The sequence below is a fragment of the Melospiza melodia genome, chromosome 10 (genome assembly GCF_035770615.1).
Source record: "Melospiza melodia melodia isolate bMelMel2 chromosome 10, bMelMel2.pri, whole genome shotgun sequence".
Lineage (NCBI taxonomy): Eukaryota > Metazoa > Chordata > Aves > Passeriformes > Passerellidae > Melospiza > Melospiza melodia.
Window position 1 is genome coordinate 6,429,152 of NC_086203.1, and position 71,857 is coordinate 6,501,008.

Sequence of the window (71,857 nt, forward strand, 5' to 3'; positions counted from 1 at the left end):
TTGACATTGTTCTTCCTGGGAGCAGGAATACAGAACATTGAGGAACAAAGGGCAGGTTTTTGGGAAGATGGAAACCCTGGGCAAAACCAACAAGAGAGGTGCAAAGGAACAATCGTTTAAGGATAAAATATGCTATAACAATACAAAAGACTGCAGGGAATTTCAGAACTGACTGTTAAAACTGAATTGCAATTGAATATACAATAGAGAGACACCACAACACCCCAGGGCACAAGGGAAGAGCTAGAGATGCCAGCACTCTGGACTTCTGCCATGCCCTGGACACATCAGCCCTGCCCTGCATCCTTGTCCCTCCTTTGGTGAGCTATGGATCTGATGGAGGCACAGTTTGGAGAATGAGCAATTGCCTGGCTGGTCACATCCAGGGGGTTGTGGTCAATGCCTCAGAGGCCCAATGGATGTCAGTGACCAGTGATCTCCCTCAGGGTGACAGCAGAAGCTCCCTGGACACTGGGGACTCAGTGTCCTGGTGGTGCTGCTGGACAAGAGAGCTGGAAGGGCCTCCAAAACAGAACTGTTCTGATTGCCCAAGTCTTTCAGACTTGCTCAGTGAATGAGCAGCTGATTGAAGTGAAAAGATACTGAGAAACCACACAGTCCCTTCCCTGGGAAGAAACATCTCCCCATCCAAACCTCCCCTGTCTTTATCCAGCTCCAAGAGGAACAGACATATATCTGTATATCTATTCCACTTTAAATAAAATCTGTTTATTTTTCCTTTTTCTATGAAGTAGTGTTTACGAAGAAGTTTTATTTTATGCCGTTACATGTATTAAAGACATTAAGTAACAGATGCTTTCAAGGTGTCAAATTCTGGAACTGCAGCAAATTCCTCCCTGACTGACATTCATGAGTGCCTGCTGTCAGGGAGGGATCAGAAGATCCTGTCCAGAGGGTGGGAGCAGATGTATGCCCTCTTCTTCAGGATCTGCTTTGCAGCTTTTTTAATGGAATCCTCCTGATTTTCATCTGCATCTATGGCGAAACAGAGAAAAGTCAATTAAGGGAGCATAAAGAGCGGTTGTAAATTTCTTTCAAGAAGTGGTTTTGAGTACAAATGCAGGAGTGAGTGCCAGGAAGAAACTGAACATTGTCTTCTGAAAAAGATTGATTATTACAGACTGAGATTTGCAGAGCCAACGCACTGCTGATGAGTACTTCCCACAGAGATCAAATCCCTCGTTTCTATCAGTCACTTGACAGGAGTCTATACATATAATATAGATTTTAGATTGTTCCATAAAGAACCCTGGCAGTTTGCTTTAGCAATGAAGTGAAGTGACTCTGCTCAACAGGTTTCAGCTCTGCTGCTTGTTTGAATTAAAAGCAGAGAAAAACTCTTCTGTTGGTTACATCACACTACCAATAGTTTCATGAGTGTGTGAAAGACATAAGAGCAGAAAAATCATTCCAATTTATAGTACTTACAGTCTTCTAATTCAGCCATGGGATAATTAGGACACCATTCATTATACCAAATAACGGTATAAAGCACTGGAAAAGAAGTTATATTTGAAATTAAATTTTAAAACAGTGAATGAATTTCATAAAGAAAACCACATTTTAACACTGAACTGGAGCACATTTGCTTCTGCTGCAACACCACTGTTGCCATGACAGTTTATATGAGCTACTAAATAAGCACTGTCCTGTCCTGAACTCTGCTGCCCAAACACTGCTGAGAACTTGCTGTGCCTCTCACCTGTGCCCCTGGGGCTGCTCTTGGCCAGGCAGCCTCAGTGGGAGCCAGCACTGGCTGCAGCCCCAGCGGGCCCCCCAGGACAAGGCCCAGCAATGAGGAGGGCAATGAAAGCACTGGGCTGCAGCAGAACCCTCAGGAGAGTTATTTGGACAACCATGGACTGGCCACAACTCCACAGTAGCGTGACTACGAGTCAGGCTACCAATGCTGTGGAGCAAAGTTATAAGAAAACCGTGGAGAAAAATCAGCAACTGACCGTCTGATCTCATACAGCTTGCGAATGCCAAGATAGCAGCCTAGCAGCACAAGTGGCACAGTGAACACTATCACCACTGTGCCTATCATGCATTTCCTGCGCACATCCTGGGGACAGACAATTCTTGGGAGGCGCACTGGATCCGGGCCATATATTCCTGCTTCAGTGACAACATCTGTGGGAGCAATGGGGAGCGTCAGCCCGTGCTGTGCTGCACTGCTGAGCTGGCAGCACGGTGGATGCGGGCAGGACGTTCCCCGTTTCCCCCAGAGCTGGGGCCTGCAGGCACCTTGCCGCCCCTTGGCACAGGTTGTGCCACCCAACAAAGCCCAGCAGGCCGGGAGGAGAGCCCGGGGGCAGCGCAGCTGCTTGGGCAGTGGCTGCTTGGAGAGACACGGGCCAAAGCCATCCCTGAGCAGCCACTGCCAGCCCTGGCCCTCCCTGCCCCGTGACAGCTCCCCCAGCCCCAGGGCACAGAGTCAGGCCCTGTCAGGGCACACTGGAGCCTTGCCCTCCCCCTCTGCCCATTCCCCACCATGGGCACCCCATGCAGTCTCTCCCAGGTTTCAGGACATGTCCCACACGGAGGGACCCCAGCAGGACTGCTCAGACTGGCTGAGCCTGGCACAGCAATCACCTTCTGTGGCACTGTCTGGCATCTCCTCACTTCCTGTATCAGTGGCTAGCACGGGTACATTGCGTCCTCCAGGATGTGCTGCCTTCCGGAAAGACTTTTGGTCCATCTCTGGAGAAAGGAAAAGGGATAGCCAGATCAGGTAGAGCCATTGCCCAGTAGGGAGGTGGCATCTTCAGGAGGTACCACTTGTAAAAGACATGGATAAGGATCAGGGAAAGGCCAAGGCCCTTGGGGCTGCCACAGGGTCCTCCCTCCTCCAAATATCTGCCCCACCGGATCTGCCCAGAGACCAGGAAATCCCAGTCCCATGGTGCAGTTTGGGCTCTCACTTAGTTGATGCCAAATGCCTTCCTGCAGAGGCTGGGGAGAAGCTGCAGCCAGGCCAGGCTGGCAAACAGCCCTGCAGGGCGTGGAAGCAGCAGCGGGGCAGCGAGGCTGCCATGGATCCCTTCCTGCTGTTCCAGGCACAGCATGTCCCGATGTGCAGCCAAAGCCTCTGGCTGCTGAGCCCCAGGACAAGGCTGAGGGAAATGCACCCACCACGGTGCCTCTCCAGGTCAATCAGGATTTGGTCCAGTTGTTTGGATGCCTCCAGGAGCACATTCTCTTTTTTAGGTTTTTTCCTCCCTCTCAGAGGACCTTAAGAGAAAGTATTTCCATTTCACCAGGAATAGATCCCACAGATGCAGGGCTCAGCTCGTGAGGTCAGCAGGGACACACTACTCACCCCTGCGATGGGAGCTGGGCTTGTGTGCAACATCCACCAAAGGACCTGGGAAGATCCTTCCTGCAGACACACCTGTAACTCAAGAGCCACAGAAGCTTCTGTCATACAGTTCCTGCCAGGTTGTCAATGAAAATTCTCTCAGAACTTACCTGCAGAAGCTCCCATGGGTTCCAAACCATCTTCCATCCCAGCTGCTGGCAAAGCAATGGCACCACTCTCATCTGGAAGGGAGCACAGATCAGACCCATTTCCATGGTGTGCTGGCATCCCCCTCTGCCTATGGGAACTGTGCACTGCAAGGGGATCGGGTAAGGCTGTGGGAGCCAGGTGTGAATGGACAAGGCCAAAGCTGCACAGGGGCCTGGGGAGCTCTGGGATGGCTCCTGGTCACTCTGCACCCTCTTTGCAGGGCCTGTCTGACATCCCTGGAGGGCAGGCACTGACGCACAGCCAAGATGGCAGCTCAAGCCTCAGCAGGGCTCAGGCCCAGAGGCACAGCAATTACCTCCTGTGACTGTGCTGGGCATCACCTCCCTTCCTGCAGCAGAGGCTGCCAATGAGCCCCTGCTTCCTGCAGGCATTGCTGTTTTCAGCACAGCCTTTCGGTTCATCTCTGGAGAAAGAAAAAGAGACAGCTAAATTAGGTGGGTATGTTCCCCTTTCTGGGAGGTGGCATCTTCAGGAAGCAATACTGGTCAAACTGATGGATAATGAGCAAGAATTCGTAAAAACTTTTGGGATTGGCCAGGGTTCACCGTTCTCTAAATTGCTGTCATTCCTGATCTCCCCATGGTCCAGGCAATTGCAGGGGATCTCAGGGCTTGTATGAACCATGGTGCAGTTTGGTCTGCCTGTCAGCAGATGCCCAATGCCTTCCTGCAGAGGCTGGGGAGAAGCTGCAGCCAGGCCAGGCTGGCAAACAGCCCTGCAGGGCGTGGAAGCAGCAGCGGGGCAGCGAGGCTGCCATGGATCCCTTCCCGCTGTGCCGGGCACGGCGTGTCCAGATGTGCAGCCAAAGCCCCCGGCTGCTGAGCCCCAGGACAAGGCTGAGGGAAATGCACCCACCACGGCGCCTCTCCAGGTCATTCAGCATCTGGTCCAGAAGTTTGGCTGCCTCCAAGGATTTCGTGTCTCCTATGTCTCGGTTCTTCCATTTAGGAGGACCTTAATGGAAAGTTCCATTTTTCCTTCAGGCCCAAGTGGCAGTGAGGGCACCTGGGTGATTGGTGCCCTCCCAGGCACTCCCTCAGCTCTTCCTTCCACTCAGGAGCAGGGCCAGGGGCACCTCGTGCCTGCAGTGGCCCCACACTGGGATGGAAGGAGCCCCTTGCGGGGCAGTGAGGGCAGAAAGGACTCCCTGGAGCTGCTGCAGCTCCCAACACAGCCCCAGGCAAGGCCAGGGCTTGGCAGTGGTAGAAGGAGCAGCTCAGGCTCCCTGGGGCCGGCAAAGGAGCTGAGAAAGGCTCAGCCCCATGGAACAGCCCTGGGCCCAGCCCCTTCCCTCTGCGCTCTTCTCTGTGGCTGCACAGAGCACATGGAAGGACACACTGGCATTGCACACGGGAGGATGTTGGACAGATAAATGATCCTTTTTCTCAATGACAGCGATCCTGGGGGATTTTGCAGCCTGCATTTCTGCTAGTAAATTCAAGGTAAAGAAGCAAAAAGGGTCTTTGCAAAATATCCGCAGATGTTTAATTCAGCCGTGCAGTGAAATATTCAGGTCCCAGAAACAGACACACAGTGGGTCCAGCTTTCTCTCTCTGGAGGCCCGAGGTCTGACGTTGGTCTCAGCGCACTACAAAGGGCCAGTCAAGGAAATGGGAGGCAATGGCTCAGGAACATAAGAACAGTGGAGGGAGCCAATGTGGTGTAACTTAAGGGATGCCCCCCAGGGCCTCCAGAGTGGGATCCCTCAGGGTCCAGAAGGGAGCAGGGAAAGGTTACTAGATTCTTTCAACCCTGAAATGATGTTAACCTAAAGGGTTCATGGGTGACCTCTTCGCACATGGACACGGATAATTTTGTCAGGAAAGGCAAAGAGAGAACTTACCACCAGCATTCTCCAGGGGTTTCAAGCCATCATCTGATAGGGCATCCAGATAATCTATGACGCCATCCCAATCTAGAATGGAGCACAAACAGACCCATTTCCATGGTGTGCTGGGATCCCCCTCTGCCTTAAGGAACTGGGCACTGCAAGGGGGTTGGGAAAGGCCATGGGAGCCAGATGTGAATGGACAAGGCCAAAGCTGTACAGGGGCCTGGGGAGATCTGGGCTGGTCCTGGTCACTCTCCACCCTCTTTGCAGGCCCTGTGACACATCCCTGGAGAGGAAACAGGGCCAGCCGAGGGCCCGTGGGGGTTCTCTCCTTCCCCCAGAGGAAACCCTCCCTAAAGGCCTGGGGAAAACCATCCCCAGCGCTTCCCGGGGAGCAGGGAGCGCTGTCCCGGGAAAGGGGAGCCAGGCTGCCGGCTCACCTGCTCGCCGCGCTTGCAGGGGAGCAGCCTGGGCAGCCCTGGCAGGCAGGGCCACGGCCAGGAGGAGCAGGAGGAAGAGGCGCAGAGCAAGGGCCATGCTGCCTTGCCCTCTGCCAGTCCCGCAGCTCTTGCTGCCACCGCTGTCCTGACACCGCTGTCCCAATGTCAGCACCACTGCTGCCACCGCCGCTGCTGGTGCCGCAACAGTTGTGCTCAAGCACTGACTGCTCGCTCCTTGTGCTGCTGTGCAACCACGGGGCTCTGGCACCTCTGTGACCTCAGAGCCTGCTGTGACCTCATGGCCTTAGCTATACCCCCAGATTGCACCCCCACCAAGGGACCAAAGCGCACACACAAAGGAGAAAAGTTCCAAAGTTCAGTCATGAGGAAGACCACAGTCTTCCGCCTCAGAGATCACTAAGAGACCCCTGTGCGAACACCACAGCAAACAATGCATGCCCAGAACGACCTGGATCTGATTACCATGCGAGGCCAGGACAGGAGGGGCCAGGGGTTGAATATGCATGGCAAGGTTGTGCAATGTAATGAACATGGAACATCTTTGAGAATGAAGATGTGAGTCAGACCAAGGCTCAGGGCACAAGTTTTCACGAGAGCTATCTCGCTTGTGTCGGCTGCTGACAATACGTACCCAATTCATAATTACATCAGACTGTGGATTCTAATTGTTTTGTGTATCGCTTCAAGAGCACACAGTTTTCAAAGACACAGGGCCTTGCAGGTCTGAGATGACTTTAAAAACAAAACCAACCTTTATGTGCAACACCTGTGTATCAAAACTTCACAATACAAATCACAAGCTAATTTTTGCTGTTAAGGGAATAAAAAACCTCAAAAACCAATAGCAAAACTGTGACCAAATAGAACAGGCAGACAAAACAACCACCAAGAAAAAAAATCAAAACCAACACAAAAATCCTCACAAATCCAGAAAAAGATAAAAATCAGGTGAAGGAGGCAGAGATCCAAGAGCAACAAATGGGCAGAGGAACTACAGGACTACAGAAAGGACAGATAATAAGAAAGAAGAGATAATAAGTGGCTATGGCACCAACGCACCCAGGGGATCTGAGATACTGTTCTCACCCTTCTGAAAACTATCTGAAACCAAAATAAACTGAAAATCAATGATTATTACTGTGATCATGGGAACCTCCATGTTTAGCTCTAATAAATCCATTGTGTTTGAGTTCTGTTTTCCTTGATAAGTCACATCATCTAGCAAGGGGGCTTTTCTGTCCAAGGAAAGACACTGCAGTGGAAAAGGTGGCCAACTGGAAAACATAAGGAACAAGAGCTACAAATAAAGTACTTTTAAAAATATGTTGTTTGGTAGATTTGCTGTTTGTTTATGAGGTTTGGGTCTTTGAAAGCAGCCCCTTAGATGTTAATGCTCACACAAGTCCTTTCTAAAGGGCTGTCTTTGCAAAAACCCTGCCAATTTGGTGATGCAAGACAGAAACAGCTTCCCTTGGGCTACAGCTGGAAGGCTTGGAAATGTGTTCCAGAAACTCATGATGGGACAAAGTCTGATTAACACAATTTAATATCATGAAGTGCAGGATTGTGAAATACCAAGCTGTGTTATGTGTCAGGTACATACAGGCAACGTATGTATTTGTCATTGTGATATGTGGGGAAACCAACCATAGGACAGTTATAAAGACAAATTCTAACAATAACTGAGGAAAGTAAAGCATGGGAAAAGGCCTTTGAACCTATCTTTTGTTTGCAATTAACCTGTATGAGTCTTAAGTTGATTTAGGAGCATTTGAATTAAAGCATTAAGGATATTCCCGTTTGACAGGAACTTTCTGCTTGTAGCTAAGCCTTAAAGAGTTTTGCAATATTAACCTTTTAATTTTAGTATAAATTAAGTATAATTTTAGAATATTCCTTGTAGTAAGGATCTTGGAAACTACAGCTTTAGAATATATAAAAAGGAAGCATGCTTATCTCAGGCCTTAACAAAACAGAGAAAAGCAGCTTCAGAAAAGAAGATGAACATCAACTCAAGGATTAATAGTTTTGACCAAGGGAAGCTGGACATCACTGTGATGAGATTTATAGTCCTTGCAATTAAAAGTTGGACACACATCTGGAGACCTGGACCTCACCAGATGGGATACTTCTTCCTTATTTCGGAAACTGGACCACCACCACCTGGGACACTCCTTTTCTGGGATACATCCTGAGAAAAACTAAATCGCAATAGTGTATAAAATTGTGACACAAAATTGGGAATAAAAACTGCTGATGAGTAAAAATTGGAATAGAAACTCTTGAGAAAGCTTATGAATACCCCTATCAATACCTGTAAGCCTCAACTATCGGTGTGCAGTGGGAGGGAAAACTTCTCCCACTGTACCTACCACTGTGTTGCTCATACTTTACCATATTATTTAATAAATTGATTGCTGCTTGAATATTGGCCTAGTCAAGCTTCACATTTATAACAAGGTGTAAGTTATCCAATAAAATAATTACAGTATTTAAATGACAAGCAGCGGGAAAGGGCTGTGCATTGGAATGACAGGAAACAGACACATAGGCATGATGGACAAGTGTCTCAGCTGTTATGTTTTCCCAATTACCCCATCATAAAATAACCAAACAATATTTAAAATAGTAACAATTTTAATTGAATAGTTAAATAAAAAATATAAAATTGGATACAATATAATTTGATTAAAATAAGGGATAATTTGGTTCCAATAATAGTGCATAAGCAAAAGTTAACCACGGGGTACGGAGTGCAGGGCTCTTGGACCCTTGCCACATCACATACAAGCTTGCCAAGAGAAAATCACCCCTTATATGCCATGTGTCAATACCATCTCCTCCCATTTTCGGTTTGTCTTATCTCTATCTCTGCTTTCATTACCACTTTTACCACGCATGTGCCGCTACTCAGTTTGGTGGTCGCACAAGTCTTTGGGGGTCGTCACTGATGAAGGCTCTGTAGTCTCTTCTTTGTCCTTTAATTCACCTTTGGATTACACGTGTGCATCAAGCCAGTACAATGTAAGCCAAGAATAACATATCACTATATCTACATATCAAGGCAATAAATCCCTTATAATTTGCAACTTCTGGGACCCAACCAGGTTTTACTTCCTTTCTGCTCATTTTTAGAAACTGTATCTTCAGCTTCTTTCCTCCTGTCCTTGTGAACATCTGCCGGGAGGGGGGTAGTGGAGCCCCTCCTCTCCCTCTCTTCTCGGGCATTAAAACTTTTAACTATTTTATTATTCCTAAATATTAGTTACTGTATCAATATTGATTACTGTTTCAATTTTCATCAGCACGAATCATACCAATTTATCACACCAGCCCAACCAGACCAGGAGCACTGGGAGCACAAAGGGACACAGCCAGGAGGCCCAACAGCTCCTTGCTGAGGGCCCATTTCATGCAAAAGCTGGCACTCAGAATATTAAACAAAATGAAAATAAAAGGGTGGGGGGAGGCGGCAGTGAGGTGGCCTCACAGGTTCAAATCTGCACTCTGCTTTTGTCACCAGAAGTATCCAAGTTCCTGTACTTGTTTTCCTGGAGAATTTGCAGTCAACAGAGCTTCAGTCCCTTTCATCAAATCAGTCTAAAAGGCCGCTCGGGGCTGGGTGAGTCATTTAGACTCGAGCACTGACTGGGGGCAAGGCAACAAAAAAACAATAGCTGCAGGCCACCCATACAGCTTTTCATGTTAATGAGAACAAAGCCTTTATTTGTGCAAACTCAGGGATGCTGGGGGGATCTTTGCACCATCAGGCCAAAGTACAAGGCTCGGGATACTCCAAAGAAACAGAGCCAGCCCCCTTGAGTGGGAGAAGATGCGGCCTCAGTTGCAGCCCCGGGTGCCTCCTGTGGGCCAGGGCACGGCCCTGGCTGTAAATGTGTTGGGCTGCAGCACAGGGCCAGGGCGGAGCTCAGCAGCCTCATCAGAGCCCAGGGCCACGGCCCTTCCCTGCCGGGACCGAGCCTGGCCCGGCCCGGCCTGAGCAGCCCGGCCTGGCCCCAGGGGATGAGCTCCGCCTGTCCGCTGTGCCCGCAGGCCGGGCCCAAGGCTTTGCAAGAGGCTTTCTCCCAGCTTTGCAAAACCTCGGCCAAGTGACCCTTTGCTGTGCTGAGAAGAGTAAAAAACCCCCTCAAATGTAACCCCGCTGCACACCTCATGAGGGGTCCCTGCACGGGTTGGAAGAGGCCATCAATACTCCTTTGTGATTCATGAGGGATCCCTGCACCCATCAACAGTGACCCCAAAACATCCTGGTGTGCCTCATGGGGCCCAGACCTAGATGATGCCAGGGAAGGAAATGTGCCCTCAGCCCAGGGACACTCAGCATGGGCTCCCCCAGCCCTCGGGGCCCCGCCGCTGGTCACAGCAGCCCCTGCCTGGCTCCTGCCTGCCCACACTGTTGGCATCCATGGCTGCTCCTGGCCATGGAGCTCAGCCTGTGCTTCCGCTGGGTGGGCTTTGCTGCTGCTACCACCTGGACACTGAGGTTACAGCTTCATCTCTTTATTGCAACAAAAAATCTGGGCAAGGCTCTGGAATGTGGACGTGGGGTGGGGGACAAAAGCACCTTCAGTGTCATTTGGAAGACAGGTCAGATGAGGGGGACGTGGTGGTCTCAGCTGTGTACGGAAGCTGCTGAAGTGGTTTTGGGGTTGCGGAACAGGTTGGCATGGACCGGAGTGGGGTGGAGGCATATTGAAGATCACTGTGGGGAGTGGAGGAGGCTCAGGGATTCCTGCAGGGAGTGGTGGTGGAACTGGGATCTCCACAGGGATCGGCTGCTTCCTTCTGTATGGCAGCTGTTCTGGAGTTGTCCTCTGAGAGCTTTTGTTGGGGCTACCCAGGTCCTCACCACTGCTGGAGGAGCTGCTCAAGGTATCTGGGGGTGAGATCTTGTCACTGTCCTTCAGCTACTGTCAAGAACTGTGACTGCGGAGAGAGGAGGTGGCTGAGGCCCCAGCTGCCAGTGGCACACAGGGACCCTCCTGCACAGCAGGGCCCAGAGCTGGCAAGGCTCCCCAGCACGGCTGGAGCTGCTGGCACAGCTTGGCCCAGCTGCACAGCTGCCCCTCAAGGCCCCGGTGAGCAGGGCACGGCTCTGGGCAGGCTCCCTGGACAGGAGCGGGCCCCAGAGCGCCTCTGCCTTTCAAGGGCAATCTCGTCCCTGCTCTTTCTCCTCCCCACCATTCTTTGCCTCTGCCCTGTGCCCCTGGGGCTGCTCTTCTCCAGGCAGCCTCAGTGGGAGCCAGCACTGGCTGCAGCCCAAGCGGGACCCCCAGGACAAGGCCCAGCAATTAAGAGGCCAATGAAAGCACTGGGCAGTAGCAGAACCCTCCCCACCGTTCTTTGGACAACCATGGACTGGCCACACCTACACTGCAGCCTCACTGGGAATGTTCCCTGCCTATGAGAAGCATTTAAAGGAAGCTGTTTGAGGTAGAGATGAGCACAACTTACTGTTTCTTTTCCTTCCACCACTGGAACCCAGCATAGCACAGCACCATGGAAATTGGCACAGTGAACAGTGTCACTACCGTGCCTATCATGCAGGACCTGCGCACGTCCTGGGGGCAGATAATTCTTGGGGTGTTCCGTGGATTCTGGGCGTTTGTGTCTGACTTGCCAAGCACTTCTGTAGGAGCAAGGGGGAGCGTGAGCCTGTGTTGTGCTGCACTGCTGAGCTGGCAGCACGGTGGATGCGGGCAGGACATTCTCCGTTTCCCCCCCAGAGCTGGGGCCTGCAGGCACCTTGCCGCCCCTTGGCACAGGCTGTGCCACCCAACAATGCCCAGCAGGCCGGGAGGAGAGCCCGGGGGCAGCGCAGCTGCTTGGGCAGTTGCTGCTTGGAGGGACACGGGCCAAAGCCATCCCTGAGCAGCCACTGCCAGCCCTGGCCCTCCCTGCCCCGTGACAGCTCCCCCAGCCCAAGGAACTGACTGACACAAACTCTACAGCCAGCAAAGAGATTGCCCCAGTGATTTCTTCTATTTTTCCCTGCAGCTGGTCTCAGAAACATCCCTCACACTGCTCTAAATGCCCACCCATGGGCTGACCAGCCCCTATGCCTTTCCAGTCTGCTCTCAGAAATTTTTCAACAAATCCACCAATAAATTCCAGGTTACCTCTGTGAATTGCACTCTGCAGTTTCCTTCATGTTTTTTCCCAATAGCTGGAAGTTCCTGCCTATGGTAATGGTCTTGAGGATCTCCAATTCTTTTCAGTAATTTTTTTGTATTGAGAGAGATGAAAGAGCCTTATTGGTTTTAGTTTTTGCATCTCTGGTTTTTTTCTTAGAGTGATGGTTTACTTATTATCTACATGTAACCTTTTTTTTATTTATGTTTTTTTGTTTCCCATGCAATTATTTTGACAATCTGTCATTCACTTCTTAGGTAATGTTCCGATAATGAACAATTTGAATCTCTTTATAGGAATATATAAATTTCAGAAAGCTGGATATTTAATTTTGAAGACACTCCTTCTCCCCATTCCCAGCTTTTATAATGATCCTTTTTGAAACATCCTTGAGAATAGGTAGAGTTTTATGGAAAATGCTTGGCTTAACCTGGGAATGGAATATTATTTTTAATGCTATAAACCTACATTGCTTCAAGCTTCACAGCCACAGTCAGGATTTGTGGCTCAAGGCATGGATGCCTGTCTGAATTAAAACAATGTTTGTGAGGCAGCTGAAGAGCTTAGACCTCAGACATTGAAATTCCTGGGATGAGGATAAAGAAGAAAGGATAAAATTGTGTTTCAAAGGCTGTTTTTTCACTTCTAGTATGCAAGAAGTATAGTAGAATACACGTGTCTTCAAATGTCATTTAAATCCAGAACAACTCTCTACAGTTGCAGACACCAGGACAAATTACGCAAAACTTTGCATCCTAATGCATCAGCTTTAATTCTAGTGAGAGATACGCCTTATTTACAGTGCGATTAGAGCAAATCCACAAAGCAATCTTGCCACTGTGTGAATGGCAAGAAGAATTTGCTTCTGAACAGGTGAATATGTCCCACTCAGTCATGACCAAAATTTGCCTTGACTTGGAAGCAAGTAGACAAGAAGCAATGCAGTATTTGGGTTTCATCCAGTGATAAAAGAGACAACTTACCTGTTATACAGAACACATGTACTGATACGGGCAATAATGCACCCACATGAAGGGATCTTCAGGACATTCCTTTATTTCTTAACCAGGAATGGGCATCAAAATGCTGGCATTTATCTGAACTGGAAGCCGTATTCCTCTCCTGTTTCTCCTTTATTGGAATTACCAATATTGCTGTTATAAATGATCAATAAAAAGCAAAATTATAAAAAAATGAGAAAATATTTATTTATCTTTTTCTGCAACCAAAATATGGCCTTCAAAACCACCATAGCCAAAGAGACAGCGTCGAGCCTGGGTTCGGTGCTGGGTGAGCCTGGATCAAATCTCTATCACATCAGAGCCCTCCTTGTTCACAAGAGCCGCTTCTAGCGAGGATGTTTTATACAGTTTATTGTGCCTGAGGAGAAGGAGTCCAAGTTTCTTCTGGAATTCTTCACATTCTTAGTTGGTTCTTTCAATGTGCAGAGCTGGACAATTGCTGTTTCCTGGTAATAGCCAGCGTTGATCGAATCCCGGGAAGTCGCTTATTCACATGTATGTTCCTGGTGACTTTGGCTATCTTGATTGATGTTATCAACAGGGCAATGATCGCTCTTAGGCATCTTCCGATGGCTCAGGACAGCGGTGATCATCACGCTGGGTGCGTTTATTCATAAGCTAAATGCTGAGCGTTATCCTGCCTCCTTCAGGAATTTCGGAGTTTGAATAGACATCTACTTCTTGGGCTGCTTGTGGTCAGAGACCTGTTTGGATTTCACAATCTTTTAAAAATACATTCTTTTATAGCATGAATTATTTCCCAACATATATTACAATCCCCCTTCTTTAATTTCAACACATTAATTTATGCTCCCTCTACATCCCAAATTACCATTATCTATTTACTTCCTACATCTACCCTCCACTGTTAAGGGTCCCCTACAAAGAGCAGGCTTTATTAAATTCTCATGCCATGCACTCATTGCGGGATTCCCTAATAGCCATTATAATTGTTCCCATTTGTTTTGACCTGTTTCTCAAATTTTGCCAAGACCTCAGCAGCATTGCTTGTACACTTCCCGTCTCCCAGGTTCATGATCATGGACATGTTGTTTCTGGAAGCCAACTCCAGGTCCACTATAGCTATCTGCATACCCTGTACCATGGAGTGTATCAGTCTATTAAAACAAGGTATTAGACAAGGGAGGAATATGACTCCTGCTAGTGAACACAGCACAAAATATATTACTTTGTTCCACCAGCCCCCCTCAAATAATCTGTCCCACCAAGATGACTGCAAGATCGAATTCCATTTCTGGACTGGGACATGGGTTACTTTCTTAATTTTGGCTGCCAATCCTCTTATGGTTTCCCCATAATCATCAATTTCAATACAACATTATGATTCATTGAATTTTTCACAGACTCCCTCTTCTTCAGCCAGCAAATAGTCTAAAACTATTTGATTCTGGTACACAAAAGCCTGTACCTGAGTGTGCTGCCGACTCAACAATCCAGAGCCTCTGAGGTGTGATTCAACACAATTTCCTCCACTGCCTGCAGCCTGATCAATCGGTTCAGTAGATAGATTGCAGTCCTTTATCCATAGCTTCTGTCCTGAACTCATGTGGCCGGCCCATAATAATCAATTATCCTTGCTGCCAGCCACTCCTCCTCCCCCCAAGTTTGCCTGCCACTTAGGACAGGTATCATTTTCTTCAAGCTTCTTCTCTGCCTCCTCAGGGTCTCATACAGAGGAGCCCCGAGTAAGTTGCTTTTTGTTTGAGGAAGAGTGAAGAAAACTGGCTGGATCATGCCCAAAGTGCATGATCCCTTCCACCTTGGAGGTAACTCACTGTAGGCTTTCTTTCCACAATCCAATAAATTCCATCTGGGGCTTTCCATCTGATATTAGATTTCCCTGGGTCTCCCCAATATTCTCTCAGTCCTGCCAAGGATTGGTAAGGATTAGCTCCGGGACTCTTGACCCAACAAAGTGCCATCTGACCATTCCAATCACAATTTGTTTCATTCTTCTGACTCCAGTACACCATAGGAGGTTCTGGTTGCCAGACTTTGCTCTTGCTGTCTGAATTCACCAACAAAGTACTGTGTGTATCCCACCATTTCAGTATATTCTTTCCCTTCTCGACTGATGCAGATAGTCCCAATCACTCGCTGCTCCAACACCCATCCCTTAGGTCTTAGTGCCAATTTTGAGACCCTTGGGTGGTCCCCAAAAGCTGTTTCTGGAGCCAAACCTTCACCCTTCCAAGGCCACTTCTCTGCCAATTTCAGCCCCCTACAAATCCAATAGTTTGACAGTCCCAATTCCATGGCAATTTCCTCAGCTAAATCAGTGAGTAAGTTTCGATCTGGGAAGGTAGTTCCCCATCAGCGTATTGTCTTCTGAGCTGTTCCTACTGATCACTCAAAGTTTTCAATCTTTCATCTTCCACCCTTTTCTTTCTCGGTTCTGACTCCCTCCTTTTCAGCTCCTGAGTAATCGCTCTCATTTTTCCCTCAGGATCTATTCCATCTTTGTTCCTTGCAAAACAGACAGCCCTAAACATATTGCAGGCAGACTCTATCATCATTTGCCTGTGCTAAGTCCAACATGATCGGCTGTCTGTTCAGGGTGAATTTGCTATCAAATTTCATATTTCTTCCCACACAGTACATTTTCCCGTTCATCACGCACATTCCCAGATTCAAATTGTCATAACACAATGGATTCACCTGGTGATACACTACAGAAATTGATTCTGTCTTTCCCCCAACCCACATTGTTTGGTTACATTGACTGCAAACGGGGATCGACATTGGTTCTACATTTCTTTTCAGCACTCAGTGTTGGTGCTTGTCTGACTGCCCGTTCAGCGTCCCAGCCTTCAGATCTAAACACAGGATCTCCTTGCCCAATCTGCACAATTTGACCCGAGTGCCGTTTACCAAACAGTACCTGCCAGATTCCCTTGATGCATTTCTCCGGGGCTTGGCATGCTAAGATCCCCTTGTCCCTTCGCTCAGTCAGGACCATCTGAGTGCACTTACTGCACTCATCCACGGAGCTCTGATTTCCCACAAGTATCGGAGTCTCACTGTGCAGACTCTGTGTCCCGCACATGGCTAGGCTCAGACCAATCAGGATTCCCACCAGGGGCGAGGAAGACCATCTTTGCGGCAGCAGGAGTATTCTTCAGGGAACACATTCTCTGACCTAGCCACATTCCTCCTCTTAAAGGAGATCTTGACAGCATCTGAGCTGCATGGTACTTTGATTGACTTCTGACATTTCACATCCAATATTTCTGCCTTAGATTTGAGTTTTCCATGCATGCCATTCTGGAAAATGTGGAACCACTCCTGTGAATCTAATTCGATAATTCCTAAATTTGCGTCTAGGGTTAGATTGCGGTCAGTCAGCTCAAGCTCCTCTTCCAGACACTGGGGGCACAATCCATTTGGTCTCTGCCCCCTACCAAAGTATACAACAAAAACCCCTTGACAATATTCACACTTGAAGTGTACAAACGGATAGCACACACAGTCAGACAGTATACAACCTATCCGTTCACCATCGGTCATTTATGAGGATGTTGGAGTTTGATCTTTAGGTCACCTGGAGAAGAGGTGATCCTCTACTCGGGAGCCTCCTCCTGATGCTCCACTTTCTTCACCCTGGACACGTGAGTCCAACCTTTTTCTGCCATCCGAATGGCTATGTCTTTTGTCAGGACAAGAAAGGGGCCTTCCCAGTGAGGGGAGAGGGGTAAATCTTTCCGTACTTTCACAAGTACTCTGTCACCTGGCTGAATTTTGTGGATAGCAAATCCCAGAGTGGCACTCTGAGATACTATGCCCTGTTCTCTCAATTCCTGTAAGTTTCTGTTTATTGCTACTAAATACGGTTGAATTTGGCTGTCCTCCAATCTGGGGTGTCCCACTGGTGTCCTGTGCTTATATGGCATTCCATATAGCATTTCAAAGGTGAGAGCCCCGTTTCTGAATGAGGCATCGTCCTGATACTAAGCAAGGCCAGAGGGAGGCATTTCAGCCAGGATATCCGAGTTTCTAAAATTAATTTAGAGAACTGTGCCTTCAAAGTCTGAGTCATCCTATCAACTTGTCCCAAGCTCTGGGGATGCCACGGAGTGGTATTCCCACCAAATGCCCAGTGCCTCTGCCATCTGCTTAATAATTTTCGAAGTAAAATCAGTCCCTTGATCCGAGTCAATGTAATTCACCACCCCATATTGGGGCACAATTTCTTCCAGCAATTTCCTGGACATTGTCTGAGCTGTTGCCCTTGGACTGGAGGAAGTTTCCACCAAATGGATCAATTTGTCGACTTTTACAAGCACAAATTTGAACCTTCTCAGCTGGGGCAATTCAGTAAAATCAACTTGAATTCTCTCCAAAGCTCAGTACCCAATGTGGCGACTCCCCAGGATTGCCTGTCTTGCCTTGATTTTGTTAACTTTCTGACAGATCAGGCATCCTTGTACCTCTTTGTTTGGCCAATTTATAAATTCCTCTGCACCAGAAAAATTTCCAAAATTGTTCAGCCAGGGCCTGAACCCCGCAGTGTATTTGCTGCTGCAGTCCCCTCAAAATTCTCCTGGTAAAACCTTCAGAGGCTAGTTCTCTCCCATCCAGTAGTTTCCACTTCCTCCAATTTTCCCCCAATCTTCTCAGAACTTTCAATCTCCTTTGGGGAGGATTGAGGAGGGTCATTTGGGACCTCGATCCCTTTGATCTCCGGGGTACTTACCATCATCAATGCCGTGGTTTTTGCCTCCTGGTCTGCCAAGTGGTTTCCCAAGGTCTGGAACTGCATCCCTGCCTGATGTCCCTTCACATGGACAACCGATATTTCCTCTGGCTCCGTTATCGCTTCCAGAATTTGCCGGATCAATTCCCTGTGCATCAGTGCCCATCCCTGGGTGTTGATCGTCCCCCTTTCTTCTCAAATTTTCCCAAAGATGTGAACCTTCCCAAAGGCATACCTAGAGTCTGTAAAAATTGTTCCTTTCTTTCTCTTCAGTTCTTTAAGGCTCTCGGAACTGCATAAAATTCACAAGCCTGAGCTGACAAACCCGCGTTCAGGAGGCCTGCTTCTATCACTTTTCCTGTTTGCCTGTCGACGACTGCATATCGTGGCTTCCTTTTCCCTTCAATCACTCTGCTTGAGCCATCTACAAGCCCTTTTCCTCCTTCGTCTAATTCCTCTTCTTCCAAATCTGCTCTTTGTCTGCAATTTGACTGCTTTCACACAATCATGGACGAGTTTTTCCGAAGCTTCCCCAAACAAAAACTGAGCCAGGTTTTGCGCGGTTGATGTCTGCAATTCCAAGTCCGGTGAGTGAACCAAAGTGGCTTCATACTTCAGCAATCTAGCCTCCATGAGCCATTTATCTGCCTTTTGTTGTAGCATGCCCCGCACATTGTGCAGTGCAAATACTACCAAAGGTGCTCCAAAAGTTACTTTCTTGGCTTCCTCCAGCAACAATGCCACAGCTACGATCGCTTGCAAGCACGTGGGCCAGCCCCTGCTTGCAGGATCCAAAAGCCTAGACAAGTAAGCACCCGGTTTCCTGACCCCTGCCCAGTCCTGTGTCAGCACACCATGTGCTGTGTGATTGCTCACATCCATAAACAACTGGAATGGCCGTTTCACATCGGGGAGCCTTAGCACTGGTACTGCTGTGAGCACTTCCTTGACTCCCCTAAATTCTTCCTCATCCTTTTCTGTCCATTGATTCTGTCCATGGTGATATTTTCATACAAAAACTTCACCTTCTCACTGTATCCTTCGATCCACTGCCGACAATATCCCAACAACCCCAGAAGTTGCCTAACTTCTCTTTTTGTCCGTGGGGGTGGTAGGGCAATAATCCCCGCCACCCTTTCAGGATCCAACTTCTTTTTCCCTTTTGCTAACCAATGTTGCAAATATCTGACCTCTGGCTCTGTGAACTGCAACTTTGACTTAGACACCTTCAATCCTTTTTCCCCTAAAAAGTTCAAAAGTTCAATGGTACTCGTCCTCACATCCTCCTCCCTAAGACCTGCAATCAACAAATCATCTACGTCTTGTAGCAATTGTGTTCCCTCTATTGGTACAAAATGACTCAGCACTTGATCGAGTGCTTGCCCAAAATGTTTGGAGAATCAACGAAACCCTGAGGCAATGATGTCCATCTGAGCTGCTGCTTTTTGTTTGTTTCTGGGTCTTCCCACTGAAACGCAAAGTAATCTCTGCTGTCCTCTGTTAAAGGACAGGTCCAGAAAGCATCTTTCAAATTGATCAGGCTGTACCATGTGTCCTTGAGAGAGATGTTATTCAGCAGGGTGTAAGGATTCGAGACTGTGGGGAACAGTGTCTTAGTCCTTTGATTTACAGCCCTTAAATCCTGCACTAGCCTGTGGCTACCATCCGCTTTTCACACTGCCAAAGTCGGGGTGTTGTGTTGGGGCATGCATGGTTCCAACGTTCCCTTTTTTATCAATTCATCAATCACTGGTTTCAGCCTCCTCCCCCCTTCCATGGGGATGGGGTACTGTTTGACCCGAATGGGGTCTTCTGGCCTTTCAATTTCAACATGGATTGGCTCTATGTCCAACTTCCCGGCCTCCCCCTGGACATACCAAACCTGTGGATAAATCATCTCCTCATCCTGAGTGGTGAGTTTATACAATCTCACTTTGAGCTGGGAATCTTGCACTGCTAAACCCATTTCCAATGCCACCATCAAATACCACCCCACCAAATTCAAGTCTGCATCTTTTATCAATAACATTTTTGCTTTACACTTTTTACTTTCTGTCTCTATTTCAACATTCCTTATGATCGGAACCTTGAAAGGTTCCCCTTTGCTCCAATTACCATCATTGCATCATCGCTTAGAGAGCACCGTCGCAGTAACTGCTGCACCGTGGTCTGTTCAGCCCCAGAATCTACTGAAAACCAAGTTTCATGTCTGTGAGGTCCCACTCACAATTTTATCAAGGCCTCCCCTGGTGTTCCAGACCCCAAACTGAGAAGCCCCTGACACCCCTAATCTTCCTGAAACATAGTTTCATCCTTGACCTTGTTGGGACAATTCCTCCGAATGTTCCCCTTTGGCTCGCAGTAGGAGCACTTGAAGTCCTTTTTCTGGCTGTTTGAACCTTTTCCTTGGGAAGGATTTTGTTTCTTCACCGGCACTGTTTGTGCCAAGTCTCTGACCTGTTCCTGTTCTTGTGCCTCCCTCACTGCAGCCGCTAGCACTTTCACCTGAATCTTTTGCTTTGTCTCTTCTAATGTAGATTTTTCTGGGCTTCTCAGAGCAATTCCTGCACTTCCCTGTCCTGCCATCCATCTATCTTTTCCAATTTCTTCCTTATGTCTTCCCATGATTTCACCACAAATTGCGTCTTCAGCAAGACCGCCCCAATTGGAGATTCGGGGTCTGTCCCGGAATACATTCTCAAGCTCTTTCGGAGCCTTTCCAGACATTCCATGGGGGTTTCTTCTTTTCCCTGGCATTCCCTGAGTACTTTGCTCATGTTTTGTCCCTTCGGCACTGCTTCCCTGATACCTTCTATTATCATATTTCTCAAGTTTATCCGTTTCTGCCTCCCTTCCTCCATTTGGGCATTCCAAGATGGCCACATCTAATCTCCTCGCTCCCCCTGGGGATTCCTGTTCTCCCAATCCCTGATCACGGCTTGTCTGATCATTTCTCTTTCCTCATTGTTGAACAGTGACCTCAGGATCGCACTGAGATCCTTGTACGTGTAGGTGCTGGTTCCTAGAAATTCATCTAGTCGTTCTGCCACCCCCAAAGGATCATCCATCAACTTCCTCATCTCTTTCTTGAAAGCCCTCACATCCCCAGTGTCGATCGGCACATGTGCCAAGCCACTAACCCCTGGAGCCGTTGGTACTTCCCGTAAAGGGAAGAGTCCAGGCTTTTCCTCGTCGTCATCACTATCTCCAGTGGTTGCCCTCCTCGTCCTCCACCTTGTTCAATTGGCCGGAGGAGAGTTTGCTTTCTTTAGGGAAATTATCTGTTTCTCCTTGATTTTGGGAAGGGTCAGTGGCTGGGACTGCTCGCATGGGAGTGGAGGCGCCAATACCTGCTCACATGGGAGAGAAGGTGCCATGGCCATCTCCGGTGGGAGCAGCGGTGCCGAAGCCTGTCCCCGTGGGATCGATGCCTCGGGAGGCAGCGTGGGCACCTGAGGTACCTGGGCTGGCACGGGTTGGGGCAAAGGGACAAGGTAGGGTGGCGGAAGGTTTTCCAGCAGTTCCCACTCCTTGCCCTGGTTTGCCAAGCATCTGAGAGCTCTGATCGGGTATAATCCCGAACAAGCGTATTTCCACATCTCAACATACTCAATTTCCTCAAAATCCTTGAAAGTGCCGAACACCGGCCAAACCACATATTTTTCAATCTCCTTCCCCCCACACTTTTCCATACAAAAATGTATCATCTTTTCCTTGGACTTTCCCACCCTCCTGGGGCTGTCATCCCAGTGTTCTAATATCCATCTGTCCTGGTTTAGGGCAAAGTTGTTAAAGAATCTGCAAAGGAGGGCCCCTCCAGAAAGCAAAACCCACACGGCCCCTCCCCCCAACCGGTTCGGGAAAAAATTCCTTGGAGGGAGGTGGAAGGAACCTGTTTATTTCAGGCACAGCACCCCCCAGCACACAAAATTAACAATACCCAATGACACCGCTCTGAGAAAGATGACAAAATCAGAAAGTCTCTTTCGGGGGTGGTTGCTCTGTTCTCAGTCCCTCCGGCGCTGGGGCAGCTGCTGCAGGCCAAAACGGTGCAAATCCTCGGTGTTCCCAGGTCCCAGTCCGGAGCAGGTTCGAGATGGTCACAGAAACAAGAGAGGAGAAACAGTCCAGGAAGGAATGTGGACTGTTTAGCTAGAGCTAGCTAATAAGCAGATGCCAAAGCAGAGCAGAAGCAAGAGCAGAAAAGAGAGCAAGCAAAGCAGCAAGCTGAAAGCAAGCAGTGAAAAACAGCCCTGTGTACTGCTCGTCTCTGTGTCCCTGATAAGAGAAACCCAAACAAAACTTCCACTCTTCAGAGCCGGTCTTAAAGGCACAGAACAGATGAATGGGGATACAAGCATCATAATGTCACCCTAGGACACCATCCCAATGGGCTTCCCCTCAAGATTTCAGGCATAACCTTCCCGGGATCTTGGGGAGGTTTTTCCTGGGGCTTTGTCCTGGTTTAGGACAAATTAGGGGAAATCTCCAAAAGGGAGCCCCCCAAACAAAACAAACCTCCAACCACCCCTCCCCCAACACCTGGTTCAGGAAGGAATTTCTCAGAGGAGCAAAGTGGAAAACAAAACCTATTTATTTACAAGTAACAAAAGAACACTCCCCAACAGTGGAAAAGAAAAGAAAAGAAAAGAAAAGAAAAGAAAAGAAAAGAAAAGAAAAGAAAAGAAAAGAAAAGAAAAGAAAAGAAAAGAAAAGAAAAGAAAAGAAAAGAAAAGAAAAGAAAAGAAAAGAAAAGAAAAGAAAAGAAAAGAAAAGAAAAGAAAAGAAAAGAAAAGAAAAGAGTCAGTGTTTTGAAGGGCGCTGACCTTCTCTCGCCAGCTCCAGGTGTCCTGGACGTCTCAGATCACATCCGGAGCTGGTCCAGTATCTTCAGGGGAGGGTAAGAAAGAGGGAACAAAAGAAAAGGAAAAAAAAAAACAGCGCAAAAAGCAGAAAGCAAGCAAGCAAAGCGGCTAGCCAAGCCAAGCAGCCAAAAGCCAAAAGCAAAGAGGACCTGGTCAAACACTCCCTCCTCTCTTCCCCGCCCCACCGCAGCAAGACGGCTGGGGGGGGGGGGGGGGGGGGGGAAGAGAGAAGAGGCACAGCTGCCAGACACAACACACGATATTGGGATAAAGGCTGTCAACCCACGACAGGCTTTTTCTAGCACTTACACTTTTTCAATCCCATTTTCCCAAAAACCCCATTTGCTAATTTTCTCACCTTGTGTCCTTCAGCTGGGATTCTCGACGTGAGTCCCAGGTTTTTGTCCAGTGTCGATTTCCTAAGTCTGTGAAACACTACCAGTCTACTCAGCCACGTGGAGAACCGTTCTGCAGGTCTTTTGACTCTTATCAAGCTCTCTTACCTGATTCTCTAGATCAGAAGGCAGACCAGCTCCCAAAATATTTTGGGAACGTTCTTTCCCCTCCTGACCCCAACCATGATTGATCCCCTGAACTCACAATAAGTCCCAGGTCCCACGTGTGACAAGAAAAAGCACTTGCTTCCCCTTTCACCAACCACTTTCCCCACGGGAGAGGGGAACTGCAATCGTGGTATCCACACTTGCTTCATGATAAAATCACGTCTCACACACGCTCAATCACACCCCGCTCAACCACATGGTACTCACGGTTCCTTTTCCCAGGTGGATTCCTTGTGCACGTCAATTTTCTGAGTGAAGAAAAAGCACCACAGCCTCGGAGATCCCTCTTCGGATCGTTCCGAATTTCCAAGAGCTCTGGGCTCATTTTATCCATCTTTGGCTGTGGTTCTGGCTTCGGTTTGGTATTTGATTGGTATCGCCGGCCAGGGGCTGTGTACAAATCACAACCGGGACAGGACTGCTGTGGAACATGCCTTGAGCTGTTTCATTTTTCAGCATCAGTCTCATTACATGGTTATGACAATGGGAAGATGCCACCAGCTCACATCCCAGGCAGTTCTTTGTGTAAAGAACTTAATAATACAACTTACTGTATGTGTTTTTTGACCAATCACACAAAGCAAAAGCATATTGACAGTAGTTCTATCCAACCACTATAAGCACACCTACCTTTGGTTAAGACAATGCTTGCTTATTTCGAATACAATACCTACTTGTAAGTCTGAAAACACAATGCACAGAGCTCCATTATTAAGCTTAAACTTCCTGATATCTTGTTAGATAAACTTTTCTGTATCTTCGAGAGTTATTCTAGACAAGCGTTAATACACAGACCATTGTTCTATTTGTCCTTGCCTTTCTACTTTTCAAATAATTTTTCTGCTGACCTATCTAGTGACTGCTGCTTAGGTCTAATCACAGTTCTACTGTCTCTGAGGCCTGCCTTTTGCAGCTTTCCCAAAAGCCTTTAATTTTTGTGGATTCCCACAGATTGGTTTCGTGAACTCCCAAACCGGTCACCCCGCTGATATCAGCAGGGAGCCTCCTGACAGGAAAGGGGTGCCCGAACCCAAAATTCAAATCCCATCAGGGTGGCCCTAATTGTTATCAATGATCAATTGAAAGTCAAATTATCAAAAAATGTGGAAATATTTATTTAACTTTTCCGCAACCAAAATACGGTCCTCAAAACCACCACAGCCAAAGAGACAGGGTTGAGCCTGGGTTCAGCGCTGGGTGAACCTGGATCTAACCTCTATCACATCAGATTCCCCCTCGTTCACAAGAGCCGCCTCTAGCAAGGATGTTTTATACAGTTTATTGTGCCAGAGGTGAAGGAGTTCAAGTTCTTTTCTAACTCTGCATATTCATAGTTGGCTGTTTCACTGTGCAGAGCCGGACAAAGGCTGTCTCCTGGCTGATAGCCAGCGTTGATCGAGTTCAGGGAAGCCATGTATTCACATGCATGTTCCTGGCAAATCTGGCTATCTTGATGGATGTTATCAACAGGGCGATGATCACTCTTAGGCGGTTTCTGTTGGCTCAGGATGGCGGTGATCATCGCCCTGGATGCATCTATTCTCAGGCTAAAATGCCAATCGTTATGCTGCCTCCTTCAGGAATTTCAGAGTTTGAATAGATCTCTGCTTCTTGGGCTGCCTGCGGTCAAAGACTGGTTAGGATTTCACAATCTTTAAAAAATACAATCTTTTATAGCATGATATTTCTAACATATATTACATTGCTGACGGGACGTGCCTTGGCTTGTCTGGCCCCCGCAGCTGAACCAAATAGCAGCAACTGTGGTGTTCCACCCCAGAGACACTTGCGGCCAGCTGGATGTTGCAGCTGGGCGCGTGGGGACAAGTCCATACATGCCGGGACTCCAGTGCCAGCGGGATGGAGCTTCCTCCCCTGGAGGGTCTGCTCCTCAGGCTTCCCTCTGCCAGAGAAGCTTTAAGGCGGTAGTGAAGGAAAGGAGTCGGTTCTGATGGAGGGTTTTAATCCAGAGCTTTATTCTGGCCCACAGGCCACTGAATCCAGCAACTGCTCCAATGGAACTCCTGGACCGCATGGTTACTTGACCTTTTACCCGAGGGAGGGGAGGAGGGAAGGGATAGGGAGCCCACCAACCTGGGACAGGAGAGGAGATCTCAAGGGACAAATGACACATGGATGCATGGATGGCCCAATGCCCCCCCCCCCCCCACAAAGGTAGAGGGCATCTTTTAAATCTGCCAATCACTCAATGACGTTCTGGAATTGCAGGATTGAGAGACAGTGCTCGGCAGGGGTAAGACTGGGGAAAGGAGGGATGATGGACACACCTGGGAGGGAATCTTCAGGGGAGAAACCCGGGGTTTTGGGGTAAACCATGAAATCACACTGCAACACTCCTAGAGCACACTGTCTGTTATTTGCAGACTTCCCTGCCCAGCCCATGAATGCTCTCAGGGCCAATTGCTAAAGGACACAACTACCAAAATACAGGTGCCACATAATCACCCCAGCACTAATCCAGCACTGCTTTGATGGTGCCCAGGAGCACAGAATGGCTTGGCTTGGAAGGGACATTTAAAGGCCATCTAGTCCAATGCCCTGCAGTGAGCAGGGACACCTTTAAGTAGGTCAGGTTGCTGAGAGCATGAGCTTGAATGTCTGCAGGGATGGATGTCCACCTCTCTGGGCAACCTGTGCCAGGCCTTCCAGACCTAGTGTAAAAAATGGGTTTCTTTTGTCCAGTCTGAATTGACCATCTTTTAGATTGAAAGCATTCCCTCTCGGTCTGCTCACAAAAGGCTCTACTAAAAGTGCTGTCCCATCTCTTTTACAAGCCCCCTTAAGCTACTGAAAGGAAGCAATCAGGTCTCCCTGGAGTCTGCTCTCTTCCAGACTGAATGCCACCAGCTCTCCCAGCCTGTCTCCAAAGCAGAAGGGCTCCAGCCCTCAGAGCAATTTGTCCCTCCTCTGGACTAGATCCAACAGGACTATGGCCTTCCTGCGTGGGGAGCCCAGAGATGGATGCAGTACTCTGTCGTGGTAGAGACGGAGACAGTAGAAAGCAACACACTCCATTTCCAGAAGGCTTCAAACACTGTTTTTATTCTAGCATGCATGCTTGTTCTACATTCTTACAAAGCTCATAAGTTTGCACTTTACTCACTGGTCATGAGCGACAAGCAAAGTGCTTCTTGAAATAAGCAGTTACAACTTTCACTTATTTATCCTCCTTTCTTGTTTGGTTTCTATGTCAACAACCTTGGCACAAAATTCTTTCAGGGGTAAACATGGATTTTCATGTCAAACTTCTCAATGACTCACAGAGGTCGATGTAAAACCTCTTCCACTGTACTCCAGGTGGAGTCTCACCAGAGCAGAGGGGTGGTATCACCTCCTTCAACCTTCTGGGCACTCTCCTTTGGATGCACATGGCTGGCTCATGTGCAGCCTCTCATCTTGCAGCACCCCCAAGTCCTTCTTGGCAGGGCTGCTCTCTATCCCTTCATGGCCCAGCCTGTGAGATCAGCTGGGCTGGGACTGTGTCACAGCCCTTGGACAGGGCAGCTGGGCAGGACGAGCTCCCTGCCAAAGAAGGCAGATCCCACTCCCCACACAACTCCACCCTGGCCATGAGGTCACAGCAGGCTCTGAGGTCACAGAGGTCCCAGACCCGGTGGTTGCACAGCAGCACAAGGAGCGAGCAGTCAGTGCTTGAGCACAACTGTTGCGGCAGCAGCAGCGGCGGTGGCAGCAGTGGTGCTGACATTGGGACAGCGGTGTCAGGACAGCGGTGGCAGCAAGAGCTGCGGGACTGGCAGAGGGCAAGGCAGCATGGCCCTTGCTCTGCGCCTCTTCCTCCTGCTCCTCCTGGCCGTGGCCCTGCCTGCCAGGGCTGCCCAGGCTGCTCCGCTGCAAGCGCAGCGAGCAGGTGAGACGGCAGCCTGGCTCCCCTTTCCCGGGACAGCGCTCCCTGCTCCCCGGGAAGTGCTGGGGATGGTTTTCCCCAGGCCTTGAGGGAGGGTTTCCTCTGGGGGAGGGAGAGAGACCCCACGGGCCCTTGGCTGGCCCTGTTTCCTCTCCAGGGATGTGTCACAGGGCCTGCAAAGAGGGTGGAGAGTGTCCAGGAGCCAGCCCTGAGCTCCCCAGGCCCCTGTGCAGCTCTGGCAGTTCTGGCCTTGTCCATTCACACCTGGCCCCCACGGACTTTCCTGACCCCCTTGCAGTGCCCAGTTCCGGGAGGGAGAAGGGGATGCCAGTGCATCATGGAAATGGGTCTGGTCTTTGCTCCCTTCTAGAATTGGATCGCAACTTTGATTATTTAGAATTGTTGTTGAATGATATTACGAATGTCTTGAAGAATGCTGGAGGTAAGTTCTGAATTTCCCTTTCTAGTGACATATTAATCAGTATCCAAGTGGCAAGAGCTCGTTCATCTGCCATTTTCGTTCGAGCTTAAGTCAGGGCAGAAGGGTTCTGAAAACCTTGCCCTGCTCCTTTCTGGAGCCCTGAGTGATCCCACAGGATGACTGTCAGTGGGAGGAAGGAGCATTTAGCTGTCCATCCTCCTCCCATGTGCAATGCCACTGTGTCCTTCCGTGCGGTCTGTGCAGTCACAGAGAAAAGCAGAGAGGGAAGGGGCTGGGCCCAGGGCTGTGCCCCGGGGCTGAGCCTTTCCTGCAGCCTGAGGATCTCCTACAGTGCCACGGGTGCTGTTCTGTCCTGCCTTTCTTTGCAGCTGAACCTGTTGGTGAAGGTGGTGCGGCTTCCCAACCCATGTCCATGACTGAGCCTCTGGGAGGTGGTGAGGGTAGGTCAAGGCCTTTCCCCTGGGAGAGCTGCCAGCTCAGAGCCCAAAGCTCGGCCAGGGGGGCATCGCTGCAGGTGCCAGGACAGAGCCATGCACGTGTGCGCCCTCACCCTGCGTGATCCCCTCACCGCTCCTGCAGCTCAGTGGTGCCCGTGCAGCTGAGTAGAGGTGGCAGAAGCTTCTGTGGCTGTTGTGTTACAGATGTGCCTGCAGGGAGGACTCTTCCTGATCCTTCCCTCATTCCTACACAGAAGCCTGCCTCCCATCTCAGAGGTGAGTAGCATGTCCCTGTTGACCCCACAGGCGTAGCCCTGCTTCTGTGGGATCCATTAATGGGAAAAGGAAACATGTTTTCTAAGGTCCTCTAAAAGGAAAGAACAAAGCTGCAGGACAGAAGAAAGCCCATGAGTTATCTGAACACATGAGGCAAAGGACGAAGGAAATGTAGCAGGCAGGACAAGGTGGGTGCATTTCCCTCAGCCTTGTCCTGGGGCTTAGCAGCCGGGGGCTGTGGCTGCACATCTGGACACGCCGTGCCCGGCACAGCAGGAAGGGATCCATGGCAGCCTCGCTGCCCCGCTGCTGCTTCCACGCCCTGCAGGGCTGTTTGCCAGCCTGGCCTGGCTGCAGCTTCTCCCCAGCCTCTGCAGGAAGGCATTGGGCATCAGCTGACAGGCAGCCCAAACTGCACAATGCACCTCACATCCCCTGCAATTTCCCATCTCCAGGCAAATCAGAAGGGGCAGCTGTTTGGAGTACAGAAGGCCCTGGCCTAAACAAAAATTTTATAGGGATTTCCTAACCATTCTTAACCATGTCTTTGACAAGCATTGCCTCTTGAAGATTACCCATCCTCAATGGGGAACAGCACTACCTAATCCAGCTGTACCTCATCCTTTCTCCAGAAGCAGATGGAGAGGCTGTGCAGAAGAAAGGTGGTGCATTTCCGGGAGGAAGCAGTGGCTCACTGACAGCCTCTGCTGCAGGAAGAGAGGCCATGCCAGGCACAGCCACAGCAGGTAATTGCTGTGCCTCTGGGCCTGAGCCCTGCTGAGGCTTGAGCTGCCCTCTCTGCTGCTTGGCACTGCGGGCACAGCCCGGACAAGATGGGCACAGCCCAGAGGAATTGTCCCGAGCAGGCTCAGGGCACTCGGGTACTGAGCTGTCCTGCTGGGCTCCCTCCGTGGGAGACACGTCCCGAAACCTGGGAGCGGCTGCACGGGGTGCCCATGGTGGGGAAAGGGCAGAGGGGGAGAGCAAGGCTCCACTGGGTCTTGAAAGGGCTTGGCCACGTGCCCTTGGGATGGGGAAGGGGTCCCAAGGCAAAGAGAGATGGAGAGATAGAAGAAGGTGGGAAAGGCAGGAGAAAGGGCAGGAGAGTCAGAGGGACAGGGGGATAGTGTGGCACTGCCTGCTGCAGCTTTCCCCAGGGCTTTAGTAAGAGTTGCAGCTGTGGGAGTGAGAGCACCCAGGGCCCTGGGCTGCTTCAGCCACCTCACCAGGGATGTTGCACAGGGCATGGAAAGAGGGTGCAGAGTGACCAGGAGCCTGCCCAGAGCTCGCCAGGCCCCTGTGCAGCTTTGGCCTTGTCCATTGACATCTGGTTCCCACAGCCTTACCCGACCCCCTTGCAGTGCCCATTTCCCAGAGGCAGACGGGGATCTCAGCATGCCCTGAAAAATGTTCTCATCTGTGCTCCATTTTAGATGAGGTTTCTGGAAAGGCTTCTCCATTAGATGGACGGCATAAAGTTTTGAAGCCTTTGGAACCTCCTGCAGGTATGTTCTCATTGTCCCACCACGGAATAATTGTTGACAACCTGGCAGGAACCTGGTTACAGAAGCTTCTGTGGCTGTTGTGTTACAGATGTGTCTGCAGGGAGGACTTTTCCAGTTCCTTTGCTGGTTCCTTCACCGAAGCCAGGCTCTCATCGCAGGGGTGAGTAGTGTGTCCCTGCTGACCCCACAGGCTGAGTTCTGCTTTTATGATATCCATTCATAGGAAATCAAACCATGTTTTTTGAAGGTCCTCCAACAGGAAAGTACAAATCTACAACAGAGAAGAAAGCTCATGAGCCATCTGAATACATGAGGCAAAGGATGAAGGAAATGCAGCAGGCAGGAAAAGGTGGGTGTATTTCCCTCAGCCTTGTCCTGGGGCTCAGCACCCGGGGGCTGTGGCTGCACATCTGGACACGCCGTGCCCGGCACAGCAGGAAGGGATCCATGGCAGCCTCGCTGCCCCTCTGCTGCTTCCACGCCCTGCAGGGCTGTTTGCCAGCCTGGCCTGGCTGCAGCTTCTCCCCAGCCTCTGCAGGAAGGCATTGGGCATCAGCTGACAGGCATACCAAACAGCAGCACGGACCTCAGATCGCCTGCGATTTCCCTGTCGCCAGTCAAATAAGAAGGGGCAGCTGTTTGGAGTACAGAGGGCCTTGGCTTCACCAAAAATTTTCTAGGGATTTCTTGCTTCTTAACCATGTCTTTGACAAGCATTGCCTCTTGAAGTTTCCCCATCCTCAAAGGGGAACAACCCCACCTGACCCAGCTGTACCTAATCCTTTCTCCAGAAGCAGATGGAGAGGCTGTGATGAAGGCTCAGTTTCCCGGAGGAAGCAGTGGCTCATTGACAGCCTCTGCTGCAGGAAGGGACGCGATGCCAGGCACAGCCACAGGAGGTAATTGCTGTGCCTCTGGGCCTGAGCCCTGCTGAGGCTTGAGCTGCCCTCTCTGCTGCTTGGCACTGTGGGCACAGCCCGGACAAGACGGGCACAGCCCAGAGGAATTGTCCCGAGCAGGCTCAGGGCACTCGGGTACTGAGCTGTCCTGCTGGGCTCCCTCCGTGGGAGACACGTCCCGAAACCTGGGAGCGGCTGCACGGGGTGCCCATGGTGGGGAAAGGGCAGAGGGGGAGAGCAAGGCTCCACTTGGTCCTGACAGAGCCTGGCTATGTGCCCTTGGGATGGGGAAGGGGTCCCAAGGCAAAGAGAGATGGAGAGATAGAAGAATGTGGGAAAGGCAGGAGAAAGGGCAGGAGAGTCAGAGGGACAGGGGGGTAGCTGTGGCACTGCCTGCTGCAGCTTTCCCCAGGGCTTTAGTAAGAGTTGCAGCTGTGGGAGTGAGAGCACCCAGGGCCCTGGGCTGCTTCAGCCACCTCACCAAGGGTGTCGCACAGGGCATGGAAAGAGGGTGCAGAGTGACCAGGAGCCTGCCCAGAGCTCGCCAGGCCCCTGTGCAGCTTTGGCCTTGTCCATTGACATCTGGCTCCCACAGCCTTACCCGACCCCCTTGCAGTGCCCATTTCCCAGAGGCAGACGGGGATCCCAGCATGCCCTGAAAAATGTACTCATCTCTGCTCTGTTCTAGATGAACTTGCTAGGAAGATTTCTCCATTAGATTGGCTAAATAAAGTTTTGAAGCCTTTGGAGCCTCGTACAGGTTTGTTCTCATTGTCCCACCACGGAATAATTGTTGACAACCTGGCAGGAACCTGGTTACAGAAGCTTCTGTGGCTGTTGTGTTACAGATGCGTCTGCAGGGAGGACTTTTCCTGTTCCTTTGCTGGTTCCTTCACCAAAGCCAGGCTCTCATCGCAGGGGTGAGTAGTGTGTCTAAGCTGACCCCAGAGGTTGAGCCCTTCTTCTGTGGGATCCATTCATAGGAAATGGAAGCACTTTCTCTTAAGGTCCTCTGAGAGGGAAGAAGAAAGCCACAGGGCACAAGGAAGCCGATGAGCCAAATAACATCCTTAAACAAATGGTGGAGGAACTGCAGAAAGAGAATGGTGAGAGCATTTCCCTCAGCCTTGTCCTGGGGCTCAGCAGCCGGGGGCTTTGGCTGCACATCTGGACACGCCGTGCCTGGCACAGCAGGAAGGGATCCATGGCAGCCTCGCTGCCCCGCTGCTGCTTCCACGCCCTGCAGGGCTGTTTGCCAGCCTGGCCTGGCTGCAGCTTCTCCCCAGCCTCTGCAGGAAGGCATTGGGCATCAACTGACAGAGAGCCCAAACTTCACCATGGATCCCCTGCATTTTCCCAGTGTCTGAGCACATCCTGAGGTTTGGCTGCTTGGCAGAGGGAGGGCCATAGGAAGCCACAAAGGCCTGTGGGGATCAGGATTTTCCTGATTCTTATCCATATTGTGGACAAGTATTGCCTCCTGAGGAGGTCACCACCTGGATGTGCAATGATTGCATCCCACCAAGCCTCTTCCTTTCTCAAGGGATGGACAGAGAGGCTCTGTGGAAGGTGGCATTTCCTGCAGGAAGGGAGGCGATGCCAGGCACAGCCACAGGAGGTAATTGCTGTGCCTCTGGGCCTGAGCCCTGCTGAGGCTTGAGCTGCCCTCTCTGCTGCTTGGCACTGTGGGCACAGCCCGGACAAGACGGGCACAGCCCAGAGGAATTGTCCCGAGCCGGCTCAGGGCACTCGGCTACTGAGCTGTCCTGCTGGGCTCCCTCCGTGGGAGACACGTCCACAAACCTGGGAGCGGCTGCACGGGGTGCCCATGGTGGGGAAAGGGCAGAGGGGGGAGAGCAAGGCTCCACTGGGTCCTGACAGAGCTTGGCTATGTGCCCTTGGGATGGGGAAGCTGTTTCTTGGGCAGGTTGGCAAACAGGAGGGCGGGACAGAGGTTGGGAGCAATAGCTGTGGCACTGCAGATTTCCCCGAGCATTTAGTGTGGGTTTCCTGTGTGGCAGCGAGAGAGCCCCAGGGCCCTGGGCGGCCCCAGCTGCCCCTCCAGGGATGTTGCACAGGGACTCCAAAGTGTCTGGAGAGTGATCAGGAGCCACAGGCTCCCACAGCCTTACCCCACCCCCTTGCAGTGCCCAATTCCCCAAGTCAGAAGGGGATCCCAGCACATCATGGAAATGGTTCCGTAGAATCTCTGCTCCCTTCTAGATTGGGATCATGACTTGGATTATTTGGAAATGATGGAAAATGGTGGTTTGAAGATGTTGTCAGATGCTGGAGACAAGTTCTCAACGTACCTTTCCTGACAGAATAATCAGTGTCTATGTGGCAAAAGCTCACTCATATGGCATTTCCTTTAAGTTCCTCTAAAGGTTGTTCAGTTCTGGAAACTTTGCCCTGCTCCCTTCTGGAGCCCTGAGGGATCCCACAGGATGACTGTCAGTGGGAGGAAGGAGCATTTAGCTGTCCATCCTTCTTCTGTGTGCAATGTCAGTGTGTCTTTCTGTGTGCACTGTGCAGCCACGGAGAGGAGAAGAGAGGGAAGGGGCCGGGCCCAGAGCTGTGCCCCGGGGCTGAGCCTTTCCTGCAGCCTGAGGATCTCCTACAGTGACACGGGTGCTGTTCTGTCCTCCCTTTCTTTGCAGCTGAACCTGTTGGTGAAGGTGGTCTGGCTTCCCAACCCACGTTCAGGATGGAGTCTCTGGGAGATGGTGAGGGTAGGTCAAGGCCTTTCCCCTGGGAGAGCTGCCAGCTCAGAGCCCAACGCTCGGCCAAGGGGGCATCGCTGCAGGTGCCAGGACAGAGCCATGCACGTGTGTGCCCTCGCCCTGCGCGATCCCCTCACACCTTCTGCTCAGGCCTGGCAGCTATTTGGAGGAAGGTGGGCCCTGGCCCAGCCCCAAAAGGCCAGATGGTTTTGAATCTTATCCCCATTTTGATAAGCCTGATGTCCTAAAGATGCCACCAAAAGAAATCCGAAATTGTTCCATCTGATGCAGCTGAACTTTTTCCTTTTTCAAGTGATGGAGCAAAAGGCAGGACAGAAGGCAGTGTTTCCCCAAGCAAGCAGAGGCCGACTGGCAGCCCCTGCTGCAGGAAAGGAGGAGATGCCAGACATGGGCACAGGCACAGGAGGTAATTGCTCTGCCACTGTCAGCCATTTAGCAGGGCTGTGTGGCGGCAGCTTTTTCCCCAGGTCCTGCCCTTTTATGGCCCAGCAGCAGCCAAAGATGGAGGCACCTCTGGAGCCTTGGAAGCCTCTGGAGCTCGTTCACAGCCCCAGGGACAGGGGACCCGTGCACCAATGTCCCTCCCGCTGCAGCTGCTCCGGAGCTGGCCCTGAGTGCCCAGAGGCCCAAGGCACAGGAGCAGCCCCGAGCGGGAGCCCTGCCGCGAGCCCAGGGCCAGAGCCAGCCTTGGCTCCAGACTGGGCAGGGGCTGCACTGGGTCCTGACAGGGCCTGACTCTGTGCCCTGGGGCTGGGGGAGCTGTCACGGGGCAGGGAGGGCCAGGGCTGGCAGTGGCTGCTCAGGGATGGCTTTGGCCCGTGTCCCTCCAAGCAGCAACTGCCCAAGCAGCTGCGCTGCCCCCGGGCTCTCCTCCCGGCCTGCTGGGCTTTGTTGGGTGGCACAGCCTGTGCCAAGGGGGGCGGCAAGGTGCCTGCAGGCCCCAGCTCTGGGGGAAACGGAGAATGTCCTGCCCACATCCACCGTGCTGCCAGCTCAGCAGTGCAGCACAGCACGGGCTGACGCTCCCCATTGCTCCCACAGGTGCAGCCAGCCCCAGCACACGTGTTCTGGATTCCCAGAAGGGCCCTGGAAGGGGTTTCTGGATAGGATTAATAGCAGGCCTGCTTTTTTTGGAGCTTATTTTCATCTTATGCTGTGTCCAAATTTGGACTTGCTGGAAGAGAAAAGGGTGAGTGTTTTGTTCACCTTTCCCTCAAACAGCTTCTTTTAAAAGTCTAATGTTGTAGACAGGAAATGTTCCCAGAGAGGCTGCTGTGGGGTTGTTGCCAGTCTGTGATTGTCCAGAGAAGCTGGGGAGCCTTGCCAGCTCTGGGCGCTGCTGTGCAGGAGGCTCCCTGTGTGCCACTGGCAGCTGGGGCCTCAGCCACCTCCTCTCTCCACAGGGATGCCTCTGCAGCTTCACAAGACTGGCAAAATACCTCAGCCAGGGGGAACTGGTCCTGTCATCTCGCATCTCCATGCCCGTGTCCGTTGTCCCTTCCACGGCTGCATTACCAGCTCATTGCTAGGGACAGCTTGTTGGTATCACCACCCAGAGCAGGAGCCTCTGTCCCCAAAGGTGCTGCCCCTGGTGTCCAGCCAGGCCAGGAGGTGCAGCCCTCCTACCAGGGAAGGGCCTGAGCCTGGCAACATCTTTGGGGTTCAGCTCAGGTGTGTCGGTGCTACCACCAGCTCTGGCAGAGCTGCTTGTCTGGGCACTGCCAGGGCTGGGCAGGCAGCAGCTGAGCATGGGGCACCTGAGACAAAGCAGCCCCATTTTGTCTTTGTTTTACATTTATACACAGCAGAAGATTTTAGAAATATTTAGAAACATTTTTTGTAGAAAAATATCCCTAAATATTTCTTCCCTTTTCCTATTGTAGTTTTGGATTTTTCAAAGTAGTTTTAGAATTCTGAAAATTTTGGAACACTTTTATGCTTGCCGAATAAAAAATAAAACTGCATTTAATTGGTGATCATTACTCTTAGATGAACTAAGTCATCACAAGACACCCAGTGTACTGGAGAGGCTCTTTTCCCACTGGAGATTTTTACCTAGTGACAACAACAGACTTAAAGCCCTTTCACTGATAATTTCCGGGATTTCTTACCAGCTCATCTCTCAGTCTTCAGAGGCAAACTTTGAGCACAGTGGGCATCTCCTGCTGTGCAGGAGGGTCGCTGTGAGCCAGCTGACACCGGGGCCTCTTTTGCAGAGGTAAACGCAACTCCACGACTTTGTGAAAGTTGTAAAGTTGGTATGTTTATTACTGTGCTGGATGCATGTGGAGATTCCTCTCCTTAAAAGACATGCATACCTCTGGGAACTCCAGATCCTTTTTTATCACCCTCTCAAGTAGATATGCATCCAATTTTACAATAGGTTCCTACATATTCATTTTTACAAATTTGGTGTGACATTTACCGCTAGTTAATCTTTATCAGGAAGAATTCCCAGGTCAGGTTGGCCTGTTCTCATAGCAGTTCCTCTGTCTCTGTGTCCCCTGCCAGCCCCTTATCTCTGTCCTTGACTGAAGCAGTTTCTCTGAGCCTAGGCTTTTTACCAGTCAGACTAAACAGCTTTGTTTTCCAACTACAGACTTAACTCAAAGATGTACATTTCGCCTAAATGAAAATGGATTTCTACTCTGGAAAATTTCTACTCTGTCTCTTTTCCCCCCTTTCCTAGAAAATAAGTAAATTCTTTTATCTAATGCAAATCCCTATGACAATAAGTGTCTCTTAATGCTTTACCATGTACATTTGATAAGGAGGTTAACACAGCTGTTTGCTGTAGTATTCTCCAATATCACATTAGCAATATAATGGATAACCCTAAAATTAGCTTATTCCAGCTAATATTAACAAAACTACAATGGGATGACACATTTTATTAAGGATTCCATTGTCAGTTGGTGACCACCCAAAGATCACATTCCACCAGTGATGATCTGCAGTTTGCTTTACTCTTTGCAGAATTCTGGTTATTTCTTTGGTATCATGAGAGACAGTAATTAGGGCTTTCTCTGTTTTCTGGAATTTCCTTCGAGATCTGCAGTTGGTCTTGGTGCTTAATTAATTGTTTTATCAATGTAAGGTCCATCCCAACAGGAGTTGGTGATAGTCTGTGTTACATTGTGTAATTGGTTTTAATCAACTGGTGGGATGTCACGGGGGCCATGTACAAAAAATCACACCCGATAATCTTAACAACATTGCAAATACAAAAATTAAAATTATTTCTTCTAGACAAAATAATATTGTTGTTATCAATTTTTACAGCAGCACAAGCAGTTCTCAGGCACACATAACTTTTACTAGTATATATGAGCACAGTTTTCTGATCAGTGACTGCATGAATCTCAAAGTGGCAAATACTCTGTTCAGTGTCTAGACACACATTTGGGCATTAATTGTATTGCTTTCACAAATGAATCCCAGTTGTTCTCTAGTAATGCAGGATTCTAACTTTACTGTTTGCCTCTTTTCATTCACCTTTCCAGCCCACACCCTATGTTCTGAAGGGTAGAGCACTGTTTTTTCATTATTTAATCCCAGTGCAGTGATGAGGCGGATAACATAAACAGTGGCATTACGTATGGTAAGGAGAAAGGAAGTGGCCACATTAGAAGCAGGATCATAGGTGAAATTTACTATAGTCCACCAGGATTGAAACTTCTTTGCAAAATCAATCACATTATCCCAGACAACTTCCCAAATTTCAGCTGGAAAATTACCTTCACCCCCTTCCCGTATGATCAGAGCTGCTGTTGCCTGCATCTATAACTGTGCTTGTATACAACTGAAAGCTAAAGACACATTATTTCCAACTGTACCAAGTGCTTCTAATATTACCCTGTGGTCTTGGCTCCCAGCCTTTTCCCACTTTGGCAGTACTTTGGAAACCTGCCACTGGCTAGTTCCTAATGCCAATAGAGCTGACTGTTAAGGCTGCTTCAATTTTGCTAGGTCACCTGCTGCAGTGGCCAGCTTATTCATCAGTATTTCTGAATCAATTCCATTTAAAACTCTCAATCCATTCCCTAACATCCAAGTTAGATAATTTCTTATTCTGCTCCTGAGCTATATCTGTCTTTGTAACCACCTTGTGCAGCCCTCAAAGGATGTTCTTAGGAAAGAGGAGCAGGCTGGTTGGATTTTTGAGATGTTAATTTGCACTAGCAACTCAACACGTTTGAGAGACCATTCTGGATTGAACAACAGTTGTTTTCACTTACATTCTTCACTACGTAGGGGCCTATTTCTCACACTTCAGGTTCAAGTTTGGGTTGGGTCTGAACTATTTGATTACCAGTGTGGGTTGTATAAGGTCCTGCCATTGTAAAAAGTGCAGTGTTGATTTAAAATTTAAATGAGAGCTTTATAGCATCTCGAGCTTAAAGGCAGGTCACTTCTACAAGCTGTATCAAGGAGAAATTACACCAACAGTCTGATTCACTTGGGCTATCACAAACTTCTTGGTGCCTGTATACGGGGAGGTTGAGACACTAATTTCATCTGGTTTCTCATTAGCCGTCTCATTGACTACCTAGCACTCTATTTTGATTTCTTCTCTCTTGATCTCCTGAAGTGTCCACAGTTCTCGTTCTTGCCACTCCTGCTCCTCATATACCTGATCTTCATGAATTACTACAGTGGACAGGTTTAGCTCTTTTATCTTAGAAAGTTCTCCCATGGATCCAGTATACAGATTGAAAGCTTGGGACCAAGGCCATTCAGCATTGCTTTGGATAGAGGTACTCTCTAATTCTAAGACTCCAGTTATAATTACATACAAATCAATTCTGTAATTGAAATGACAAACTACCCCTGGCTGCAATATACTCATTTTGCCTGAGTAAGTTTTAATCTCAGTTCATTGTTTCTTGATGTCCCTCTCTAAGGGGCTCCTGGGGCTTTCTTCACTCGAGAGCGATGCATCCAGGCATTCTACTCCTTGGTCTGGATTGCAGAGAAGGTGGTGAGAAGCACTTGCAGTGATCTCTCTCACTGTGCATCCAAAGTATTTTCTGCAAGAGGCTTAACATATACATAATCTCTAGACTGTATGTTATGTACTGGTCTGTCTAGCTCTTTGCTCCGAGTTCTAGCCACGTGTTTTTCAATTTCTCTGAGCTGTTTGCTTAAAGCCACCATGCAGGTGGCCAGGGTTATCTCTCCAATGTGGGTGGACATTCTCTTTCGTATTCCATATGGTCTTCCATAAAGCATTTCAAAAGGACTCAGCTTTTCTTTAGCTCGTGGTTTAGTCTGAATTCGCAGCAGTGCCAGTGGAAGAGCTTGGGGCCAGAGCAGATTAACATCCTGCCCCAGTCTTACAATCTGCTGCTTAATGAAATGATTCATTTTCTCCACCTGGCTGCTTGATTGCGGGTGGTATGGAGTGTGAAGTTCTCAATCTATGAATCTATGCCCAGGTGGCTACTAATCTTTGGCGCTCTTTTGGAAATGAAATGTGATCCTCTATCCGAGGATATTGTGGCTGGAGCTCTGAAGCATGGTATTATTTCTTGTAATAATACCCTGGTCACCTCTAGAGCTTTGACAGTTCTGGTGGGGAATGCTTCTGGCTAGCCTGAAAATGTATCTGTCAATACTAATAAATACAGATACCCCCCTTTCTCTGGGAGTTCTGAAAAGTTAATTTGCCACAGCTGTCCAGGCCCATGGCCTCTCTTAATTTGACCGAGTTTCGGCCTGGGAGTATTTTTGGGGTTTGTCTGGAGGCAAGGATCTCACTGTTGGTTTATCTGAGTAATAGTGGCAGATTAATTCTTGGCAATGATTCTTTCAATCAGATATTCATTTTAGAAAGCCTGTGGAAACTACTACTTAAAAGTCAACACTTTATTTTGATGCACTCTGTATCACTGGCAGCCTTGGTCATTCTGGGAAAGGAGCCACACTTTATAAAAGCTTTTAAGTAGTTAGGCCCCAGTGTGTTTTCTGGTGCTCTTCTTTCACTAGTGATCACAAAAATGGGAAGGGATTACTGGCTGTCTTTCAACGGCAGCCCACCCCTTGTGGTTGCATGTCTCTTTTGATTAGTACTATTATATTTTGGCTTACTTTTGAGGGAAATCTGTCCATAATTACTCCACTTTTTGCTGCTTTATTTGCCTCTCCATCCACTAGCTCATTTCCTTCTTCCAATTCTGAGCTCACTCTCTGGTGTGCCTTAATATGCCTTTTCAGGCAGCTGAACTGCTTCCAGCAGCTGCATTGTCTCTTCTTTTTGTGAGGTTAGCAGTCCCCTCTCGTTCCAGATGGCTCCATGTGCACGCACAACTCTGAATGCATACCTCGAGTCCGTAAAGATGTTTATTCTCTTTCCTTTTGCCATTTCCAAGGCACGGGTCAGGGCAATTATCGCGGCCTTCTGCGCAGAGGAGCCTGTCGGTAAGGGCCTGGATTCTATTACTTCTCTGCAGGCAGTCACTGTGTATCCAGCATGTCGCTTTCCACTGGCAACGTGGCTACTACTGCCATCAGTGAACCAGGTCTCTGTATCATCTAGATGAGTGTCTTTAAAATTCTGGGCATCTGGAGTAAGTAGCTTCAATGGTCTCCAGGCAATTGTGGTGTACTGCTTCTTCTTGATTTCCACTGAGAAAAGAAGCTGGGTTGACAATATTAGTCACCACGATCTCTACATCATCTTGCTCTACCATGATGGCCTGGTATTTCAGAAACTTCTGTGGTGAAAGCCAGAGGCCACCCTTTGCTTCCAGTACTGCGGGCACTGTGTGGGACACTAGCACAGCCATTTTTGTCCCAGGGTAAACTTGCGTGCCTCTTGAATATTCAGCATGACTGCTGCTACAGCTCTGAGGCAACCTGGCCATCCTTTGGCTGTTGCATCTAGCTGCTTGGAGAGGTAAGCAACTGCCCTCGGATATGGACCCAAGTCCTGAGCCAATATTCCCAGGGCAATTCCCTGTCTGTCATGGGAAAACCAGAAAGAATGGTTCACTTACATCTGCAAGTCCCAAAGCTGGAGCTGACATGAGGGCACTCTTTAGCTGGTGAAAGGCCCGTCTGCCTTCCTTTGTCCACTGGAGATCTCTGTTTCCACTGGCAATAAGAGCATAGAGGTGTCTGACGAGCAGTCCATAATTATAAACCACAGTCGGCACAACCTTGCCATGCCTAAGAAGGTTTGGAGTTCCTTTATTGTCTGGGGTTTTGGGGTTTGGCTTATGGTTCTTTGCGAGTCTGTCCTAAAGTCCGTTGCCCAGCACTCACCTGGTACCCCAGGTAGATTACTTTCTCTTTCACTGCCTGTGCCTTTTTTTTTGATACTCTGTGTCCTTGGGGTCCTAGAAAATTCAAAAGGCTTAGTGTCCAGGCCAGACATGCTTCCCTTGTCCGAGTGGCTACTAGAAGATCATCCAGGTACTACAAAAGCCTTCCTTCTTCCTGTGCAGCTTCCCAAAACTCCAGATCTTTTGCAAGTTGCTCCCCAAACAGAGTAGGGGAAATTTTGAAGCGCTGAGGAAGCACGGGCCATGTGAGCTGGGTTTTGTGCCCACTTTTAGGGCTTTCCCATTCGAATGCAAAAATTTTCTGTCTGACTTTGTGGATATGGAGGCAAAAGAAGGCACCATTTGATTCTAAAATGGTTAACCAGATTAGCTCAGGTGTTAAATAAGTTCATAAGGTATATGGATTGGCTACCACAGGATACAGATCTTCTGTTACTTTATTGACAGCCCTCAAATCCTGTACTATCTGGTCTGACCCATCAGATTGCAGGTAAAATGGGAGTATTGAAATCAGATTGGCATTCTATTAATAATGCTAACCGCAGAAAATTTTCAATTATTGGACTGATTCCTTCCCTGTCTTCATTCTTTAGGGGGTACTGCTGCCTAATTCTGACTTGTTGTGTCCCTTCCTTAAGCTTAATTACTATGGAGGAGGCATTTTTCTCCATCCCTTGTACACAGAGGTCCATACCTGGGAAATACTTGACTTAGTATCTCTTCATCAATTTCCATCTCAATTTCAATAGCTGTTAAGGTTAAACTTAATACCTCAATGTACTTTTGATCATTCAGCTCCAGAGGACCCTCTCCATTTTTGAATGCAATGGTTGCTTCAAAACTCCTTCAATAAATCACTTCTTTAAAATGCCTATGCTGAGTGGGGCATATACAAAAACTTATGCATACCCCATTGTTTGTTTTCCCAATTCCCCAGCCACCTCCTCTCTTCACAGGGATGATTCTGCAGCTTCACAAGACCTGTCAAATAACTCAGGCAGGGAAAACTAGACCTGTCATCTCTCATTTCTGTGCCAGTGTCCGTTGTCCCACGGCTGCGCTACCAGCTTATTGCTGGGGACATGCTGTTGCCACCACCACCCAGAGCAGGACGCCCTGTCCTCAGAGGTGCTGGCCCTGCGTGAGAGTCTGTCCTAATTTTCCCTCATCTGCCTCACGATCGTCTTTGGGAGACCACTGAATAGAAGACCCCCCCGTCTATATCTGGCTCTGAAGGAGAAAAGTCACATGCCACGGGCCCTGAGTCCTGAAAGCTCAGTTTTGAGCTGTTGTTTCCACAGGAGTGTTTGCTGTATGCTAAGAAGAGGACACCATGCCCCGTTTGCAACAATAGCAGCTTTGGAAGCTGTCCCACCTCTCGGCCTGGCTGGACTTCTCCTGAGTTTCAGGTGGTCTCCCATAGAAGACCCTTGCCTGTTTTACAACCACCGTGACAGACAGACGGAGATGTGAGAAGCTTTTCCATCACGGACTGAGACATGAAACTCCTAAAAAGGCCCCTCTGCTCCTTCCAAGGACTGGGACTGAAACCCCCAGCCCGGGGGAGGTGTGTGGGGAGGCAAGCTGACCAAAGCGAGATGTTTGCCTGCAGATTGTGACCACTGGAGCAAGAAAACAATGGCTCTCATTTACTGCTGAGAACACTGACTACCTGTTACATCTATCAAGCTCATTTACTGCTGAGAACATGGACTACCTGTTACATCTGTTCCCTATTGTATCTGTTTCCCCCCCCTCGCAATTTTCAGTAATAAAAACCTCTGAGTTAGCCAGAGCATTTGAGATCTCCCCAGCGTAGCAGGCGGACCCTCGGCTGGACTGCACCAAAGTTGGTACAGTTGGTACAGTTGGTACAGTTGGTACAGTTCGTCTCTGAGTTGGTAGCTATATCCCCCCTCTCTCTCTCTCTCTTTCTCTCTCTTTTTCTCTCCCTTAATCCCTCTATCACATTTTTGCTGTAGTTATTTCAATAAAACTGCATTTGATTTGATTATCACTGCAAACCCCCTTGTACCGTGTTGGTGTTTTGCACTTTGAGATCATTCCTACGAACCATCAGGTCATCTGTCCACTAGGACAGACCCTGACACCTTGGCAACCAGAAGCACAGGGAGCACAAACAGACACAGCCAGGAGGCCCAGCAGCTCTTTCCTGAGGGCCCATTTCATGCAAGAACTGGCCCTCAGAATATTAAGCATAATAAAAATAAAAGGGTTGGGGGAGGAGGCATTGAGGTGGCCTCACAGGTTCAACTCTGCACTCTGCTTTTGTCACCAGCATTATCCAAGTTCCTGTACTTTTTTCCTGGAGAATTTGCAGTCAACAGAGCTTCACTCCCTCTCATCAAATCAGTCTTAAGTCCAGCTTCAGGCTGGGTCTTTCATTTAGACTCGAGCACTGACTGGGGTCCAGGCAAGAAAAGAACAATAGCTGCAGGCCACCCATACAGCTTTTCATATTAATGAGCACAAAGCCTTTATTTCCGCAAGCTCAGGGATGCTGGGGGGATCTTTGCACCATCAGGCCAAAGTACAAGGCTCGGGATCCTCCAAAGGAACAGGGCCAGCCCCCTTGAGTGGGAGAAGGCGCGACCTCAGTTGCAGCCCCGGGTGCCTCCTGTGGGCCAGGGCACGGCCCTGGCTGTAAATGTGTTGGGCTGCAGCACAGGGCCAGGGCGGAGCTCAGCAGCCTCAACAGAGCCCAGGGCCGCGGCCCTTCCCTGCCGGGACACGAGTCTGCCCCGGCCCGGCCCGGCCTGAGCAGCCCGGCCTGGCCCCAGGGGATGGGCTCCGCCTGTCCGCTGTGCCCGCAGGCCAGGCCCAAGGCTTTGCAAGAGGCTTTCTCTCAGCTTTGCAAAACCTCGGCCAAGTGACCCTTTGCTGTGCTGAGAAGAGTAAAAAACCCCCTCAAATGTAACCCTGCTGCACACCTCATGAGGGATCCCTGCACGGGTTCGAAGAGGCCATCAATACTCCTTTGTGATTCATGAGTGACCTCAGCACCCCTCAGCAGGGACCCCAAAATATCCATGCCTGCCTCATGGGGCCAGGGCTCAGATGATGCCAGGGAAGGAAATGTGTTCTCGGCCCAGGGACACTCAGCATGGGCTCCCCCAGCACTCAGGGCCACCCCACTGGTCACAGCAGCCCCTGCCTGGCTCCTGCCTGCACACACCGTGGGCATCCACGGCTGCTCCTGGCCATGGAGCTCAGCCTGTGCTGCTGCGGGGTGGCCTTTGCGGCTGTTACGATCTGGACAGAGCTGTGACAACACCATTTCTTTATTGAAATATAAAATGTGGGCCAAGCCCTACCCTGGCAGACAGGGGCTGCCCACATTCACTCCTGGCTGGGAAACAGGAGCTCTGCGGCAGAGGGTCTTGTTTTGGAGGGGAAAACGAATTTGGAATGTGAGAAGGCCTTCTGATGGTGTTGCAGCCACGGCAGGCCAGATAAGGGCATAAGTGGAGACCTGGGAAAACAGGTCAAGTTCTCTTTGCCCGAGTTGCTAGGCCTCTCTTCTGAAGATGCACAGGGGCACCTGTGGTGAGAGGAGGTGGCTGCAGCCTCAGCTGCCAGTGGGACGCAGGGACCCTCCTGCACAGCAGGGCCCAGTGCTGGCAAGGCTCCCCAGCATGGCTGGAGCTGCTGGCACAGCTTGGCCCAGCTGCACAGCTGCCCCTCAAGGCCCCGGCGAGCAGGGCACGGCTCTGGGCAGGCTCCCTGGCCACGAGCGGGCCCCAGAGCACCTCTGCCTTTCAAGGGCAATCTAATCCCTGCTCTTTCTCCTCCACATTTTGCTTTGCCTCTGCCCTGTTTTTGGCCAGGAAGCCTCAGCGGGAGTGAGCACTGGCTGCAGCCCCAGCAGATCTTAAGCCCATGCTTCAGCTTGGGCTCCCTGCCAGCTGATGCCAAATGCCTTCCTGCAGAGGCTGGGGAGAAGCTGCAGCCAGGTCAGGCTGGGCAAAAGCCCTACAGGGTATGGAAGCAGCAGCAAGGCTGTGAGGTTTCCATGGATGCCCTCCCGCTGTGCCGGGCACTGGGGGTTGGACATTGTGATGCTGTAGAACCACACGGCTCTGTGACCCCAGATCCTGCTGTGACCACACAATCCTGCTGTGACCTCATGGCCTGCTTGGGGATGGACCTCATGGCTGGAATTTTCCTTCTCTGGGAGGGAGCTCATGCTTGCCTGGCGGTTGTGTCCAAGGGCTGGCCTTGCCTCCCCAAGCTGAGCTCACTGCTCTGTGTTCTGGGCACTGGCACAGGAAATCACATCCAAGGATTTCTGAGCTCCTCAGGCACTGTCAGCAACATCCCAGCATGCTGAGGAATGAGTGATCTCTGGCTGGAGACAAGTTCCACATTCCCTCCTGTCAGCAGCTTCCCAGCTGGAAATTTGGCACCTTGGGTGGGCCATGGCTAACACAGTCCTCTGGCTTCATAGGAAAGGTGAAGCCTTTACTTCACCATTTGCTCTTCATGTGCAATTTAAGGCACTGCTTCCTTTTGTGGTCCTCAAAGGACACAGTCAATAAAACAGGGGGGAAAGTCACCCAACCTCTTCAATGCTTGGATATGCCAAAAAAATCCTTGAGGAGCATAGGGTGGGTGTGTGCGGTCTGACCAAGCCAGAGCCCTTCCATGATTGTGTGGCTGCCTCAGTGACACGGTGCCAGAGTTCTTCAGCCTGGGCTGCTCCCAGCACTGTCACCAGGAGGGGGCTGCCCCCAAAAAGCCACACAATTTGGGTGCTGCTATAGGTCACATTTGCTCTATGGCACAGGTGGAATGCTTCAAGGGCAGGGACAAGGAACAAGGAGAGGTCTTCTGTATGACTCCCAAAGGTGTTTATGCCCAGGAAGGTCAGGCTCAGAAAGACACGAGTCCATTCTCTAGAAGGGGATTTTCAACAAGGGGAGGTTCAAAAGGAGGGTACAAAACTTTAACAAATTGGGAGAAACCTGGGGAGAAGCATAAGGCAGGGAATACAGTGTTGAAACCAATTGGGAATTACAGGGGAGGGGAAGAGTTTAAACAAACCAATGAGACCTCAAGGGATACAAAAATGACAGGGAAGTTTCTGGAGAAAGGGGCAGGCATGAGGAGGGACTGACCATGTTCATACTGGGAGAAGGAACAGGTAACATTCAGGAACAAAGGGCAGGTTATTGGGAAGATGGAAAACCAGGGAAAAACCAACAAGAGAGGTGCAAAATAACAATCCATTAAGGATAAAATATGCTATAACAATACAAGAGATGGGACGGGGGGGTGGGGGTTTGAAGTGACGATTGAAACTGAATTGCAGTTATAAACACAGTAAAGTCACACCGCAACACCACAGTGTGGTAGTCTGTTATTTTACAGTTTGTTCTTCTGTAGTAAGTTTTAAATACTCCTTGTTGTACGTTTGTAATGTTTCATTCCACGTATCCCACTTGGTTTCTCTGGTGGTCCAGTCCTGAGTTGTTTATTCACCAAGTATTTGTCAATGCCCCTGTCCATCAAAGACAGCACAGCCTTTTGTTCTGGTGTGTACCCTGTAGTTCATCCCTTCCTCAAAGCAAGATTGGATTTCAAGGTTTGCTCCTTCCCCTTGTTGGTTTCTGTTGGATAGCCCTTGCCCTGCACTCCTTCCCCAATGCCTTCCCCTTGGTAAAAGGTTGTGTCCTCTCCTTCTTCTCTCTCTTCCTTAAAAATCAGTTATTGTCAGTTGTCCCTGACTCCTCTGGGGACACAAACCTTCCTTAGAACTCAAACAAGTGATCTCTCTCGGTTCCTTCACCTCGGTCCCTCGTACTGGGTTGCTGCTGTGTCACCCGTGCCACAGGTGTCGGCTGCAGGGAGCTGCGAGCCCCTGTAGGCACCGCCAGCCGGGAAGGTCCCTGTAGGGATCCAGGGGCAGCCTCTCTTGTGACTGTCCATGGGACTCAGGCAGTGAGCTGGCCAGAGAACATATTGCCTGTGACCCAGCCGCGAAGTTACACCCCAGTGCACAAGGGAAGAGCTAGAGATGCCACCACTCTGGACTTCTGCCATGCCCTGGACACATCAGCCCTGCCCTGCATCCTTGTCCCTCCTTTGGTGAGCTGTGGATCTGATGGAGGCACAGTTTGGAGAATGAGCAATTGCCTGGCTGGTCACATCCAGGGGGTTGTGGTCAATGGCTCAGAGGCCCGATGGACGTCAGTGACCAGTGGTGTCCCTCAGGGTGACAGCAGAAGCTCCCTGGACACTGGGGACTCGGTGTCCTGGTGGTGCTGCTGGACAAGAGAGCTGGAGGTGCCTCCAAAGCAGAACTGTTCTGATTGCCCAAGTCTTTCAGACTTGCTCAGTGAATGAGGAGCTGATTGAAGTGAAAAGATACTGAGAAACCACACAGTCCCTTCCCTGGGAAGAAACATTTCCGCATCCAAACTTCCTCTCCCTCTCTTTATCCCACTCCAAGAGGAACAGACATGTATATACATCTATCTATCTATCTATCTATCTATCTATCTATCTATCTATCTATCTATCTATCTATCTATCTATCTATCTATCTATCTATTTCTGTCTTAGTTATTTAACTATCCAGCGATCTAATATCTACCTGTCTTCCTATATATCTACCCATCTATCTATCTGACAAAATAATTTCAGCTTTAAATTAAATCTCTTTATTTATCCTTATCCTTTGAAATAGAGTTTGGAAAGTAGTATTTTTATACAATTACATTTTTCAAAGACTTTAATTAACAGATGCTTTTAATCTCTCCCTCATGAAACTGCAGCAAATTCCTCCCTGACTGACAGTGATGAGTGCCTGCTGTCAGGGAGGGATCAGAAGGTCCTGTCCAGTGGGTGGGAGCAGATGTATGCCCTCTTCTCCAGGATCTGCTTTCCAGCTTTTTTAATGGAATCATCCAGGTTTTCATTGGCATTACTGGAGAAAGAGAGAAAAGTCAACTAAGGGAGCATAAAGAGCCGTTGTAAATTTCTTTCAAGAAGTGTTTTTGAGTACGAGTGCAAGAGTGAGTGCCAGGAAGAAACTGAACATTCTCTTCTGAAGAAGATTGATTATTACAGACTGAGCTTTGGAGAGCCAATGCACAGCTGGTCAGTACTTCCCCCAGAGTCCAAATCCCTCATTTCTATCAGTCACTTGACAGGAGTATATACATAAAATATAGATTTTATATTGCTCAATAAAGAACCCTGGCAGTTTGCTTTAGCTATGAAGTGAAGAGACTCTTCTCAACAGGTTCCGGCTCTGCTGCTTGTTTGAATTAAAAGTAGAGAAAAACGCTTCTGTTGGTCACATAAACCAACAAAAGTTTTATGAGTGTGTGAAAGGCGTAAGACGGTAAAACTCATTCCATTTTATAGTACTTACAGTCTCTTAATTCAGCCATGGGATAATTGGGCCACCATTCACTATACCAAAAAACTGGAATAGGCACTGGAAAACAAGTTAGTTTCAAAACTAAGTTTAGAAAAAGTGAATGAATTTCATAAAGAAAAACATGTAGAAAAAACATAGGAATTTAAACTTCTCAAAGCCCTTTGATAATAGAGCCCTGATTCCCAGTCATGTCCAGTGCAGCCTCAGCTGTCCCTTTGAGGCCAGAACTGCCAACGCTCAGGGCTGGGATGAGCCTTCACCCAGAACTGGCTCCAAGACTGATTGGGAATCAATCCAGAACAGGGCTCACAAAAAGAGCAAAGTTTCACGGCCAAATCCAAACCTTCACCAGGCTGGATTTGTTTTAACACTGAACTGGAGCATATTTGCTTGTGCTGCAACACCGTTGCCATTAAACTTTACATGAGCTACAAAATAAGCATTGCCCTGTCCTGAACTGTGCTGCCCAAACACTGCTGAGAACTTGCTGTGCCTCTGCCCTGTGCCCCTGGGGCTGCTCTTGGCCAGGCAGCCTCAGTGGGAGCCAGCACTGGCTGATGCCCCAGCGGGCCCCCCAGGACAAGGCCCAGCAATGAGGAGGCCAATGAAAGCTCAGGGCAGCAGCAGAACCATCAGCAGAGTTCTTTGGACAACCATGGACTGGCCACAACTCCACAGCAGCACGACTACGAGTCAGGCTACCAACGCTATGGAGCAGAGTTATAAGAAAACTGTGGAGAAAAATCAGCAACTGAACGTCTGATCTCATACAGCTTGCGAATGCCAAGATAGCAGCCTAGCAGCACAAGTGGCACAGTGAACACTATCACCACTGTGCCTATCATGCATTTCCTGCGAACATCCTGGGGACAGACAATTCTTGGGAGGCGCATTGGATCCGGGCCATATATTCCTGCTTCAGTGGCAACATCTGTGGGAGCAATGGGGAGCGTCAGCCCGTGCTGTGCTGCACTGCTGAGCTGGCAGCACGGTGGATGCGGGCAGGACGTTCTCCGTTTCCCCCAGAGCTGGGGCCTGCAGGCACCTTGCCACCCCTTGGCACAGGCTGTGCCACCCAACAAAGCCCAGCAGGCCGTGAGGAGAGCCCGGGGGCAGCGCAGCTGCTTGGGCAGTGGCTGCTTGGAGGGACACGGGCCAAAGCCATCCCTGAGCAGCCACTGCCAGCCCTGGCCCTCCCTGCCCCGTGACAGCTCCCCCAGCCCAGGGACACACACCCAGGCCCTCTCAGGACACACTGGAGCCTTGCTCTCCCCGTCTGCCCATTCCCCACCATGGGCACCCCATGCAGACTCTCCCAGATTTCAGGACATGTCCCACACGGAGCGACCCCAGCAGAACTACTCAGCCAGGCTGAGCCTGGCACAGCAATCACCTTCTGTGGCACTGTCTGGCATCTCCTCACTTCCTGTATCAGTGGCTAGCACGGGTACATTGCGTCCTCCAGGATGTGCTGCCTTCTGGAAAGACTTTTGGTCCATCTCTGGAGAAAGGAAAAGGGACAGCCAGATCAGGTAGAGCCATTGCCCAGTGGGGAGGTGGCATCTTCAAGGAGTATCACTTGGGAAAGACATGGATAAGGATCAGGGAAAGGCCAAGGCCCTTGGGGCTGCCTCAGGGCCCTCCCTCCTCCAAATATCTGCCCCACCGGATCTGCCCAGAGACCAAGAAATCCCAGGCCCATGGTGCAGTTTGGGCTCTCACTTAGCTGATGCCCAATGCCTTCCTGCAGAGGCTGGGGAGAAGCTGCAGCCAGGCCAGGCTGGCAAACAGCCCTGCAGGGCGTGGAAGCAGCAGCGGGGCAGTGAGGCTGCCATGGATCCCTTCCTGCTGTGCCGGACACGGCGTGTCCCGATGTGCAGCCAAAGCCCCCAGCTGCTGAGCCCCAGGACAAGGCTGAGCGAAATGCACCCACCATCGGGCCTCTCCAGGTCAATCAGGATTTGGTCCAGTTGTTTGGATGCCTCCAGGAGCACATTCTGTTTTGTAGGTTTTTTCCTCCCTCTCAGAGGACCTTAAGAGAAAGTATTTCCATTTCACCAGGAATAGATCCCACAGATGCAGGGCTCAGCTCGTGGGGTCAGCAGGGACACACTACTCACCCCTGCGATGGGAGCTGGGCTTGTGTGCAACATCCACCAAAGGACCTGGGAAGATCCTCCCTGCAGACACACCTGTAACTCAAGAGCCACAGAAGCTTCTGTCACACAGTTCCTGCCAGGTTGCCAGTGATTGTTCTCTCGGAACATACCTGCAGAAGCTCCCAAGTGCTCCAAACCATCTTCCATCCCAGCTGCTGGCAAAGCAATGGCACCTCTCTCATCTGGAAGGGAGCACAGGTCAGACCCATTTCCATGGTGTGCTGGCATCCCCCTCTGCCTATGGGAACTGGGCACTGCAAGGGGATCGGGTAAGGCGGTGGGAGCCAGATGTCATTGGACAAGGCCAAAGATGCACAAGGGCCTGGGGAGCTCTGGGCTGGCTCCTGGACACTGTGCACCCTCTTTGCAGGGCCTGTCTGACATCCCTGGAGGGCAGGCACTGACTCACAGCCAAGATGGCAGCTCAAGCCTCAGCAGGGCTCAGGCCCAGAGGCACAGCAATTACCTCCTGTGACTGTGCTGGGCATCACCTCCCTTCCTGCAGCAGAGGCTGCCAATGAGCCCCTGCTTCCTGCAGGAAATTCTGTTTTCGGCACAGCCTTTCGGTTCATCTCTGGAGAAAGAAAAAGAGACAGCTAAATTAGATGGAGATGTTCCCCTTTCTGGGAGGTGGCATCTTCAGGAGGCAATACTGGTCAAACTGATGGTCCAGGCAATTGCAGGGGATCTCAGGGCATGTATGAACCATGTTGCAGTTTGGTCTGCCTGTCAGCAGATGCCCAATGCCTTCCTGCAGAGGCTGGGGAGAAGCTGCAGGCAGGCCAGGCTGGCAAACAGCCCTGCAGGGCGTGGAAGCAGCAGCGGGGCAGCGAGGCTGCCATGGATCCCTTCCCGCTGTGCTGGGCACGGCGTGTCCAGATGTGCAGCCAAAGCCCCCGGCTGCTGAGCCCCAGGACAAGGCTGAGGGAAATGCACCCACCATGGGGCCTCTCCAGGTCACTGAGCATCTCGTCCAGAAGTTTGGCTGCCTCCAGGGATTTCTTGTCTCCTGTACCTTGGTTCATTGAACTAGGAGGACCTTAATAGAAAGTTGTTCCATTTCTACTTCTTGCCAGAGTGGCAGTGAGGGCACCTGGGTGATTGGTGCCCTCCAAGGCACTCCCTCGGCTCTGCCTTCCATTCAGGAGCAGGGCCAGGGGCACCTTGTACCTGCAGTGGCCCCACACTGGGATGGAAGGAGCCCCTTGCGGGGCCGTTGGGGCAGAAAGGACTCCCTGGAGCTGCTGCAGCTCCAAACACAGCCCCAGGCAAGGCCAGGGCTTGGCAGTGGCAGCAGGAGCAGCTCAGGCTCCCTGGGGCCGGCAAAGGAGCTGAGAAAGGCTCAGCCCCGGGGCACACCCCTGGGCCCAGCCCCTTCCCTCTCTGCTCTTCTCCATGGCTGCACAGAGCACACAGAAGGACACACTGGCATTGCACATGGGAGGGGGATGGACAGATAAATGATCCTTTTTCTCTATGACTGAGATCCTGTGGGATCACTGTTGGACACAAGAGCAGAAATTTGGAAGACAGGATTCCCACAATTTAGCAAACTTAAGCGGATCTTGACAGGAATGACACAGGAATATTACTCTGAGCAAGGATTTCACTTGGACAATGATTACTCTGTTAGGGAAGGGGTTTTGGTAGCCTACCTTCACCAAGCTCCAGTATCCTTAAGTATTGCTTTACCAGAATTTCCAATCTACGCAACTCAGGATCCCAGTCTAGAAAGGAGCACAGATGGGAACCGTTCCATGCTGTGCTGGGATCCCCTTCTATAGGGAACCCAGCACTGGAAGGGGGTCAGGTAATACTGCGTGCCAGCAATGCCAAGCAGCAGAGAGGGCAGCTCAAGCCTCAGCAGGGCTCAGGCCCAGAGGCACAGCAATTACCTCCTGTGGCTGTGCCTGGCATGTCCTCCTTTCCTGCAGCAGAGGCTGCCAATGAGCCCCTGCTTCCTCCGGCAAACTGCGCCTTCAGCGCATCCTCTCCTTCCATCTCTGCAGAGAGGAAAAGGGACAGCTGGATCAGGGGGGGCTGTTCCCCAATGGGAAGGTGGCATCTTCAGGAGGCACTGCGTGTCCAAGTAATGGATAAGATGCAGAAGAAAGATCAGGTTATTGGGGCTGCTGCAGGGTCCTCCCTCCTCCAAAGAGCTGCTCCTCCAGATGTGCTCAGAGACCAGGAAATTGCAGGGGATCACAGGCCCATGGTGCAGTTTGGGCTCTCTGTCTGCACATGCCAAATGCCTTCCTGCAGAGGCTGGGGAGAAGCTGCAGGCAGGCCAGGCTGGCAAACAGCCCTGCAGGGCGTGGAAGCAGCAGCGGGGCAGCGAGGCTGCCATGGATCCCTTCCCGCTGTGCTGGGCACGGCGTGTCCAGATGTGCAGCCAAAGCCCCCGGCTGCTGAGCCCCAGGACAAGGCTGAGGGAAATACACCCACCATCGGGCCTCTCCAGGTCACTGAGCATCTCGTCCAGAAGTTTGGCTGCCTCCAGGGATTTCTTGTCTCCTGTACCTTGGTTCATTGAACTAGGAGGACCTTAATAGAAAGTTGTTCCATTTCTACTTCTTGCCAGAGTGGCAGTGAGGGCACCTGGGTGATTGGTGCCCTCCAAGGCACTCCCTCGGCTCTGCCTTCCATTCAGGAGCAGGGCCAGGGGCACCTTGTACCTGCAGTGGCCCCACACTGGGATGGAAGGAGCCCCTTGCGGGGCCGTTGGGGCAGAAAGGACTCCCTGGAGCTGCTGCAGCTCCAAACACAGCCCCAGGCAAGGCCAGGGCTTGGCAGTGGCAGCAGGAGCAGCTCAGGCTACCTGGGGCCGGCAAAGGAGCTGAGAAAGGCTCAGCCCCGGGGCACACCCCTGGGCCCAGCCCCTTCCCTCTCTGCTCTTCTCCATGGCTGCACAGAGCACACAGAAGGACACACTGGCATTGCACATGGGAGGGGGATGGACAGATAAATGATCCTTTTTCTCTATGACTGAGATCCTGTGGGATCACTGTTGGACACAAGAGCAGAAATTTGGAAGACAGGATTCCCACAATTTAGCAAACTTAAGCGGATCTTGACAGGAATGACACAGGAATATTACTCTGAGCAAGGATTTCACTTGGACAATGATTACTCTGTTAGGGAAGGGGTTTTGGTAGCCTACCTTCACCAAGCTCCAGTATCCTTAAGTATTGCTTTACCAGAATTTCCAATCTACGCAACTCAGGATCCCAGTCTAGAAAGGAGCACAGATAGAAACCGTTCCATGCTGTGCTGGGATCCCCTTCTATAGGGAACCCAGCACTGGAAGGGGGTCAGGTAATACTGCGTGCCAGCAATGCCAAGCAGCAGAGAGGGCAGCTCAAGCCTCAGCAGGGCTCAGGCCCAGAGGCACAGCAATTACCTCCTGTGGCTGTGCCTGGCATGTCCTCCTTTCCTGCAGCAGAGGCTGCCAATGAGCCCCTGCTTCCTCCGGCAAACTGCGCCTTCAGCGCATCCTCTCCTTCCATCTCTGCAGAGAGGAAAAGGGACAGCTGGATCAGGGGGGGCTGTTCCCCAATGGGAAGGTGGCATCTTCAGGAGGCACTGCGTGTCCAAGTAATGGATAAGATGCAGAAGAAAGATCAGGTTATTGGGGCTGCTGCAGGGTCCTCCCTCCTCCAAAGAGCTGCTCCTCCAGATGTGCTCAGAGACCAGGAAATTGCAGGGGATCACAGGCCCATGGTGCAGTTTGGGCTCTCTGTCTGCACATGCCAAATGCCTTCCTGCAGAGGCTGGGGAGAAGCTGCAGCCAGGCCAGGCTGGCAAACAGCCCTGCAGGGCGTGGAAGCAGCAGCGGGGCAGCGAGGCTGCCATGGATCCCTTCCCACTGTGCCGGGCACGGCGTGTCCAGATGTGCAGCCAAAGCCCCCGGCTGCTGAGCCCCAGGACAAGGCTGAGGGAAATGCACCCACCACGGCGTCTCTCCAGGTCACTCAGGGTCCTTTCCATGTATTGCAACGCCTCTAGGGAATTAGTGCCTCCTCCAGGCTTGTTCCTCCCTCTCGGAGGACCTTAAGTGACGTGTTTGCATGTCAGAAGAGTGGATCCCACCGAAGTGGGGCTCAGCCCGTGGGGTCAGCAGGGACACAATACTCACCCCTGCGATGGGAGCTGGGCTTCTGAGCAGCAACCCAGAAAGGAGCTTGATGAGTCCTCTCTGCAGAGACTCCTGTAACACAACAGCCACAGAAGCTTCTGTCACCTGCTTCCTGCCAGGTTGCCAAGGATTATCCGCTTAGGGGAACATTGGCAATGTACCTGCAGGAGGCTGAAGAGACTGGAAATCCTCATGGAGCCAAGCTGCTGGAGAAACCTTCCTAGCAAGCTCATCTAGAGGGAAGCAAACACACAAAACCATTTCCATGGTGTCCTGGGATCCCCCCTCTGCTTTTGGGACCTGGGCACTGCAAGGTGGTTGGGTAAGTCTTTGGGAGCCAGATGTCAATGGAAAAGGCCAGAGCTGCACAGGGGCCTGGGGAGCTCTGGGCTGGCTCCTGGACACTCTGCACCCTCTTTGCAGGCCCTGTGACTCATCCCTGGGGAGGAAACAGGGCCAGCCGAGGGGCCCGTGGGGGCTCTCTCTCTCCCCCAGGGGAAACCCTCCCTCAAGGCCTGGGGAAAACCATCCCCAGCGCTTCCCGGGGAGCAGGGAGCGCTGTCCCGGGAAAGGGGAGCCAGGCTGCCGGCTCACCTGCTCGCTGCGCTTGCAGCGGAGCAGCCTGGGCAGCCCTGGCAGGCAGGGCCACGGCCAGGAGGAGCAGGAGGAAGAGGCGCAGAGCAAGGGCCATGCTGCCTTGCCCTCTGCCAGTCCCAACGCTCTTGCTGCCACCGCTGTCCTGACACCGCTGTCCCAATGTCAGCACCACTGCTGCCACCGCCGCTGCTGCAGCCGCAACAGTTGTGCTCAAGGACTGAGTGCTCGCTCCTTGTGCTGCTGTGCAACCACGGGGCTCTGGCACCTCTGTGACCTCAGAGCCTGCTGTGACCTCATGGCTGGGGCAGGATTTTGTTAGAATGGATCTCAAGAGGTGCCCTTCCAGCAAGGAGAGGATGTCCCGCCCAGGACCTATTTGCAAGCTCGGATTTTTTCACAACTGAGTTACACGATATTGCAAAAGTGAGACTTTTTGTGGTTCTACATATAAGAGCAATGTCAAGTCCAAAATTCCACTCATGTTGGTGATTCCCACTATCGCAGGCAGCAGCAGCCTTGCCATGCTGACACCAACTCCCTATTGTGCACTTTGCTGCCCTTTGGCCCCTATTTAAAAATTAAGAACTTGATGCCAAAGCTGACAAAAATAATGCAACACAGGCCTTCAGGGTAGCTGCACACTTTAGGGGACACCCAAACCCTGTGCACATCTTATGGGTGTCCTCAGCCACCCTAAAATCCCCGTATGTCCTCAAAGAAAGACATACGACCTCTGCTCAATTTTACAGATGCCCCTGCACAACTTGCGACATACATTAAACTCCCTGCACAACTTCTTGGTGTCCCCAGTCCCCTGCACAGCACAGAGGTGACCCAAAGCCCCTGCATGCCTTTAGAGGGACCCAAACATAACACTCAGGGAGCAGCACCAGTGCTGAGCCATCTTCTGTGTGTGTGTGTTCACCATGTGTCCCTGGGTGAACAGATGAGGCCTGGGGGGCAAATCCCCTCTCTGCTGATAAGAGATCTGGGGCTGCCACAGGCCCAGTGTCTGTCGGGCTCTGAGTTCATCCCTCAGGCTATGAAGGACTTCCTTCAGAGTCCAGCCTCTTTCCATTGTTCTCAATGAAAGCACCTCCGATGGCTTCCTCTTTCCCTGGGCATGCCACTGGAGGAGCTCCAGGCCCAGCTGATGCCAGGGAAGGAAATGTGCCCTCAGCCCAGGGACACTCAGCATGGGCTCCCCCAGCCCTCGGGGCCCCGCTGCTGGTCACAGCAGCCCCTGCGTGGCTCCTGCCTGCCCACACCATGGGCATCCACGGCTGCTCCTGGCCATGGACCTCAGCTTGTGCTGGTGCCGTGTGGGCTTTCCTGCTGCTATCACCTGGACAGAGCTGTGAAAACTCCATTTCTTTATTGAAATATAAAATGTGGGCCAAGCTCGGCCCTGGCAGACAGGAGCTGCCCACCTTCAATCCTGGCTGGGGAACAGGACAAGGGGGCCCTGAGGTTTAGGGTCTCGTTTTGGGGGAGAGTAATTTGGGAAGGCCTCGTGATGGTGCTGCAGCCGCAGCAGGCCAGATAAGGGCATAAGTGGAGACCTGGGATAACAGGCCAAGTTCTCTTTGCCCGAGTTGCTAGGCCTCTCTTCTGAAGATGCACAGGAGCACCTTTGGAGAGAGGAGGTGGCTGCGGCCTCAGCTGCCAGTGGGACGCAGGGACCCTCCTGCACAGAAGGGCCCAGAGCTGGCAAGGCTCCCCAGCACGGCTGGAGCTGCTGGCACAGCTTGGCCCAGCTGCACAGCTGCCCCTCAAGGCCCCGGCGAGCAGGGCACGGCTCTGGGCAGGCTCCCTGGCCAGGAGCGGGCCCCAGAGCGCCTCTGCCTTTCAAGGGCAATCTTGTCCCTGCTCTTTCTCCTCCACACCTTGCTTTGCCTCTGCCCTGTGCCGCTGGGGCTGCTCTTGGCCAGGCAGCCTCAGTGGAGCCAGCACTGGCTGCAGCCCCAGCGGGCCCCCCAGGACAAGGCCCAGCAATTAAGAGGCCAGTGAAAGCACTGGGCAGTAGCAGAACCCTCCCCACCATTCTTTGGACAACCATGGACTGGCCACACCTACACTGCAGCCTCACTGGGAATGTTCCCGGCCTATGGGAAGCATTTAAAGGAAGCTGTTTGAGGTAGAGATGAGCACAACTTACTGTTTCTTTTCCTTCCACCACTGGAACCCAACATAGCACAGCACCATGGAAATTGGCACAGTGAACATTGTCACTACCGTGCCAGTCATGCAGGAGCTGCGCACATCCTGGGGGCAGATAATTCTTGGGGTGTTCCGTGGATTCTGGGTGTTTGTGTCTGACTTGCCAAGCACTTCTGTAGGAGCAAGGGGGAGCGTCAGCTCGTGCTGTGCTGCACTGCTGAGCTGGCAGCGCTGTGGATGCGGGCAGGATGTTCTCCATTTCCCCCAGAGCTGGGGCCTGCAGGCACCTTGCCACCCCTTGGCACAGGCTGTGCCACCCAACAAAGCCCAGCAGGCCGGGAGGAGAGCCCGGGGGCAGCGCAGCTGCTTGGGCAGTGGCTGCTTGGAGGGACACGGGCCAAAGCCATCCCTGAGCAGCCACTGCCAGCCCTGGCCCTCCCTGCCCCGTGACAGCCCCCCCAGCCCAAGGAACTGACTGACACAAACTCTACAGCCAGCAAAGAGATTGTCCCAGTGATTTCTGCTTTTATTCCCTGCAGCTGGTCTCAGAAACATCCCTCACACTGCTCTAAATGCCCACCCATGGGCTGACCAGCCCCTATGCCTTTCCAGTCTGCTCTCTGAAATTTTTCAACAAATCCACCAATAAATTCCAGGTTACCTCTGTGAATTGCACTCTGCAGTTTCCTTCATTTTTTTTCCCAATAGCTGCAAGTTCCTGCATATGGTAATGGTCTTGAGGGTCTCCAATTCTTTTCAGTAATTTTTTTGTATTGAGACAGATGAAAGAGCCTTATTGGTTTTAGTTTTTGCATCTCTGGTTTTTTTCTTAGAGTGATGGTTTACTTATTATCTACATGTAAACTTATTTTATTTATGTTTTTTGTTTCCCATGCAATTTTTTTGACAATCTGTCATTCACTTCTTAGGTAATGTTCCGTATATGAACAATTTTGAATCTCTTTATAGCAATATAAAGATTTCAGAAAGCTGTATTTTTAATTTTGAAGACACTCCTTCTCCCCATTCCCAGCTTTTATAATGATCCTTTTTGAAACATCCTTGAGAATAGGTAGAGTTATTTGGAAAATGCTTGGCTTAGCCTGGGAATGGATTATCATTTTTAATGCTATAAACCTACATTGCTTCAAGCTTCACAGCCACAGTCATGATTTGTGGCTCAAGGCATGGATGCCTGTCTGAATTAAAACAATGTTTGTGAGGCAGCTGAAGAGCTTAGACCTCAGACATTGAAATTCCTAGGACGAGGAGAAGGAAGAAAGGATAAAATTGTGTTTCAAAGGCTGTTTTTTCACTTCTAGTATGCCAGAAGTATGGTAGAATACATGTGTCTTCAAATGTCATTTAAATCCAAAACAACTCTCTACAGTTGCAGACACCAGGACAAATTACGCAAAACTTTGCATCCTAATGCATCAGCTTTAATTCTAGTGAGAGATACGCCTTATTTACAGTGCGATTAGAGCAAATCCACAAAGCCATCTTGCCACTGTGTGAATGGCAAGAAGAATTTGCTTGTGAACAGGTGAATATGTCCCACTCAATCATGACCAAAATTTGCCTTGACTTGGAAGCAAGTAGACAAGAAGCAATGCAGTATTTGGGTTTCATCCAGTGATAAAAGAGACAACTTACGTGTTATGCAGAACACATGTACTGATATGGGCAATAATGCACCCACATGAAGGGATCTTCAGGCCATTCCTTTATTTCTTAACCAGGAATGGGCAGCAAAATGCTGGCATTTATCTGAACTGGAAGCCGTATTCCTCTCCTGTTTCTCCTTTATTGGAATTACCAATATTGCTGTTATAAATGATCAATCAAAAGCAAAATTATAAAAAAATGAGAAAATATTTATTTATCTTTTTCTGCAACCAAAATACGGTCTTCAAAACCACCATAGCCAAAGAGACAGCGTCAAGCCTGGGTTCGGTGCTGGGTGAGCCTGGATCAAATCTCTATCACATCAGAGCCCTCCTTGTTCACAAGAGCCGCTTCTAGCGAGGATGTTTTATACAGTTTATTGTGCCCGAGGAGAAGGAGTCCAAGTTTCTTCTGGAATTCTTCACATTCTTAGTTGGTTCTTTCACTGTGCAGAGCTGGACAATTGCCGTTTCGTGGTAATAGCCAGCGTTGATCGAATCCCGGGAAGTCGCTTATTCACATGTATGTTCCTGGTGACTTTGGCTATCTTGATTGATGTTATCAACAGGGCAATGATCACTCTTAGGCATCTTCCGATGGCTCAGGATGGCGGTGATCATCACGCTGGGTGCGTTTATTCATAAGCTAAATGCTGAGAGTTATCCTGCCTCCTTCAGGAATTTCGGAGTTTGAATAGACATCTACTTCTTGGGCTGCTTGTGGTCAGAGACCGGTTTGGATTTCACAATCCTTATAAAATACATTCTTTTATAGCATGAATTATTTCCCAACATATATTACAATCCCCCCCCTTTAATGTCAACACTAATTTATGCTACCTCTACATCCCAAATTACCATTATCTATTTACTTCCTACATCTACCCTCCACTGTTAAGGGTCCCCTACAAAGAGCAGGCTTTATTAAATTCTCATGCCATGCACTCATTGCGGGATTCCCTAATAGCCATTATAATTGTTCCCATTTGTTTTGACCTGTTTCTCAAATTTTGCCAAGACCTCAGCAGCATTGCTTGTACACTTCCCGTCTCCCAGGTTCATGATCATGGACATGTTGTTTCTGGAAGCCAACTCCAGGTCCACTATAGCTATCTGCATACCCTCTACCACGGAGTGTATCAGTCTATTAAAACAAGGTATTAGACAAGGGAGGAATATGACTCCTGCTCGTGAACACAGCACAAAATATATTATTTTGTTCCACCAGCCCCCCTCAAATAATCTGTCCCACCAAGATGACTGCAAGATCGAATTCCATTTCTGGACTGGGACATGGGCTACTTTCTTAATTTTGGCAGCCAATCCTCTTATGGTTTCCCCATAATCATCAATTTCAATACAACATTATGATTCATTGAATTTTCCACAGACTCCCTCTTCTTCAGCCGGCAAATATTCTAAAACTATTTGATTCTGGTACACAAAAGCCTGTACCTGAGTGTGCTGCCGACTCAACAATCTAGGGCCTCTGAGGTGTGTTTCAACACAATTTCCTCCACTGCCTTCAGCCTGATCAACTGGTTCAGTAGATAGATTGCAGTCCTCTATCCATAGCTTCTGTCCTGAACTCATGTGGCCGGCCCATAATAATCAATTATCCTTGCTGCCAGCCACTCCTCCTCCTCCCAAGTTTGCCTGCCACTTAGGACAGGTATCATTTTCTTCAAGCTTCTTCTCTGCCTCCTCAGGGTCTCATACAGAGGAGCCCCGAGTAAGTTGCTTTTTGTTTGAGGATGAGTGAAGAAAACTGGCTGGATCATGCCCAAAGTGCATGATCCCTTCCACCTTGGAGGTAACTCACTGTAGGCTTTCTTTCCACAATCCAATAAATTCCATCTGTGGCTTTCCATCTGATATTAGATTTCCCTGGGTCTCCCCAATATTCTCTCAGTCCTGCCAAGGATTGGTAAGGATTAGCTCCGGGACTCTTGACTAACAAAGTGCCATCTGACCATTCCAATCACAATTTGTTTCATTCTTCTGACTCCAGCACACCATAGGAGGTTCTGGTTGCCAGACTTTGCTCTTGCTGTCTGAATTCACCAACAAAGTGGTTATATCTGGTGTGTGTCCCACCATTTCAGTATATTCTTTCCCTTCTCGACTGATGCAGATAGTCCCAATCACTCGCTGCTCCAACACCCATCCCTTAGGTCTTAGTGCCAATTTTGAGACCCTTGGGTTGTCCCATTTCAAAAGCTGTTCTGGAGCCAAACCTTCACCCTTACAAGGCCACTTCTCTGCCAATTTCAGCCCCCTACAAATCCAATAGTTTGACAGTCCCAATTCCATGGCAATTTCCTCAACTAAATCAATGAGTAAGTTTCAATCTGGGGAAGGTAGTTCCCCAGCAGCATATTGTCTCCTGAACTGTTCGTACTGCTTACTCAAATTTTTCAATCTTTCCTCTTCCACCCTTTTCTTTCTCGGTTCTGACTCCCTCCTTTTCAGCTCCTGAGTAATCACTCTCATTTTTCCCTCAGGATCTATTCCATCTTTGTTCCTTGCAAAACAGACAGCCCTAAACATATTGCAGGCAGATTCTATCACCATTTGCCTGTGCTAAGTCCAACATGGTTGGCTCTCTGTTCAGGGTGAATTTGCTATCAAATTTCATATTTCTTCCCACACAGTACATTTTCCCGTTCATCACGCACATTCCCAGATTCAAATTGTCATAACACAATGGATTCACCTGGTGATACACTACAGAAATTGATTCTGTCTTTTCCCCAACCCACATTGTTTGGTTACATTGACTGCAAACGGGGATCGACATTGGTTCTACATTTCTTTTCAGCACTCAGTGTTGGTGCTTTTCTGACTGCCCGTTCAGCGTCCCAGCCTTCAGATCTAAACACAGGATCTCCTTGCCCAATCTGCACAATTTGACCCGAGTGCCGTTTATCAAACAGTACCTGCCAGATTCCCTTGATGCATTACTCCAGGGCTTGGCATGCTAAGATCCCCTTGTCCCTTCGCTCAGTCAGGACCATCTGAGTGCACTTACTGCACTCATCCACGGAGCTCTGATTTCCCACAAGTATCGGAGTCTCACTGTGCAGACTCTGTGTCCCGCACATGGCTAGGCTCAGACCAATCAGGATTCCCACCAGCGGCAAGGAAGACCATCTTTGCGGCAGCAGGAGTATTCTTCAGGGAACACATTCTCTGACCTAGCCACATTCCTCCTCTTAAAGGAGATCTTGACAGCATCTGAGCTGCATGGTACTTTGATTGACTTCCGACATTCCACATCCAATATTTCTGCCTTAGATTTGAGTTTTCCATGCACGCCCTTCTGGAAAATGTGGAACCACTCCTGTGAATCTAATTCGATAATTCCTAAATTTGCGTCTAGGGTTAGATTGCGGTCAGTCAGCTCAAGCTCCTCTTCCAGACACTGGGGGCACAATCCATTTGGTCTCTGCCCCCTACCAAAGTATACAACAAAAACCCCTTGACAATATTCACACTTGAAGTGTACAAACGGATAGCACACACAGTCAGACAGTATACAACCTATCCGTTCACCATCGGTCATTTATGAGGATGTTGGAGTTTGATCTTTAGGTCACCTGGAGAAGAAGTGATCCTCTACTCGGGAGCCTCCTCCAGATGCTCCACTTTCTTCACCCTGGACACGTGTGTCCAACCTTTTCCTGCCATCCAAATGGCTATGTCTTTTGTCAGGACAAGAAAGGGGCCTTCCCAGTGAGGGGAGAGGGGTAAATCTTTCCATACTTTCACAAGTACTCTGTCACCTGGCTGAATTTTGTGGATAGCAAATCCCAGAGTGGCACTCTGAGATACTATCCCCTGTTCTCTCAATTCCTGTAAGTTTCTGTTTATTTCTACTAAATACAGTTGAATTTGGCTGTCCTCCAATCTGGGGTGTCCCACTGGTGTCCTGTGCTTATATGGCATTCCATATAGCATTTCAAAGGTGAGAGCCCCGTTTCTGAATGAGGCATCGTCCTGATACTAAGCAAGGCCAGAGGGAGGCATTTCAGCCAGGATATCCGAGTTTCTAAAATTAATTTAGAGAACTGTGCCTTCAAAGTCTGAGTCATCCTTTCAACTTGTCCCAAGCTCTGGGGATGCCACGGAGTGTTATTCCCACCAAATGCCCAGTGCCTCTGCCATCTGCTTAATAATTTTCGAAGTAAAATCAGTCCCTTGATCCGAGTCAATGTAATTCACCACCCCATATTGGGGCACAATTTCTTCCAGCAATTTCCTGGACACTGTCTTAGCTGTTGCCCTTGGACTGGGGGAAGTTTCCACCAAATGGGTCAATTTGTCGACTTTTACAAGCACAAATTTGAACCTTCTCAGCTGGGGCAATTCAGTAAAATCAACTTGAATTCTCTCCGAAGGTCAGTACCCAATGTGGCGACTCCCCAGGATTGCCTGTCTTGCCTTGATTTTGTTAACTTTCTGACAGATCAGGCATCCTTGTACCTCTTTGTTTGGCCAATTCATGAATTCCTCTGCATCAGAAAAATTTCCAAAATTGTTCAGCCAGGGCCTGAACCCCCCAGTGTGTTTGCTGCTGCAAACACAAATTTGCAAAATTCTCAAAATTCTCCTGGTAAAACCTTCAGAGGCTAGTTCTCTCCCATCCAGTAGTTTCCCCTTACCTTCCTCCAATTTTCCCCCAATCTTTCATAACTTTCAATCTCCTTTTGGGAGGATTGAGGAGGGTCATTTGGGACCTCGATCCCTTTGATCTCCGGGGTACTTACCATCATCAATGCTGCGGTTTTTGCCTCCTGGTCTGCCAAGTGGTTTCCCCAGGTCTGGAACTGCCTGATGTCCCTTCACATGGACAACCAATATTTCCTCTGGCTCCGTTATCGCTTCCAGAATTTGCCGGATCAATTCCCTGTGCATCAGTCCCTGTCCCTGGGTGTTGATCGTCCCCCTTCTTCTCAAATTTTCCCAAAGGTGTGAACCTTCCCAAAGGCATACCTAGAGTCTGTAAAAATTGTTCCTTTCTTTCTCTTCAGTTCTTTTAAGGCTCTCGGAACTGCATACAATTCACAAGCCTGTGCTGACCAACCCGCGTTCAGGAGGCCTGCTTCTATCACTTTTCCTGTTTGCCTGTCGACGACTGCATATCGTGACTTCCTTTTCCCTTCAATCACTCTGCTTGAGCCATCTACAAGCCCTTTTCCTCCTTCGTCTAATTCCTCTTCTTCCAAATCTGCTCTTTGTCTGCAATTCGACTGCTTCCACACAATCATGGATGAGTTTTTCCGAAGCTTCCCCAAACAAAAACTGAGCCAGGTTTTGCGCGGTTGATGTCCGCAATTCCAAGTCCGGTGAGTGAATCAAAGTGGCTTCATACTTCAGCAATCTAGCATCCATGAGCCATTTATCTGCCTTTTGTTGTAGTATGCCCCGCACATTGTGCAGTGCAAATACTACCAAAGGTGCTCCAAAAGTTACTCTCTTGGCTTCCTCCAGCAACAATGCTACAGCTACGATCACTTGCAAGCACGCAGGCCAGCCCCCGCTTACAGGGTCCAAAAGCCTAGACAAGTAAGCACCCGGTTTCCTGACCCCTGCCCAGTCCTGTGTCAGCACACCATGTGCTGTGTGATTGCTCACATCCATAAACAACTGGAATGGCCGTATCACATCGGGGAGCCTTAGCACTGGTACTGCTGTGAGCACTTCCTTGACTCCCCTAAATTCTTCCTCATTCAATTCTGTCCATGGTGAGATTTTCATACAAAAACTTCACCTTCTCACTCTATCCTTCGATTCCACTGCCGACAATATCCCAACAGCCCCAGAAGTTGCCTAACTTCTCTTTTTGTCCGTGGGGGTGGTAGGGCAATAATCCTCGCCATCCTTTCAGGATCCAACTTCTTTTTCACTTTTGCTAACCAATGTCCCAAATATCTGACCTCTGGCTCTGTGAACTGCAACTTTGACTTAGACACCTTCAATCCTTTTTCCCCTAAAAAGTTCAAAAGTTCAATGGTACTCGTCCTCACATCCTCCTCCCTAAGACCTGCAATCAACAAATCATCTACGTATTTTAGCAATTGTGTTCCCTCTATTGGTACAAAATGACTCAGCACTTGCTCGAGTGCTTGCCCAGAAAGTCTGGAGAATTAACAAAGCCCTGAGGCAACGATGTCCATCTGAGCTGCTGCTTTCTGTTTGTTTCTGGGTCTTCCCACTGAAACGCAAAGTAATCTCTGCTGTCCTCTGCTAAAGGACAGGTCCAGAAAGTATCTTTCAAACCGATCACGCTGTACCATGTGTCCTTGGGAGAGATGTTATTCAGCAGGGTGTAAGGATTTGAGACTGTGGGGAACAGTGTCTTAGTCCTTTGATTCACAGCCCTTAAATCCTGCACTAGCCTGTGGCTACCATCCGCTTTTCACACTGCCAAAGTCGGGGTGTTGTGTTGGGGCATGCATGGCTCCAACGTTCCCTTTTTTATCAATTCATCAATCACCGGTTTCAGCCTCCTCCTCCCTTCCATGGGGATGGGGTACTGTTTGACCCGAATGGGGTCTTCTGGCCTTTCAATTTCAACATGGATTGGCTCTATGTCCAACTTCCCGGCCTCCCCCTGGACATACTAAACCTGTGGATTAATCATCTCCTCATCCTGGGTGGTGAGTTTATACAATCTCACTTTGAGCTGGGAATCTTGCACTGCTAAACCCATTTCCAATGCCACCATCAAATACCACCCCACCAAATTAAAGTCTGCATCTTTTATCAATAACATTTTTCCTTTACACTTTTTACTTTCTGTCTCTATTTCTGTCTCTATTTCTTTATGATCGGAGCCTTAAAAGGTTCCCCTTTGCTCCAATTACCATCATTGCATCATCGCTTAGAGAGCACCCTCGCAGTAACTGCTGCACCGTGGTCCGTTCAGCCCCAGAATCTACTAAAAACCAAATTTCCTGCCTGTGAGGTCCCACTCTCAATTTTATCAAGGGTTCCCTTGGCCTTCCAGACCCCAAACTGAGAAGCCCCTGACACCCCTAATCTTCCTGAAACATAGTTTGATCCTTGACCTTGTTGGGACAATTCCTCCGAATGTGCCCCTTTGGCTTGCAGTAGTAGCACTTGAAGTCCTTTTTCTGGCTGTTTGAACCTTTTCCTTGGGAAGGATTTTGTTTCTTCACCGGCGCTGTTTGTGCCAAGTCTCTGACCTCTTCCTGTTCTTGTGCCTCCCTCACTGCAGCCGCTAGCACTTTCACCTGAATCTTTTGCTTTTCTTTGTCTCTTCTAATGTAGATTTTTCTGGGCTTCTCAGAGAAATTCATGCACTTCCCTGTCCTGCCATCCATCTATCTTTTCCAATTTCTTCCTTATGTCTTCCCATGATTTCACCACAAATTGCGTCTTCAGCAAGACTGCCCCAATTGGAGATTCGGGGTCTGTCCCGGAATACATTCTCAAGCTCTTTTGGAGCCTTTCCAGACATTCCATGGGGGTTTCTTCTTTTCCCTGGCATTCCCTGAGTACTTTTCTCATGTTTTGTCCCTTTGGCACTGCTTCCCTGATACCTTCTATTATCATATTTCTCAAGTTTATCCGTTTCAGCCTTCCTTCCTCCATTTGGGCATTCCAAGATGGCCACATCTAATCTCGTCGCTCCCCCTGGGGATTCCTGTTCTCCCAATCCCTGATCACGGCTTGTCTGATCATTTCTCTTTCCCCATTGTTGAACAGTGACCTCAGGATCGCACTGAGATCCTTGTACGTGTAGGTGCTGGTTCCTAGAAATTCATCTAGTCGTTCTGCCACCCCCAAAGGATCATCCATCAACTTCCCCATCTCTTTCTTGAAAGCCCTCACATCCCCGGTGTCGATCGGCGCATGTGCCAAGCCCCTAACCCCTGGAGCCGTTGGTACTTCCCGTAAAGGGAAGAGTCCAGGCTTTTCCTCGTCGTCATCACTATCTCCAGTGGTTGCCCTCCTTGTCCTCCACCTTGTTCAACTGGCCGGAGGAGAGTTTGCTTTCTTTAGGGAAATTATCTGTTTCTCCTTGATTTTGGGAAGGGTCAGTGGCTGGGACTGCTCGCATGGGAGTGGAGGCGCCAATACCTGCTCACATGGGAGGGAAGGTGCCACAGCCAGCTCCGGTGGGAGCAGCGGTGCCGAAGCCTGTCCCCATGGGATCGATGCCTCGGGAGGCAGCGTGGGCACCTGAGGTACCTGGGCTGGCACGGGTTGGGGCAAAGGGACAAGGTAGGGCGGCGGAAGGTTTTCCAGCAGTTCCCACTCCTTGCCCTGGTTTGCCAAGCATCTGAGAGCTCTGATCGGGTATAATCCCGAACAAGCGTATTTCCACATCTCAACATTCTCAATTTCCTCAAAATCCTTGAAAGTGCCGAACACCGGCCAAACCACATATTTTGCAATCTCCTTCCCCCCACACTTTTCCATACAAAAATGGATCATCTTTTCCTTGGACTTTCCCACCCTCCTGGGGCTGTCATCCCAGTGTTCGAATATCCATCTGTCCTGGTTTAGGGCAAATTTGTTAAAGAATCTGCAAAGGAGGGCCCCTCCAGAAAGCAAAACCCACACGGCCCCTCCCCCCAAACGGTTCGGGAAAAAATTCCTTGGAGAGAGGTGGAAGGAACCTGTTTATTTCAGGCACAGCACCCCCCAGCACACAAAATTAACAATACCCAATGACACTGCTCTGAGAAAGATGACAAAATCAGAAAGTCTCTTTCGGGGGTGGTTGCTCCGTTCTCAGTCCCTCCGGCGCTGGGGCAGCTGCTGCAGGCCAAAACAGTGCAAAACTTTGGTGTTCCTGGGTCCCAGTCCCGAGCAGGTTCGAGATGGTCACAGAAACAAGAGAGGAGAAACAGTCCAGGAGGGAATATGGACTGTTTAGCTAGAGCTAGCTAATAAGCAGAGGCCAAAGCAGAGCAGAAGCGAGAGCAGAAAAGAGAGCAAGCAAAGCAGCAAGCTGAAAGCAAGAAGTGAAAAACAGCCCTGTGTACTGCTCATCTCTGTGTCCCTGATAAGAGAAACCCAAACAAAACTTCCACTCTTCAGAGTCAGTCTTAAAGGCACAGAACAGATGAATGGGGATACAAGCATCATAACGTCACCCCAGGACACCATCCCAATGGGCTTCCCCTCAAGATTTCAGGCATAACCTTCCCAGGATCTTGGGGAGGTTTTTCCTGGGACTTTGTCCTGGTTTAGGACAAATTAGGGGAAATCTCCAAAAGGGAGCCCCCCAAACAAAACAAACCTCCAACCACCCCTCCCCCAACACCTGGTTCGGGAAGGAATTTCTCGGAGGAGCAAAGTGGAAAACAAAACCTATTTATTTACAAGTAACAAAAGAACACTCCCCAACACAAGAAAAGAAAAGAAAAGAGGCAGTGTTGTGAAGGGCGCCAAGCTTCTCTCGCCAGCTCCAGGTGTCCTGGACGTCTCAGGTCACGTCCGGAGCTGGTCCAGTATCTTCAGGGGAGGGTAAGAAAGAGGGAACAAAAGAAAAGGAAAAAAAAAAACAGTGCAAAAAGCAGAAAGCAAGCAAGCAAAGCGGCTAGCCAAGCCAAGCAGCCAAAAGCCAAAAGCAAAGAGGACCTGGTCAAACACTCCCTCCTCTCTTCCCCGCCCCACCGCAGCAAGATGGCCGGCGGGGGGGGGAAGAGAGAAAAGGCACAGCTGCCAGACACAACACACGATATTGGGATAAAGGCTGTCAACCCACGACAGGCTTTTTCCAGCACTTACACTTTTTCAATCCCATTTTCCCAAAAACCCCATTCGCTAATTTTCTCACCTTGTGTCCTTCAGCTGGGATTCTCGACGTGAGTCCCAGGTTTTTGTCCAATGTCGATTTCCTAAGTCTGTGAAACACTACCAGTCTACTCAGCCACGTGGAGAACTGTTCTGCGGGTCTTTTGACTGTTATCAAGCTCTCTTACCTGATTCTCTAGATCAGAAGGCAGACCAGCTCCCAAAATATTTTGGGAACGTTCTTTCCCCTCCTGACCCCAACCATGATTGATCCCCTGAACTCACAATAAGTCCCAGGTCCCACGTGTGACAAGAAAAAGCACTTGCTTCCCCTTTCACCAACCACTTTCCCCACGGGAGAGGGGAACTGCAATCGTGGTATCCACACTTGCTTCATGATAAAATCACGTCTCACACACGCTCAATCACACCCCGCTCAACCACATGGTACTCACGGTTCCTTTTCCCAGGTGGATTCCTTGTGCACGTCAATTTTCTGAGTGAAGAAAAAGCACCACAGCCTCGGAGATCCCTCTTCGGATCGTTCCGAATTTCCAAGAGCTCTGGGCTCATTTTATCCATCTTTGGCTGTGGTTCTGGCTTCGGTTTGGTATTTGATTGGTATCGCCGGCCAGGGGCTGTGTACAAATCACAAACGGGACAGGACTGCTGTGGAACATGCCTTGAGCTGTTTCATTTTTCAGCATCAGTCTCATTACATGGTTATGACAATGGGAAGATGCCACCAGCTCACATCCCAGGCAGTTCTTTGTGTAAAGAACTTAATAATAAAATTTACTGTATATGTTTTTTGACCAATCACACAAAGCAAAAGCATATTGACAGTAGTTCTATCCAACCACTATAAGCACACCTACCTTTGGTTGCGACAATGCTTGCTTATTTTGAATACAATACCTACTTGTAAGCCTGAAAACACAATGCACAGAGCTCCATTATTAAGCTTAAACTTCCTGATATCTTGTTAGATAAACTTTTCTGTAGCTTCGAGAGTTATTCTAGACAAGCATTAATACACAGACCATTGTTCTATTTGTCCTTGCCTTTCTACTTTTCAAATAATTTTTCTGCTGACCTATCTAGTGACTGCTGCTTAGGTCTAATCACAGTTCTACTGTCTCTGAGGCCTGCCTTTTGCAGCTTTCCCAAAAGCCTTTAATTTTTGTGGATTCCCACAGATTGGTTTCGTGAACTCCCAAACCCGTCACCCCGCTGAAATCAGCAGGGAGCCTCCTGACAGGAAAGGGGTGCCCGAACCCAAAATTCAAATCACATCAGGGTGGCTCTAATTGTTATAAATGATCAATTGAAAGTCAAATTATCAAAAAATGCGGAAATATTTATTTAACTTTTCCGCAACCAAAATACGGTCCTCAAAACCACCACAGCCAAAGAGACAGCGTTGAGCCTGGGTTCAGCGCTGGGTGAACCTGGATCTAACCTCTATCACATCAGATTCCCCCTCGTTCACAAGAGCCGCCTCTAGCAAGGATGTTTTATACAGTTTATTGTGCCAGAGGTGAAGGAGTTCAAGTTCTTTTCTAACTCTGCATATTCATAGTTGGCTGTTTCACTGTGCAGAGCTGGACAAAGGCTGTCTCCTGGCTGATAGCCAGCATTGACTGAGTTCAGGGAAGCCATGTATTCACATGCATGTTCCTGGCAAATCTGGCTATCTTGATGGATGTTATCAACAGGGCGATGATCACTCTTAGGCACCTTCTGATGGCTCAGGATGGCGGTGATCATCGCCCTGGATGCATCTATTCTCAGGCTAAAATGCCAATCGTTATGCTGCCTCCTTCAGGAATTTCAGAGTTTGAATAGATGTCTGCTTTTTGGGCTGTCTTCGGTCAGAGACTGGTTAGGATTTCACAATCTTTAAAAAATACAATCTTTTATAGCATGGATTATTTCTAACATATATTACATAGCTGACGGGACGTGCCTTGGCTTGTCTGGCCCCCGCAGCTGAACCAAATAGCAGCAACTGTGGTGTTCCACCCCAGAGACACTTGCGGCCAGATGGATGTTGCAGCTGGGCGCGTGGGGACAAGTCCAGACATGGCGGGACTCTGGTGCCAGCGGGATGGAGCTTCCTCCCATGGAGGGTCTGCTCCTCAGGCTTCCCTCTGCCAGAGAAACTTTAAGGCGGTAGTGAAGGAAAGGAGTCGGTTCTGATGGAGGGTTTTAATCCAGAGCTTTATTCTGGCCCACAGGCCACTGAATCCAGCAACTGCTCCAGTGGAACTCCTGGACCGCATGGTTACTCGACCTTTTACCCGAGGGAGGGGAGGAAGGAAGGGATAGGGAGCCCACCAACCTGGGACAGGAGAGGAGATCTCAAGGGACAAATGACACATGGATGCATGGATGGCCCAATGCCCCCCCCCCCCCAGAGGTAGAGGGCATCTTTTAAATCTGCCAATCACTCAATGCCCTTCTGGAATTGCAGGATTGAGAGACAGTGCTCGGCAGGGCTAAGACTGGGGAAAGGAGGGATGATGGACACACCTGGGAGGGAATCTTCAGAGGAGAAACCCGGGGTTTTGGGGTAAACCATGAAATCACACTGCAACACTCCTAGAGCACACTGTCTGTTATTTGCAGACTTCCCGGCCCAGCCCATGAATGATCTCAGGGCCAATTGCTAAAGGACACAACTACCAAAATACAGGTGCCACATAATCACCCCAGCACTAATCCAGCACTGCTTTGATGGTGCCCAGGAGCACAGAATGGCTTGGCTTGGAAGGGACATTTGAAGGCCATCTAGTCCAATGCCCCGCAGTGAGCAGGGACACCTTTAAGTAGGTCAGGTTGCTGAGAGCATGAGCTTGAATGTCTGCAGGGATGGATGTCCACCTCTCTGGGCAACCTGTGCAAGGCCTTCCAGACCTAGTGTAAAAAATGGGTTTCTTTCGTCCAGTCTGAATTGACCATCTTTTAGATTAAAACCATTCCCCCTAGGTCGGCTCACAAAAGGCTCTACTAAAAGTGCTGTCCCATCTCTTTTACAAGCCCCCTTAAGCTACTGAAAGGCAGCAATCAGGTCTCCCTGGAGTCTGCTCTCTTCCAGACTGAATGCCAGCAGCTCTCCCAGCCTGTCTCCAAAGCAGAAGGGCTCCAGCCCTCAGAGCAATTTGTCCCTCCTCTGGACTAGATCCAACAGGACCGTGGCCTTCCTGTGTGGGGAGCCCAGAGATGGATGCATTACTCTGTCGTGGTAGAGACGGAGACAGTACAAAGCAACACACTCCATTTCCAGAAGGCTTCAAACACTGTTTTTATTCTAGCAT